At 44.9% G+C, this 72,089-nt stretch overlaps 2 protein-coding genes and 1 pseudogene across 4 annotated transcripts in view; 1 reads left to right on the top strand and 2 right to left on the bottom strand.

Moving 5' to 3' along the window:
• The first annotated feature begins 12,647 nt into the window (after positions 1-12,647).
• LOC148143123 (uncharacterized) lies at positions 12,648-25,205 on the top strand (annotated as a pseudogene). Its single transcript, XR_015751116.1, has 4 exons — positions 12,648-12,855; positions 14,060-15,038; positions 19,022-19,084; positions 22,360-25,205. The product of XR_015751116.1 is annotated as an uncharacterized LOC148143123 (transcript).
• Positions 25,206-28,778: 3,573 nt separating this feature from the next.
• Positions 28,779-42,058, bottom strand: LOC148143122 (uncharacterized). 2 transcript variants are annotated; one of them, XM_087974047.1, is made up of 2 exons: positions 42,027-42,058; positions 28,779-31,401 (listed from the first exon to the last, which is right to left on the bottom strand). In XM_087974047.1, exon 2 carries the CDS (start codon positions 31,076-31,078, stop codon positions 29,969-29,971), a length of 1,110 nt encoding a protein of 369 aa, XP_087830173.1. In that variant the 5' UTR covers positions 31,079-31,401; positions 42,027-42,058; the 3' UTR covers positions 28,779-29,968. The 2 variants fall into 2 exon arrangements, with proteins under 2 accessions (XP_087830173.1, XP_087830174.1); XM_087974048.1 differs by lacking the exon at positions 42,027-42,058 and adding an exon at positions 37,031-37,049.
• A 29,111-nt stretch (positions 42,059-71,169) lies between these two features.
• The window catches only part of LOC148143121 (uncharacterized), a 1,235-nt gene continuing 315 nt past the window's right edge, over positions 71,170-72,089 (bottom strand). Inside the window, exon 1 of the mRNA XM_087974050.1 lies at positions 71,170-72,089. This exon is cut by the window's right edge and continues 315 nt beyond it. Coding sequence (XP_087830176.1) covers positions 71,302-72,089 — 788 coding nt within the window. The 3' untranslated portion in view covers positions 71,170-71,301.

The raw sequence follows: 72,089 nt of genomic DNA, 5'->3' as shown, positions 1-72,089 counted from the left end.
GTTCGTGGTCCAACTTCCGCATTCAGACAATGCGGTGGCTCTGATTGGCAGGAAGACCAATCTCCTACTGGTCCTCCAGGGCTTCCGATTGGTCCATCAAAAACAGGTCGCGCGCCTTTCGTTTGGGCAGCGATGAGCATGCGCACTGCGTTGCTGACACCAGCAAATATTGGCAATATACTCTTGTGGGGATGCTAGTTTTACGGACAGATTTTAAGTCTCCAAATGCAAATAGGAAAACAAAGGTAGAGCAACAATTTTGTTACCCCGTAGCTCGACATTTTATTGCTTTTGCATTTTGTCTGGCTGATCAACTTTTGTATGTCTTTTCCGCATGTTTGGGGGGAGGGGAGCCCAGAACTGGAGGGCATAGGTTGAGGATGAGAGGGGAAAGATTTCTGAGGATCTTAAGGGCCAACCTTTTTGCACAAAGGGTGGTATGTGTATGCAATGAAGTGGTGGAGGCTGGTACAGTTACAATATTTAAAATGCATTCTCATAGGGCTATGAATAGGAAGGATTCAGAGGGAAATGGGCCAAATGCTGGCAAATGGGTCACTAGATTAATTTAGTTTGTTTCTGTGCTATACAAATCTAAAACTCTATTTTGACATAGTCAGAACCAATTTCATGAGACTAAGAATAGGCCATTCACCCCTTACAGCTTGTCCTGAGCTGTGGCCTAACTGTGCCTATTTCAATGCTAGTTTCAGAAGATTTCAGCAGCTCTTAAAAATTGAACATGCTTTCAGACATTAATGATGTTTCTGAATGTATCATTTTAGCTATTCTCAATTTTAAAGATCAGCCATTTGTCACCCGTCCTGACTCCAAGTTGAGTCATCACCATCTATTCTCTCTCTCTTCTGAAAAGGCCTTGATACAGTAATCAAAGAGGGCTCGAGGCATGAGAAAGGATGGGGAGAAAAGAGAGAGAATGGATGAGAGGGCAGAGGGTGGTGTGTAGAGAAACAGAAAATGGACAGGAACAGAGGGTGGGGTTAGAGAAAGATTGGGGGGCAGAGGTTAGTGGGGGGGAGGGAAGAGAAAGACCTGCAGGGCAAAGGGTAGGGGGCAAAGTGAGAGAATGGGGCAGCAAAGAATGGTGGAGGGGGCCAAGGGAGAATGGGGTACAGAGCATTGTGGGGTAGAGAAATAGTGGAGTGCAGAGGGTGAGGGGAGAGAGAATAGATGGGAGTCATTGGATTGCAGGAGAATGGACAGAGGGCAGAACGTGGGTGGAGAAAGAGAATATATGGTGGAACAGAGGGATGGAGAGCAGAGGGTTTGGGGGAGAGAGAAAATGCATAGGGAGTCAGAAGATGGGAAGAGGGACTGGACAGGGATGCAGAGGGTGGGGATGAGAGAAAGAAAGAGAGACAGAATGGACGGTGTGCCGGGGGTGATGAGGGAATGGACAGGGGTGCCGTGGATGGCACGGGGGAATGGAGAGGGGGGAGCCATGAATGGCGGGGGAGAATTGATGGGGGTGCTGTGGGTGCCACAGGGGAGAATGGGCAGGTCGTGCTGTAGTTGGTGGGGGAGAATGGACAGGGTGCTGTGGGTGGCAGGGAGAATGGTCAGGGGATGCTGTGGGTGGCGGGGAGAATGGATGGGGGGGCGCTGTGAGTGGCAGGGAGAATGGACAGTGGCACTGTGGTTGGCAGGGGGTAAGGCCAGAGGCACTGTGGTGTTGGAGGAATGGATAGTTGGTGCTGTGGGGATGTTTGGGTCTTGGAGGGGGATGGTGGTGGTGAAAGCATCCCACTCACTCCCAGCATCCCCTTCTCTGCACACATGCGGTGCACATTTTTGTGAGTCTGGATGGGATGCTGTTTGGAGGGTCAGTGTTGATTCGATGGGCTAAATGGCCTGCTCCCACACTGTAGCGATTCTATGATTAGGAGAGCTGTCAAACCAACAACTTCTAATTGGTGAAGTAAAAGACCAGGAGCCAATCTTTAAGCAGTTTTCCATTTATTCACTCAAACTGCGCTTTCAATTGAATTCCTTGAATTTAATGAGTTCCGTTGTAGTTTAATTATGATCCATGAAAAGCAACATCCAGTCACATCTGTGGGCAGAACCAACTCAACTGACTGAACAAGTGTAACAACTCTTCTGTATGCACTTTAGGTGTGACATCCTCTCCCTCTCTCTCTGTTGACCCAATGGGATTACCAGGGCTAGAATTACCACTCTCAAAATACAATTGCTGATCTACTGTTTGTTTCTGCTGCTTAACATAAGGATTTAAAAGCTGCTAGCCTGATCTCGCAGAAAGCACAAAAACAGACTTGTCACTTGTGCCTGCGCAGAGATAAAATTTCATTTGGAATAGATCACAAAATAACAACAGGTGCCAATCCCACAACTCTGTGTTACACATGGAGGGAGGGGAGGGGAAGGAAAGTGTTTTACTCTCAGACGTTAGAGGGGAGGACAAAGTTTCAGCCAGTGGGAAGTTAAAATTAAACCATGTGCTGTTTTCTGTTATAAAAACTCAAATCGCAAGGATTTGGGGGAAATAAAAAATGAAGGAAAGGGAGTTTGCAAAGTTTCCAAGCCCCCACAACACACACACACAATTCCCACTGCTCAGCCGGAGACAGTGCTGCCCCCCCCTCTGTTTAGGAGTAAACTCAGGAAAGGTGGTGGTATTGATAGTGAGGAGGATGGTCTCCGGCTACACTTTGATACCAATCAGCTGGTAAATGGGGCAGAGAGATGGAATTTAATCTCCAGGCATTCTGGGAAATGTAATAATGGAAGAAAGTAATCAATAAATAGTAGGTCCCTACAGAGTGCTGAGGAACAAAGGAACCTTGCTGTCCAAGTCCAGAGATCCCCGAAGATATCAGTACAGATAAAACGAGGGAGTGGGGAAGGCATAGATTTGTATTTTTTTCATACAGAGGGTGGTATGTGTGTGCAATGGGCTGCCAGAGGAAGTGATTGGAGCTGGTACCATTATAACATTTAAAAGGCATCTGGTTGGGTATATGTATTGGAAGGGTCGAGAGAGATATGGGTCAAATACTGGCAAATGGGTCACAAGATTAATTTAGGATATCCAGTCAGCATGGGTGAGCTGGACTGCAGAGTCTGTTTCTGTGCTGCATGACTCTACCCGCTTAATTCAATGCAAGTTTCAGAAACATGTCTGCAGCTTTATGCTTTTAGATTAAAATGTTTCTGAATATATCAATTCAGCTGTTCTCAATTTTAAAGATTAGCCATTTCTTGTGCTCCCCTGTCTTCCAGGTTGAGTCATCACCATCCATTCTCTGTCTTTCCCGAGAAGGGCTTGATACAGCAATCAAAGAGGGCTCAAGGTACGAGAAAGGATGGGGGGAAGGTAGAAGGGAGAGAGAATGGACAGGGGTGCAGAGGGTGGGGGGGGGGGAAGAGAGAGAAAGAGAATGGATAGGGGAGCAGAGGGTGGAGGGGAGGAGAAAGACTTGGAGACAGAGAATGGGGGGGAGAGAGAGAATGGCTGGGCAGAGAGATTTGGTGAGTGCAGACTGTAAGGAGAGAGAGAGAATGCATGGAGACAGTGGGTTGGGGAAGTGACAGCTCAAATCCCACCTTACCCAGGAATGGTGTCAGTGTTCCATGAACTTGAACCCACTCCATCCACAGCAGACTTGGGGGCAGTCGTTTCTCAATAGACACATGGCTAAGACAGTAGATTCATATAATCCCTATGGGCCATTCGGCCCATAAAATTCAGACTGACCTTCCCAACAGCATCCCACCCACTTTCCCTGCAGTTCCCCATAGTTAACCCACCCTAGGTTGCAGATCCCTGGACACTTCAGCATGGCCAATCCACCCTAAACTTCAGATGGTTAGACTGTCGGAGGAAACTGGAGCACCCAGAGTTCACCCACGCAGACACAAAGGTGAGAACATGCCAAAGTCCACACAGAGAGCTACATGAGAGTGGAATTGAACCCATGTCCGTGGAACTGTGAGGCAGTGGTGCTAACCACTGAGCCACCGCGCCACCCAGAGCTTTGAAGTTCTGCTTTGTCTTTGTAGCTTCTGACTTCTCATGAGCCTTCAGCAGCGGCTCTCTCCTCCTGACATTGTTAGACCACGCCCGCTGCAACTTCCCTTTTCCATTTCTCCAGCCCTGAGCACACCGGTTCCCAAATCCTGGCGCCAGGCAGACACTGATGCAACCTGGTCTTCTGCTGCCAACTGCAGAGAATGGTGACAATCCCTGCCATTATTCTCTCCCTGACCACCACTGCCCCCTCCCCAACATTGTTCTTACTCCCACCACACAGCCAGTTAGCTCCTCGCTCGTGCAGACCTCTCTCAGATCCCCTTTATTAGATTAGATTAGATTAGATTAGATTACTTACAGTGTGGAAACAGGCCCTTCGGCCCAACAAGTCCACACTGCCCCGCCGAAGCGCAACCCACCCATACATCTACCCCTTACCTAACACTACGGGCAATTTACCATGGCTAATACACCTGCCCTGCACATCTTTGTGACTGTGGGAGGAAACCGGAGCACCCGGAGGAAACCCACACAGACACGTGGAGAATGTGCAAACTCCACACAGTCAGTCGCCTGAGGTGGGAATTGAACCCGGATCTCTGGTGCTGTGAGGCAGCAGTGCTAACCACTGTGCCACCGTGCCGCCCGTTCTGTCTGACTTGTGCTGACATCCTCCTGACCCTGTCCACTGACCCAGTCAGAAGGCTTTGTCCGTAGAGGAAAGACCATCTCCCAGAATAAAGTGTCCAGTTAACTTTCCCCTTTTACCCCAACGTGTCTGCAGCCCGGCTTCCAGCAGCATCTTTCTGAGCCGAAGGTCCTGTGTTTGCCCTGGATCACAGCATCCAGAGCGTCTCAACTTCCGCAAATCGAAAGACAAGGCCCATCTTGCCCTCTCCAATGTGTGTTGTGTTACTGCTTAATCATTTCTGTTAGCTGAGCAGAGACTGATAGCCAAATTTGGAACCCCATGAGGGTGGTCTCAACTGGGACATTGGGTTCATGTCACACTACAGGTGACCCCACTACACTATACACTCTCTCTCTCTCACTCTCACACTCTTGCTCGCACTCAGACACACACACACATGCACACACCCTCTCACAGGCTTATACTCCATTACTCACACACTTTACCAAGCACGCACATACATAGACACACACATCAGTCTATGGTGTGAATTTGCAATTGCAGGATTTTAATTGCAAGTACATTCTATTTTGCTCAAAAAACGCACAATCTTCAGACAGTCTATCCATGTAATATGTTATAAATTCTACGATGAAAATAGAACCAGTCTGACTCAAAATTGGGATACAGACAGACTCTGACATGAGTGAATCTCAAGGGATTTTTTTTCCCAGAATATGGTTTCATCATTAGATTCTGAACCCCAGATTTCTGACTGAATTCGAATTCTGCCATCTGCCACAGTGTGATTCGAACCCAGGAGTCCCCAAAGCTGGGTTGATAGTCCAGTCGATAATGGCACTCGGCTGTCATTCCTTCAATCACCCTGCAATGGCCTCCACAGTTGGGAGGAGGGGGTAAAGCCCTTCCCACACTGACAGCAGGTGAGCAGGCTGTCTCCGGTGCGGACCCACTGGTGCGTCTGCAGGCTGGAAGAATCAATGAATTTCTTCCTACATTCGGAGCAGGTGATTGGCCGCTCCCTGTTGTGGACCCGCTGGTGAGCTTCTAAAATCTCAAAACAAATAATCAAGAAAGAACCCACTCTATTCACTACCGCAGACTTACAGCAAGGTTACACATTAAAAACTATGCACTTATCTGTTTCTGTGCTGTGAGCTCTCCCACACAGATTCCACCAAGACCAGTTGTGAATTTTGTGTTTGTTAATTTTTCCTAGACGCACTCCAATGTCCAGAGATACATGATTTCAAACAACAAAGGCAGTAACTACATAGATTCACTGCTGTGTCAGCTAGCAGTGTAGGATTTTCTCTCTATCTCTCTCTTTCAGACCATGTGCTCGCTGCCATTAGCTGATTTATTTACTCCAAAGTTCCGAAACAATGCAACAGCATATAAAACAGTAATTGCTGCTCCTGGAATTCAAGGAAATCGCCTCCAACACTGAAAATATCTTTAAAAAAGAGCAGCTCTTACAGCCACAAATTTTCTCAGCCTCCATCTTGGATTAGTTCTTGGTGAACATTCCCATCTCCCAGGTTACAGTTATTGAAATAATCTGCTTTTCTATTTTTACTACCAAAGTGGATAACCTCACATTTATCCCCACTAAACTGCACCTGCCATACATTTACCCACTCACTCAGCCTGTCCAAATAACATTGCATCCTCCTCACAGCTCACCCTTCCACCCAGCTTTGTGTCATCTGCAATTTGTGATATATTCCAATTAGTTTCTCATCTAAATCACTGACATATACTGTGAATACCTGGGGTCCTAGTCCCAATCCCTGCAGTTCCCCAATCATGAATCATTATACAACATCGATCTGACGGATCCTCCCTGACTGACCGTACAAAATAGCAGATGTTAGCCTTATACATGTAATTAACAGGACTAAGACCATTTATAATGCTGCCTCCCAAGACCTACATCACCTCAAAATTGCTGACTTTTGCCTGAAAAATGGGCGAGTTCTGAGAAATTTTACAAGGTAATAATCATACCCAGCCTGTAGTCCGGCACCCAGCAGAAACTATCAGATTGGATTATTACCTGTCTCCACCAAGCAGTGCATCGTGTAGTTGGTGTGGGTAAAGTCTTAACATGTAAACCTAGCTCAGGCGAAGAGGCTGAGGAGTTCCTTACCCGTTTTAAGGAATGCTATGGTGCTTCCTCTGGTGACGCTAACTACCTACAAGGGTGATCATCCCAATTTAATGTCCTATGTATGACTCTCTTACCTGATCAGGTACAGAAAGCTATTAAAACCCACAATATCCACTGGCAAGATGTTGAGATTGCACAATTCAGCTGATAGGTTTGGTACTTCTGAGAATGAAAGGATCCCAAGAGTAAGACAGAACTTGCCCAAACTACAGTGGCTAAACTTAAACTCAGGATTCAAAGTAGACCTTTTCGTCTGCAAGGTCAGTCAAGCTAGCAAATGAAACCCTCATACTAACATCCAGTATGGCAGGACAGTAGAAATGGTACTGTGTATTCACAACGGTCCTCCTATGTATCCTTCCCCAACAGTCCATGATGCCTGTATACATCCTCTCATTACTCTTCACTGCCTCCCCCACCCCCTAGAGTCCCCCAACAACTACACCTTTGTTTCAATTGCAATGAACCAGGACATTGGTCCAAGAACTGCCCTTTCCATAGGAGTCCCTGGTTCATCACCGCAGTAAAAACAACAGACAATCTCCTGGTCTCCCTCCCCAGTGACCTCAGCAGGTTGCCCCTTTTACTGCACAAAACCCCTTTCAAAATGACTCCCGGATATAGAGCAGCTTCCTGCTTTGAATTTTCCCATACTTACCGCTAGCCCAGAAGATGGACCTATGCTAATTCTTAACTGTAATGGCCATAATATTGAATTTATGTTTGACACAGGAGCCACTGTTTCATCACTTCCCGTCCATCTTGCTAATGCTTTTGATTTTCAAATCTCGGACGATGATGAAATCCTGCAATGTTTTGATGGTTCCTCTAATAAACATGCATACGCTGTCCCTCTGACAGTGGTGTGGAAAAATTGTGTCACGCTCCCTTTTTGCTTTGTTGTAACTAATGGATTACGTATCCCTCTACTCGCTAGAGATCTCCTCTGTCCTCTAAATATTACTATTGAATGTCGTGATGATGGTATCCTGATTCAGGATCCACCTCATTTTGTTCAATGCATCAAAACCAAAGCCTCCTCGATGGTGGTCATTTGATTTGGATCCTTATTCTTTTGATCCTATTTTACATAACGTCCCTCACCCCCACATTACTTTAGCTTATGATCTCAGGCTTGAACACACTATAATCCCTTACTGGTCACTACTCAGCACACTTGGGTGATTGGTGAGATCAGGTCACCAGCTGGTGGCGTTCTTTTCGTGTCAGTTCCTCTTCATAGCTGGAAAACTGGCCCTCTCATTTTCCCCTGTGTCACCACTCACTTGAACCCCAAACACAAAGCCCAAGAAGTAGGTTTTGACGCTAAGACTCTTTTTGACCATGCTCATCAAACTTGCTATGAAATTCAGCTGCTCACTGAGATATCAATCCTATTTTATGCACAGCCTTAGTCAATTCACGGCAGCCTTCATCATCATTATGCCCACCCTCACCTGCAGGACGCAGTATACCCTGGAGTCTGGGTGGACTCTAAAACACAAGTGGGCCTGGCTAAGGTCCCACCCAACTCCATTCTGAACAAACCTAATTCTGTCCTCCTGTCTATACCTCAATACCCCCTGAAACCAGAAGGTGAAGCTGGCATTCAACCTGTCATTGATTCATTTCTACAGCAAGGCCTTCTAGTCCCATGCCATTCTTCTGTCAATACACCTATCTTTCCGATCCCTACACCGGGATGTCCTGAATGTCGTTCACGACCTTCGTGAAGTAAATAAAATCATTGAGGCTCATAATCCTCCAGTTGCCAATCCTGCTACTATCCTCAGCCAAATTCCAGTTGATGCCAAGCTCTTCACTATCGTTGACCTCCAACATGCATTCTTTTGTCTTCCTTTGCATCCAGATAGCCCAATACATTTTTGCCTCCTTTTAAGGGCCACCAATATATGTGGACTTGCCGACCTCAAGGATTTATTCAGTCGCTGACACTCTTTTCAGAGACTCTTCACGCCCAGCTTGAATTATTTGAATTTCCTGGAGACGTTACCCTAGTTCAATACATCGATGACCTCCTCACTAGCCCTGACAAAGTGTCCAATCACACTGACTCCACTACCTTTCTCAACCATCCACACCAATGTGGCTATATTGTACCCCCCAGCAAAGTTAAGACTAATCAGAAAGAAGTTAAGTTCCTAGGTACTCTCATTTCTGAATTCGATCGGTGCTTGACACGTGAACGTATTGATCCTATTCTTTGTATTGTCCCTCCAACCACTCCTAAACAGATTCTTGACCTCATCAATTATTGCCGACAATGGATTCCTAATTGTCCCTTCTGATCAAAAATTATCTCCCCTATCCTCGACTAATGTGCCTTAATGGTATGAACTCACCCCATAACAACTACAAGTCTTTACGGAGCTTAAAACTACCCTCTCTTCAGCACCCATGCTAGGCCGACGTTTGTATGACTGCCACTTTCATCTTTATGTTGCCATCCTTGATACCTGTGCTTCAGCTGTTCTCACCCAGCAACATGGCTCCTCTTGGCGCCCTATTGCCTATTTTTCTACTAAGCTTGACCCCGTTGCTCAAGGTATGCCTTCCTGCACCCAGATTCTCTCTGCCATCCATACTATGGTAGTGGCTACCTCTAATATAACTTTACATCAAAATGTAGAAGTCTGTACCTCGCATTCTGCAGTATCCTTGCTGATTTCTAAACATAGAGGAGAAAATGAGGACTGCAGATGCTGGAGATCAGAGCTGAAAATGTGTTGCTGGAAAAGCGCAGCAGGACAGGCAGCATCCAAGGAGCAGGAGAATCGACGTTTCGGGCATGAGCCCTTCTTCAAGAATGAGGAAAGTGTGCCCAGCAGGCTAAGATAAAAGGTAGGGAGGAGGGACTTGGGGGAGGGGCGTTGGAAATGCGATAGGTGGAAGGAGGTTAAGGTGAGGGTGATAGGCCAGAGTAGGGGTGGGGGCGGAGAGGTCAGGAAGAAGATTGCAGATTAGGAAGGCGGTGCTGAGTTCGAGGGTTGGGACTGAGACAAGGTGGGGGGAGGGGAAATGAGGAAACTGGAGAAATCTGAGTTCATCCCTCGTGGTTGGAGGGTTCCTAGGAGGAAGATGAGGCGCTCTTCCTCCAATCGTCGTGTTGCTATGGTCTGGTGATGGAGGAGTCCAAGGATCTGCATGTCCTTGGTGGAGTGGGAGGGGGAGTTGAAGTGTTGAGCCACGTGGTTGTTGGGTTGGTTGGTCCAGAAGTCCCAGAGGTGTTCACTGAAACACTCCGCAAGTAGGCCGCCTGACCTCTCCGCCCCCATCCCCACTCCGGCCTATCACCCTCACCTTAACCTCCTTCCACCTAACGGGTCAAAGATGCAGGGAAGATACCTGCCCAACTGTCGTCTGATTCATATGGATGGAAGTTCACTTGCTGGCTATGATCGCTGTGTGGATGGATCGTGTGGATTGTACTGATAATCCTTGGTCTCATCCTAGGAATATACACTGTCGTCCGGTTATGCATGAAATGGACTGTACATTGTTTTTCACCTCAGCCGAAAAGGAGTCTGGTTAATTGACCCTTGTCGACCCCTCTCCCTCCATGCCTGAACTTCCATGCTGAAATCCAGTATCTTTCAGACTCTGCTCCTCTGGACGATGACCTGGCAGAGGAGGCAGTTGACTTATTTGAAAATACAAATTGACTGAATGGACTAATTATAGTTACAAGCTAAGTAGTTTTCATGAAATAACAAAAGGAGGAAATAAGAAAGTCTATAGCCATAAAACCTGTCTTTAAACATTTAAACTAAAATATAACGTTGAATTATAGAGCACATTTGCTGCACACTAGAAAATAGACAGGCAAAGAGGCTTGGTAAAAGGGGAGAACTCAAGGTATGCAGAAGATAACCAAGTGATAACAGTACTAAGGCAATTAAGTACATTTGCCTTAACAGTGAATCTGTGTAAATAGCACACAGAGTGATAACATTCATGGCTGTTCTCTTGTGAAATTAATGACAGTGTTTGATTCTGACCCCGAAACAAAACTTGGGATTCCCTGAGCCGTCTCAAATCCCTACTTTAACACTCCAACTCATCCATGTTGACCAGTTAGCCTAAACAGACTAGTCCCATTTGCTAGCACTCGGCCCATATCCCTCTAAACCCTTCCATCCAGATTCCATTCAAATGTTGTAATTATACAAGCTTTCACGACTTCCTCAAGCAGCTAATTCCATACCCACACCACCCTTTGCATTAAACAGTTGTCCATTAAGTCCCTTTTATTTCTTTACCCTCTCACCCTAAATGTATGCCATCAAGTTCTAGACTCCTCCCAACACAGGGAAAAGAACTTGTCTGTTTATCCTATCAATGTCCCTCATGATTTTATAAACCTCTATAAGGTCGCCTCTCAGCCTCCAACGCTCCAGGGAAAACAACACCAACCTATTCAGCTTCTCCCAATAGCTCAAATCCTCCAACCCTGGCAACGTCCTTCTAAATCTTTTCTGAACCCGTTCAAGTTTCACAACAAACTTCTGACAGGAAGGAGACCAGAACTGCACACAATATTCCAAAAGTGGTCTAACCAATGCCCTGTACAGCTGCAACATCACCTCCCAACTTCAATACTTGATACTCTGACCAATAAAGGAAAGCATTCCAAACCCCGCCTTCGTTATCCGATCTACCTGTGACTCCACTTTCAAGGAGCTATGAACCTGCACTTCAAGGTCTCTTTGTTCAGCAACACTCCCTTGGATCTTACCATTAAGTGTATAAGTCCTCCTCTGATATGCTTTTCCAAAATGCAGTGCCGTATATGTATCTATATTAAACTCCATCCTGTTATCCTCTGAGCTAAGCATCTTCACTGTCCACTATACCTCTAATTTTGGTGTCATCTGCAAACTTAGTAACTATACCTCGTATATTGACATCCACAGCATTTATATAAATGATGAAAAGTAGTGGACCCAGCACCCATCCTTGTGGTATACTACTGGTCACAGGCCTCCAGTCTGAAAAGCAACTCTCCACCACCACCCTCTGTCTTCCTACCTGTGAGCTGGTTCCGTATCCAAATGGCTAGTTCTCCCTGTATTCCATGATATCTAACCTTGCGAACCTGTCTCCCTTGGGGAATCTTGCCAAACGCCTTACTAAAGTCTATCTAGTACCCTGGCATTTAAGCCGTCAGGCCCAGGGGACTTGTCTGCCCTCAATCCTAATAGTTTGCTGTGTACCTTTTCCCTCTCAACGTTGATTGTTTAAGTTCTATCCTTTCTATCACCTCTGACTTGCCCGTTCCATTAGGAATGGTACTATTGTCCTCCAGCTTGAAAACTGAGGAAAAGGATTGACTTAGCATCTCTGCCATTTCAGTGTTCCTCCTATTAACTCACTGGTTTCATTTTCCAAGGGACCATAGCGACTCTGTTCCCTTTAGCATGCCAACAGAAGCTTTTGCTATTCCTTTTGATATTTTGTGCTAGGTTTCTTTCGTAATTTATCTTTTTTTAGTATCCCTTCGTTTTATGTTTGCAAGTTTTCCAATGTTTCAGCCTTCGAGGTCTTGAATAACATTACGGAAAAGACTGAAAATTTTTAAAAACAACGTTAAAACTTAAAGACAAACCCACCTTTCAGGTGGCTGGCGAGGGGAGCAGGGAACACATTGGCCCCGCCCCCATTGTCTCCGATTGGTTGGATGCCTCGTCGAACCGCGCCCACTACACGCGGGGTGACGTCACGGTCTGGTCACCCAGCCCCTTGTGAGTTGGCGCATGTGCAGTGTAGGTCATGTAGCGGTACAAAGGCAGTGTTACTGAGTGTGGGAGAGGAATGGCGCCGGTGGCTTAAGGAACAAGAACAGGACCCGCTGGAAAAGCTGAGCAGCCCTGGCTGCATGTGTCAAGAGAATCCGAGGAAACGTCACGGGTCCAGTGATCCTCCTTCAGAACAGAAACAGGTTTCGGAAACATCCCGGAGAGGTCGCCAGGCCTGAGCGCCCGGGGAGAGGGGACAGTGAGTACCTCCCTCGACACTGTCCTATCCCCCCGAGTCCAGGAACTCCCCACATACGTTCGAGACACCACCCACGCCCTCCACCTCCTCCAAGACTTCCGTTTCCCCAGCCCCCAACGCCTCATCTTCACCATGGATACCCAATCCCTCTAACCTCCATCCGCCATGACCAGGGCCTCCAAGCCCTCCGTTTCTGCCTCTCCCGACGTCCCCAACAGTACCCTTCCACCGACACTCTCATTCATCTGGCTGAACTGGTCCTCACCTTTAACAATTTCTCCTTCGAATCCTCCCACTTCCTCCAGACCAAAGGGACAGCCATGGGCACACGTATGAGCCCCAGCTATGCCTGTCTCTTTGTTGGCTACGTAGAACAGTCCATTTTCCGTAATTAAACCGGCACTACTCCCCACCTCTTTCTCCGCTACATTCATGACTGCATTGGCGCCATCTCGTGCACCCGCGAGGAGGTTGAGCAAACTTCACTGACACATTCCACCCTGACCTTAAATTTACCTGCACCATCTGACACCTCACTCCCCTTCCTGGACACCTCCATCTCCATTAATAACAACCGACTCGACACCGGCGTTTTATAAACCCACCGACTCCCACAGCTACCTGGATTACACCTCTTCCCACCCGACCTCCTACAAAAATGCCATCCCGTATTTCCTATTCCTTTGCCTCTGCCGTATCTGCTCCCAGGAGGACCAGTTCCACCACAGAACACACCAGATGGCCTCCTCCTTAAGATACTGCAATTTCCAATCCCACATGGTTAAAGTGCCCTCCAACGCATCTTGTCCACATCCCGCATCTCCGCCCTCAGACCCCACCCCTCCAACCGTAACAAGGATAGAACGCCCCTGGTGCTCACCTTCCACCCTACCAACCTTCGCATAAACCAAATCATCCTCCGACATTTCTGCCACCTCCAAACAAACCCCACCACCAGGGATATATTTCCCTCCCCATCCCTTTCCACCTTCCTCAAAGACCGTTCCCTCTGACTACCTGGTCAGGTCCATGCCCCCCTACGATCCACCCTCCCATCCTGGCACTTTCCCCTGCCACTGCAGGAATTGCAAAACCTGCGCCCATACCTCCTCCCTCACCTCCATCCAAGGCCCAAAAAGAGCCTTCCGCATCCGTCAAAGTTTTACCTGCACATTTACCAATATCATTGTATCCGTTGCTCCAGATGTGGAGACTGGACCCCTCCGAGCAGAGCGCTTTAGGGAACACCTCTGGGACACCCGCACCAATCAACCACACCGCCCCGTGGCCCAACATTTCAACTCCCCCTCCCACTCTGCCGAGGACATGGAGGTCCTGGGCCTCCTTTACCACTGCTCCTTCACCACCAGATGCCTGGAGGAAGAACGCCTCATCTTCCGCCTTGGAACACTTCAACCCCAGGGCATCAATGTGGACTTCAACAATTTCCTCATTTCCCCTTCCTCCACTTCACCCCACTTCCAAACTTCCAGCTCAGCACTGTCCCCATGACTTGTCCTACCTGCCTATCTTCTTTTCCACCTATCCACTCCACCACCCCCTCCCCCCATACCTATCACCTTCTTCCCACCCCCACTCACCTATTGTACTCTGTTACTTTCTCCCCACCCCCACCCTACTCTCATTTATCTCTCCACCCTTCAGGATCTCTGCCTGTAATCCTGATGAAGGGCTTTTGCCCGAAATGTTGATTTTACTGCTCCTCGGATGCAGCCTGAACTGCTGTGCTTTTCCAGCACCATTCTAATCTAGACTCTGGTTTCCAGCATCTGCAGTCATTGTTTATACCGAGAGGAGACAGTGAGACAGGAGAGGATTGGAAACCGCGGGAGGAGGGAGACTGTGGAGTTTATAAAGTCCTAGGGGAGGCCTGAGGCCGTGAACAAAAGCTCTACAGGCCCAGTGTTTACTTTGTTTGGGGAAGGACCTCTGGGGGCAACCGGTCGCCATATTCGTGAGGGTAAGATGCATGTTGTCTTGGGGCGGGGAGCGCGAGCATCCATCTTGGTGAGGGCACCATCAACTGTCATTTCTGGGAGAGAATTCCAACTTTGTGGCAGCCTTTGTGTCAACCAGAATTTTATCATTCTGGATGTAAGTTTGCTCGCTGAGCTGGAAGGTCATTTTCAGATGTTTCATCACCATACTGGGGAACAACATCAGTGAGTCGAGTTAAGCGCTGGTATTATGTCCTGCTTTCTATTTATGTCTTTTGGTTTTAGGATGGGTGATATCATTTCCATTCTTTTTTCTCAGAGCATGGTAGATGGGGTCCAAATCAATAGATTTCCAGTTGGAATGACATGTTCCAAGGAAGTCTTGTGTGTGTTTCTGGTTGGCTTATTGGATGGTAGCTTGTCATAGGATGGATGTATGGTCCCAGTCAACATGGTGTCCTCCTTTGTCTGTATGTAAAGATACTAGTGATAGTGGATCATGTGTTTTTGTGGCTAGTTGATGTTCATATATCCTGGTGGCTAGTTTTATTCCTGTTTGTCAGATGTCGTGTTTGTTACAGTCATAGAATCCCTATGTGTGGGAATATGCCCTTCGGCCCAACAGCTCCATACCGACCCTGTAGAGAGTATGCCAGCCAAGCCCATTCCTGTACAATTACCCCTGACTTATGTACCACTATGGGCAATTTTGGCATGTCCAATTCACTTAGCCTGCATATCTTTGGATTGTGGGAGGAAACCGGAGCATCCGGAGGAAACCACAGACACTGGGAGATTGTGCACACTCCACTCAGACAGTCACCCCAGGATGGGATTGAACCCGGGTCCCTGGTGCTGTGAGGCAGCAGTGCTAACCACTTATATTTCAACAGTCTTTCAACTTTAAACACATTCATCACAGTCTTCCCAGAGGATTAGACTGTTCTCTCTCATTAGAGATGGCTGGTGGTGGTTTATCTTGAGGGTCACCACACCTCAGCCGAGGGGAAAGGCCGAGAAGGAGACCCTCACATTTATCCAGCTTGGGTGATACATAATGTGAAGCACCTTAGTATACTTTTGTTGAAATGTTATCATCAGTATTAGCTGCTGCTGTTGCTGTCATTTATTGGCAAGACTCATGTCAAGTGAAACAATTTCAGGGAGAAATTGGCAGCTGGCAGAGCTCCCCCACCCAATGCCAAAAAAGTTAATGCTTTTGTTGTGAAAGAAAATTGGCAAAGAAAAAAAAAAAAAAGTGTCATGTACCTTTAGAAAGAGTGGAAGGGTTGATTTTTCAAAATAAATGAAAACAACATTTATGAATTGGAGCAACAAACTAAATTAACAACGCAGGTTTCTTTTCACATAACTGCACTACTGAAAATGTCTGTATTATGGGAAAATGTTATGTTCTAAAATCTGTTCTTATTTTGTAAAGAGTCAGGTCAATAGGTTTAATTTTGTCAACAGTGATCAATAAGATCTTGATTTATACAGCATCTCTGTGATATACACTGCTGGTTAATATTTGATCGAGTAAGTCTCCACTGACCACCACAAGAACAAAGTTTTTCCCTGTCTGAACTGTCAGAAAAGATGTGCTTTCTTCACAAATTTTGACTTCTTGGTGTGTTTGTATGTCTTGCAATATTTGATTTTAAAATATGTAATTTACAGTGAAAATGAATTGTTTGTGCTTTTTAATGTTAAGTTTCAGGTACGCTGATAAGAAATGGTGTATGCATTTAGGCCGTCTAAAAATAGAATGCTTTTCATACTCAAAGTTGCTGTGCAAACAAAACACAATTTGGGAGGTGATGGTTGTTCCCTATCTCAAAGCCAATATAAATAATACCTGTGGTGTCAACACATGCAACCACTGCCTTTCACTCTTTTTTTTGAAAATCATTGGGAATTTAACACATCACACTACTGCAGCAGTATCGGAGCACGTTACATCGGGCTTCCCATCAGGATGCTGTAACAAACCTCAACCTAATTTGGGATGTTGGGGAAAGTGAAAAATAAATGAATCACTAGTATATACCCTGTGGTTAAAGAGCGCTACAACAGTGTTGTACGGACATGTCAGCTGTCTTGGTGAGACCTAACTTTACTCTGCGACACCTTGATTGGTTGTCGCTGACTGCATGTAAAACGAAACATTATGGAGTAAAGACATTTTTGCGACTGAAAATGTTTTATTTGGCCTTCAGCAGTCACACCTACAGTTTTACCATATATTTTGCTGCTTATTTTGATTTAACTTGATGATATGTAACCTCAGTTGCTAAACAACCCTCAGTGGAGCCTCCAGCGTTATTTGAGATCCAACACAAAAGCCAACTTCTTCCGAATACAAAATGTTGCAGACTACAAAGAAAAATCATACAAAAGCATTTATCAACACCCAGATCGATTTACCGCAAGAAATAGCAGTATTGGTCATTCTGCTCCACCATTCAGTGAGATCATGTCTGATCTGATAACCCTCAATTCCATTTTCCTGCCTTTTCCCCAAAACCCTTGATTCCCCACTGATCTTCCATTGACACCTTCAATTTTTCAGAAGCTTAACTTATCTAGAACTTTGAATACTGAGACACTTGGACACACAGTACCAACATCAATCCTTGTTAATTGTCCTTGCTTCTGTGCCACAGAAAATTGTTTTCTGGATCCTTGTTTGAGTCTACAAACTGCTCAATAAGCTCAAACAACCCTCCTCTATTCTTCTAATGAGCCAATATCTCTGATAGCTCCACTTCAATGAAACTGAAAAAGCTTGCTATCAGTTTTGGTTGCAGCCAATAGGGCCAGGATTAAAGATGATTCTCATTTTCCTAAATACTTGGAATAGATTCAATTGATTTTAAACAAACAAGATCTGACACATGTTTGGGTTCATTTGAGAAGTTTAGCAGAATTGTTTTTCTCAGATGGGACAATGAAACTTCTTTAGATTGTTTCCACTATTGGAGGTCTACCTCCAGTTCTTAGCACATTATAATGATCTTCTGAACTAGTTTTATTTCATTATATCCATCCCTTTAAACAAACCAATTCTTCCCATAAGTAAATTCATCCATCTCCAGCACATATCTAGGTGATATTTTTCCTTAAATTCCATTAAAATGTCCTATCACTTTCCTTAAATCTATGCCCCCTAATTGCTGAAGCCGTCCACCAAGGGGAAAAGTTTCTTCCTATCTAGACCCTAAGTGTCTTATCTGTACAAACAGGTCCTCACCCAGCCTTCTGTGCTCTAAGGAAAATACCCTCAGCTGATCTAATCACTCTCATAGCTGAAACCCACCAACATGCACCACCCTGGGTTAGTATTCCCTTCTGCACCCTTTCTAGTGCCATCACATCCTTCTAATAATGTGACGACCAGATCCAGTACTCCAGCTGTGGCCCAACGAATGTCTTGTACAGTTCCATCATGATCTCCTGGCTCTCATGTTCAATGCCTTAACTATTAAGGGCAAGTATTTCATATGCCGCCTTAACCATTTCATCCACATGTCCTGTTGCCTTCAAGAATCTATGAACACATATACCTTTCTCTGATCTTCAGTATATTCTAAATTCTTGTGATTCATCATGTACTCCCCTGCCTGTTGATCCTCCTAAAATGTATCATCTCAATCTTTTCAGGATTGAACTCCATCTGTCATTGTTCTGCCCATCTGACCAACCCATCTTTATTGTCCTGTAGTCTAAAACGTTCCTCCTTGCCATATATTAGTGTGGGTTCTGAATTTCTTTTGGGCCTGATTTATTTAGGTTGCATTGTGTTTATTTTGTGGGATATTTTAAGAAGATTGGGAGGACACTTGGATCCAGTATCTGTTTATACCCAAAGAAGAAACTCAAACCAGAATTTTTTTTATCCAGTGTTTTCCCTGGTAACATTTTCGCAATGACTTCAATTCCTGCAACATCCTTAGCTTAACTTAAACTATGTTCAAATCAAGACATTACTGAATGGAGATCATAACTTCTTGTACTATTAAATCTGTCTCAAGCAATGCTGCAAATTAGGTAACCTTGCATTATTATTTTATAACTGTGCTCAAAACCTTTTCTAAAAAGTGACCGGATGAAGATTGAAGTTGACTGAACTGCTTTCTTCATTTTATAATATTGCCAAAAAAAGTACATGTTCGAACATATGCAATCTTTCTCTTTCTCTAAAATAGGTAATGAGGTGAAAGGGAATAATGGACAAAGCAATGAAAACAATGCTGACTCTAATTCAGCAAGTATGTTCTTTTCAATAAGTTTAATTCAATATTTACATTAATTACAGTTATGTGAGTGACACAAATAACAATACTTTAAGGCTGTTAATTAAGTTTAGAAATTCAATCACACTCTGTGTAGATGGCTTAAAATCATTATATCAAAAGCTTAAAGCGCTTGCATAAAACACGAAACCTCAGTTATGTTTATTATTTCCCAAAATGGGTTATCAAGTAAAAGGGAAGTATTATTGGAGATTTGATGACAGCGGGCAAAATGGCAACTCTAATTTCGCAAGTATGCAAGGTTTAAGCTTAAAATGCATGACAGGTTTATTTATCCAAGAAATAAGCACCTTTACTCTCTCTAATATTAGCTCCAATTATCAATATTTGATATGAAATTAGAAGATCTAGCTTGAGAAATCTACAACATATTGCCACACGCTTGCCATAAATACGACAGTAAAAGTAGTGAAAATTAAGTCAGATGTTTGTGGTTACAGATCCATAAGATACAGAAGCAGAATCGGTCCATTCGACTTGTTGAGTCTGCTCCACCATTCGATCATGGCCAATGTTTCTCAACTCCATTCTCCTGCCTCCTCCCTGTAACCCTTGATTTCTTTACTAATCAAGAGCCTATCTTTATCTGTTTTAAAAGCACTCAGTTACTTTCCTCATTTCAGTGGCAATGAGTTCCACAGAGTCACCTCTTTCTGACTGAAAAAAATCTTCCTTATCTCATCCCAGCATTTCTTGCCACGGAGAACTATGGGGCAGAGTCCATGTGTATACTTCCTTGCATGGTAATTTGTAAATAACATTTGTTTTTTCAGCTTCATTAGCTGCTGCTTAAGTGTGTTGGTAGATTTGTGGGCTACCATGATGTGGAGAGGTTTGAGTTGTCTGGACATCATTTCACAGATGTCTTTGATGTAAGGTAATGTGGCTAGGGTTTCTGCGCGTGTGTCTGCTTTGAGTTTGTTGTTGAGAAATCAGCGGACAGGGTTTATTGGGTACCGTTCTTCTTGAATATACTGTATAAGTATTTATCTTCTGCTCTTCGTAGTTTCTGGGTGGTGCAGTGTGTAGTGGCTCGTTGAAATAGTGTCCTGATGCAGATTTGTTTGGGATGATTTGCTTCTGCATTAGGTACTTGGGTCTGTGTATGTTGTTTTCCTGTAGACGTTAGTCTGAAGTTCCCTATTGACTGTTCGCTCTACTGACATCTAGGAATGGCACGTTGTTGTTCTCTTTTGTGAATTTTATGCCAGTAAGGATATTGTTGATGGTGTTGTAGGTTTCCTCTAATTTGTTTCATTTTGTGATGACCGGTGTCATCACTGTGGCGGACCCAAAATTTGGGTTGGAGCGTTGGGAGGGCTGTTTGTTCGAGTCTCTGCATTATTGCTTCTGCTAGGAACCTTGATATTGGTGGTCTCATGGGTGTTCTGTTGATTTATTTGTAGGGCTTGTTATTAAATGTGAAGTGGGTGATAAGATACGGGTCCACAAGCTTGACAATGTTATCTTTGCTGATGAAGTTGGTGCTGTTTGGTGTTTGTGTCTTTGGTGGTTCTTGTCGTGTAGTCAGTGTTTCTTTGGCCACGTTGATGTTAATGGATGTGAACGGGGCTGTTATGTCAAAGGACAGCATTATTTCATCCTCTTCTTTCTTGGTGTCTTTGGTGTTCAGGAATTCTTGGGTGGAGTGGTATGAATCTTCTACTCAGTGTTTTAGTCTTCACTGGAGGTCTTTGACTAGTCTGTATATTGGTGGTGTTCCGGGTAGTGAGACTATGGGCCTGAGGCGGGCGGGGGGCTCCTAGTTTGAAGAGGAGGAGAACAACAACAAAGTGCCATTTCCTAGCTGTCACAGTAGAGCGAACAGTCAATGGGGAACTTCACACTAGCGTCTACAAGAAACAATACACACGGACCAAATACCTAACTACAGAAGCAATCATCCCAACACCCACAAACGAAGCTGCATCAGGAGATTATTTCAACGAGCCACCACACATTGCAGCCCAGAGGAACTGCGAAGAGCAGAAGAGAAATATGTATACGTACTCAAGAACGGATACCCAATAAACCCAGTCCGCCGATTTCTCATTGATGCTTCCAAGCTAACCCTCAAATTTGGTTTGTCCCTGCATTCTTTCCTGGCTGTCTTTTGTGGGTTTTGAAAACTTTCCCAATCCTCTGACTGAGGATAAGAGTTGGGAAGTTGTGTTGTGGCTGTACAGGACATTGGGTAGACCACTTTTGGAATATTGTGTGCAATTCTGGTCTCGCTCCTATCAGAATGATGTTGTGAAACATGAAAGGGTTCAGAATGCATTTAAAAGGATGTTGCCAGGGTTTGAGCTGAATGGGCTGGGCTGTTTTTCCTCGTGCATCAGAGGCTGAGGGGTGACTGAGAGTCATTAATAAAATCATGAGAGGCATGGATAGGGTAAATAGACAAGGACATTTCCCTGGGTGAGAGAGTCCAGAACTAGAGAGTAAAAGGTTTAGGGTGGAGGAGGGCAAGATTTAAAAGGGTCCTAAGGAGTAACCTTTTCATGCAGAGGGTGGTGTGTGTAAGGAATGAGCTGCCAGAGGAAGTGGTGGATGTTGATACAGCTATGACATTTAAAAGGCATCAGGATAGGTATATGAATAGGAAAGGTTTAGAGGGATATGGGCCAAGTGCTGGTAAATGGGACTAGATTAGGCTAGGATATCTGGTTGGCCCGAAGGGGCTGTTTCTGTGCTGTAGATCTGACTCTGGCTTGCCACTAACATTTGCCATGTCTGTATGTTTAGTTTCTCTCGGGTTGTCTGTGTCAATGCCTTGATGTCTCATTCCACCCACCACATACCACCACCACCACCACCACCACCACCACCACAGGGACGATAACCAATTCATGTCTTTTTTTTTATCAAGAAGCTGTATTGCAGGTTCAACCTGAATTTACACTTGTTTTGCTTCCCAAAATCAGACTTGCTCACTCTCAGCAATATCCCAATATCCTGAAAGATATTAACTTTCACGTGGTGTTATCCAAAATTCGAAGGTGTCAGTCCTGACGTTTTTGCTTTTTCTGTCCCTGTAAGATCCTGAATCAGCAACTTCAGGAGAATTAATTTGAGGGAGTGAGAATAGAGAAAGAGAGAGAGAGAGTTGGATGCTTTCAATTTTGTGGAACAGCAAAAGAAAAATATGTTCTGCAGAAAGTGGAATAGCTTGTTCTGAATTTCTACCCTGGACTGACCGTGATGACTTTTGGAATCTCTTTTTCCAGAGTATTTGAAGATCTGAAGACTGAAGTTTAAAAATCAACAGATGAAGGGCCTATGCCTGAATCGTCGATTCTCCTGCTGTTTGGATGCTGCCTGACCTGCTGTGCTGTTCCAGCACCGTACTTCCGAACTCCTCTCCAGCGTCTACAGTCCCCACTTTCACATCAATGTCTGACAGTCACTCAATCCATCGGGACCTCAACGATTTTGAACTATGATTCTGTGAGAAGGAGCAAAACATTTTGGTTTCTGTTTCAGACCATTTTCAGCATTAGTAGGACTGAATGAGTGTCTCTACTGTTACAGCGCACTGTGTGTAAAGCCTGAAACAGTTATACAGCCAGGAAAGAGGAATTTACTGTGGGCAGGGGCTGTAGCTGCGGCCATGGTGAAACCAGAGGAATCCCACACCGTGGAGAAACCATGGAAGTGTTGCGACTGCGGGAGAGGCTTCAATGCCCCATCTGTCCTGGAGATTCATCGGCGAAGTCACACCGGGGAAAGGCCATTCTCCTGCCCCGAGTGTGGGAAAGGCTTTACTTGCTCCTCCCACCTGCTGGACCACCGCCGAGTCCACACTGGGGAGAAGCCATTCTCCTGCCCTGAGTGTGGGAAGGGCTTCACCTACTGCTCCCACCTGCTGGCCCACCAGCGCGTCCACGCTGGGGAGAGGCCTTCCCCTGCTCTGAGTGTGGGAAGGCCTTCAGCAAATCCTCGGACCTGCTGAAGCACCAATGGGTCCACAGAGGGGAGAGGCCATTCAGCTGCCCTGAGTGTGGGAAGGCCTTCAGTGATTCCTCTACCCTGCTGAGGCACCAGTGGGTCCACACCGGGAAAAGACCGTTCTCGTGCCCGCAGTGCAGGAAGGGCTTCACCCGCTCTTCTGCTCTGCTGACCCATCTGCGGGTCCACACGGGTGAGAAGCCCTTCAGCTGCCCCGAGTGTGGGATGGACTTCAGCAGGTCTTCCCACCTGCTGAGGCACCAGCGGGTCCACACTGGGGAGAGGCCCTTCTCCTGCCTCCAGTGCGGAAAGTGCTTTACCCAGCCCTCCAACCTGCTGACCCACCAGCGGATCCATACCTGCAAGAGACCGTTCTCCTGCCCCGAGTGCGGGAAAGGTTTTGCTGTTTCCTCTAACCTCGTGGCCCACCGGCGGGTCCACACAGGGGAGAGGCCATTCAGTTGTCTCGAGTGCGGGAAGGCCTTCAGCAATTCCTCTGCCCTGCTTCGGCACCAGCGCGTCCACACTGGAGAGAAGCCGTTCTCCTGCCCCGAGTGCGGGAAGGGCTTTACCCGCTCCTCCACACTGCTGACCCACCGGCGGGTCCACACGGGGGAGAGGCCATTCAGCTGCCCCGAGTGCAGGAAGGCCTTCAGTGATTCCTCTGCCCTGCTGAAGCACCAGCGAGTCCACACCGGGGAGAGGCCCTTCAGCTGCCCTGAGTGCGAGAAGAGGTTTACATTTTCCCGCAACTTGCGGAAGCACCAGCGGGGGCACCAGCGCTCACAACAATCAGATTCCACCGCTGACATTGCCATGAGTCCCCCCCAGGACTGATTCTCCTGACAGTGGGTGCAGTGGGAGAGTTGGTGCACTGTATTTGTTTTCCATTGGACTGCAACCTCACGGCTCAGGGGTGGCATTGTGACTCAGTGATTAGCACTGCCTCATGGCACCAGGAACCAAGGATCAATTCCACCCTTGGGGCGACTGTCTGTGTGGAGTTTGTGGAGGGTAGGAGAATGGATGAGATAAGAAACCGCTGCCTTTCTTGAGACAAGTCTCCCGGAGAGAAGTTGCTGACTGATTGTCTGATCTGTTGATCCTCACAGTGCCCCATTGCCCTCGGTTAATTGGAGGAGGTCCACACAGATGTACCGAAGCCCCTCTTTAGACAGTGGAAGGAAACCTGTGCAGACAGGGAAAACGTGCAAACTCCACACAGACAGTTACCTGAGGCTGGAATTGAACCTGGGTCCCTTATGCTGTGAGGTAGCAATGCTAAGCAGTGTGCCACCCCAATATGTTATAAAACTGGAATAAACCTACTAAGTTGGAAATGTAGTACCAAGAACTTACTGTAAATGTTTGGAAGCAAAAGTCCATCGGAATTGTCTTTGGGATGGATCCAAAACTAACTTCGTAAATGATTGAAATTACTTTGACCTCTGGAACTGTCTGCCAGAGAGTGTGTTGGAGTCAGATTCAATTATGGATCATTAAACTGAAAAGGAAAGCAATTGCAGTGTTCAGTGAAGAATAGTACAAGGTACTGTAGTGGGCGGCACGGTGGCACAGTGGTTAGCACTGCTGCCTCACAGCGCTAGAGACCCGGGTTCAATTCCCGCCTCAGGCGACTGACTGTGTGGAGTTTGCACGTTCTCCCCATGTCTGCGTGGGTTTCCTCCGGGTGCTCCGGTTTCCTCCCACAGTCCAAAGATGTGCAGGGTCAGGTGAATTGGCCATGCTAAATTGCCCGTAGTGTTAGGTAAGGGGTAAATGTAGGGATATGGGTGGGTTGCGCTTCGGCAGGGCGGTGTGGACTTGTTGGGCCGAAGGGCCTGTTTCCACACTGTAATGTCATCTAATCTAATCTAATATGAGTTTCCTGATTGGGGCTGTTCACTTGCTCCTGTTACCATTTCAGGTTGCTAACTTTTCGTTAGCATCCTGAACATGTTGGGATTTTTTCTCCTTTCTAGTATCTCCTTGAGTGACTCAGTGACAAATCTAGTTTATGAATTGTTCCTATGATATCTCATGAGAGGGTTTATGATATTCACAGTGTGTCCAAGTGAGGACAAACAAACTGTTCATCTTAAATATTTGATTTTTAAACAATGGAAATAAAATTAATGTTTGGTAAACACAACTTGCTGTGTAGTAAGATAATCAGAAATAGGTATGGGAGTAAGTAATTGACCGTTGAGATGCTCTGTCTTTCATTTATCTAAATTCTCTTTCCAGCACTTGTTTTTTCATGACTTCATCTGCTGAAGTGACTACACTCCAAAAGCTTGTGATTTCAACATAAGAGCATAAGAACTAGGAGCAAGAGTCAGCCTTCCGGCCCTTCGAGTCTGCTCCACCACTCAATAAGATCATGACTAATCTTTTCGTGGACTATGCTGCACTTACCTGCGTTTTCACCATATCCTTAATTCTTTTATTTTTCAAAAACGTATCTACTGCTTCTAGTGATTGCTGAAGTAATGTCAAATACTTCCCTGGGCAAGGAATTCCATAGATTAACAACCCTCTGGGTGAAGAAGTTTCTTCTCAGTTCAGTTTTAAACCTGCTTCCTCTAATCTTGAGGCCATGTGCTCTTATTTTAGGATGTTGCATTGGTAGGTGAGACTATTTCTATTTCTTTCATAATTTAATATATTTCTGTAAGATCCCCTCCAAACAAACTTGCTGGACTCTAACCTGGTGTCATGTGACTTATGACTAAAAAATTTGTTATTACGCATCCTCATAGCAGTGGGATTTCAGGGCTCGAAGATAGGGACACTACCACTGCGCCTTAACAAAAACCTCTGCAGCAAATAGGCCCTCTTCTACTGAATGAATGGGGAGAGGTTTCTTCTCAACATGGGATACAACTATTATACCCTCAGAGCCCATTACACTAAAGTGAGCCTCTTCGGTTGAATGAATGGATGTGGAGGTGCCACAGTTGAATTGGTTGATAACGTTAAAAATCACATCTTCCCCCTGAATATGTGACACTACCGCTATCGCCCCAGAGCCCGTTGCAGTAAATTGGGTCATCTGCTGTTGAAAGAATGAACGGGAATGAAAAGGGCGGATACACTGACTTGATTGTGAAATTCCCCACCAATCCCAAAGCTTGTGGTCGGTACCGACTAATCAGAGAGATATTCCAGAGGGTGGGATCAACACGACACGGAATGCCAGCTGCCATTGGTCAGGTGGTGTAAGGTGCGCTCTGATTGGAGGGGACGCGGATGACGCGCGTCACTGAAGGAGGAGACGGATTGAAGAAGAAAAACAAAGATGGCGGCGCGAGGCTGCGGTTTTCTCATCGACTCAGCGGGCGGTTTCTGACGGAGGGAGGGGGGCAGACAGGCATAGTTTACCTCAGAAAATACCTTTAAAATACATTTCAAATTAAAGTCGGAACTTTCCAAACAAAAGTTGTGAAGAAAAGGAGACACTGCCCGGTGGGTTTATTGTTTATTTGTGTATATTGCCCGGGAAGGGGGAGGTAACTGTTACCGGGTGAACGAGAAAACAAATTAAAAATGTCGGCGGTGGAGGAGAGAGAGCCGGCGCCCGCGGCTTCTTCGGCGGCGGCCGGAGCCCAGGAGCTCAACAACCCCCCGGAGCTGGAGGAAGGTCCGAGCTCCAAGAAGCGGGGGGTCCGGCTGGAGGCTGGATTTGCTCAAGGCTTGTATCTATTAACTTATTTAAATGGTACCTACTGTATGGGGCTATGGTTTACATTAAAACTGGAGGGTCATGTCAGAGTGTTTGTTTATATTGAGCAGTTGTAGTTGGTAAAATACACTCCCTGGAGGAGCACCTTCTATGATGCTGCATTTCTTGCCTTCTGCCCTTCCCTCATTTGTTATCTCCCGTTTGATTTTACATTTTATTTGGTCAAATTTAATTTCATATTAATCGGACTTGGTATTCATTGTGTTATTAATTTGTTTGTTGGATTATTGTAAGACAAAATTAATGGTGTTATTTCATTTCTGATGTCAGAGTTTGACATTGAATGTGCAGATGTGAATACCAATAAGTTGTGAAAATACATCAAGAACTCGTGCTTTTTAACAAAAACAGCTGTTCACTGATATTAATGGCATTGTCTCATTTGAGGGTGATGATTCAAGTCTGATCAACAAACTCTTTCATAGTCACCCAATTTAATTTAAATTTTTTTAGAAAATAACTCTGGGAGATTAAGATTTATACAACTTATAAATAAATAAATCTTATAAATATGTCCAGTTCTCTACCTGGTCTCCTCTACATTGGGGAGAATGGAGGCCAACTTGCAGAACAGTTTAGAGACCAGCTCTGGGATACTGAAATTAAATGACTCCACTGCCCTGTGGCCTCCACCGCCAAACTCTAACCACCTGACGCCTGGAGAAAGAACACCTCATCTTCTGTCTCTTAAATACAGCTGCTGTTTTCTCTACTTATGAATGTTTGCAGTTTCCTTAATTAGATACTGATTCAGGGGCTTGGTGGTGATAGGGAAACTATCCTTGACTGATAACCATGTCACAGACACAAAGCATTAGACATTTTAATACTTTTATTGCAACCTTTTTCTGAATGATAAAGCTATAAAAATATGAAAATAACATTCTAACAACAATAACAGTAAACCAACTACTACACAAAACATATCAAAACTATACTCACTACAGATCAATAAAAAATGTGCAATAAGACCGTAGCTCTCAATCTTCAAGAGCATCAATTATTACCCCAACATTTGTTTGAAATTCTTCCTGTCAGGGCATAGGGTTCACTAAACCAAACCAACATGGCTACACAAAGGCCCTAATTAAAATGGCAGACAAATCTGCTTCCAGATAATTCAAAAAGGGCTGCCATGTCTTATAAAAATTCTGTCTTTTGGTGCACCATATTTGTGAGAAAGTCCAAAGCATGAAGGCAAATGTGCTAAGCGCCTTCTTAACCACCCTGTCTACCAGTGGTGTAACTTTCAAAGAATTATGTGCTGAAACCCCCAGCTATCTCTGTTCTACATCAAGACCCAGGGCCCTACCATTAATTGTACAAGTGCTGCTTTGTTTGTTTTACCAAGATGCAACCCCTTGCTTTTATCCATACCCCTCTCAGACACACACATTCACCAACCCCCCCCCCCCCCCGAAACTCTCACCGGCTTATACTCCCATCACACACTCATTTTACCACACATGCACATACACAAACATGCACTCTTATGCACACACTCTCACACAAACTCCAGCTTCAACCATACACACCACCCTGTGTGAAAAAAGTTGCTCCTTTGGGTCCCTTTTATATCTTTCCCCTCTCACCATATTTCCCCTCAAACCTATGCCCTATAGTTCTGGACTCCCCAACCTCAGGGAGAAGACTTTGTCTATTTATCCTATCCATGCCCCTCATGATTTTATAAACCTCAATAAGGTCACCTCTCAGCCTCTGATCCTCCAAGGAAAATAGTCCCAGCCTATTCAGCCTCTCCCAATAGCTTGATCCCTCTGACACTTGCAACATCCTTGAAAGGGTTTAGAAAAGATTTAAAAGTTTCACAACATCCTTCTGATAGGAAGGAAACCAGAATTGCACACAATATTCTAACAGTGGCCTAACCAATGCTCAATGCTCTGACCAAAAAAGGAAAGCATACCAAACATCTTCTTAACTATCCTATCTACCTGCAACTCCACTTTCAAGGAGCTATGAACCTGCACTCCAAGGTCTCTTTGTTCAGCAACACTCCCTGGGACCTTACCATTAAGTGTCTAAGTCCTGCTTTTCCAAAAGGCAGCACCTTGCATTTATCTCCATCTCCAAATTAAACTCCATCTGCCTACCCTCAGCCCACTGGCCCATCTGTTCAAGATCCTGTTATACTGTCTATTATGCCTCCAATTTTGGTGTCATCTGCAAACCTGCTAACTAATACCTCCTATGTTCACATCCAAATCATTTATATAAATGATGAAAAGTAGTGGACCCAGCATTGATCCTTGTGGCACACCACTGGTCACAGGCCTCCAGTCTGAAAAGCAACCCTCCACCACCACCCTCTTTCTTCTACCTTGCAGAATTTGCAGAATTATATATGCAGTTACATTCAGTTTTGCTCAAAAAGCACACAGTCTGCAAGTAGTCAATCCACGCAATATTTTATGAATTCCTACTTTGGAAATAGAACCAGTCTGACTCAAGATTGGGATACAGATGATCTCTGACCTCAACTTTAATGCATTGTCTGAGCCGAAATGTCACCTTAAGTTACGTCGAGAATGTGACTTAAAAGTAGTTCTGTGATTTACGTATTAATGAACCTAAACCTGCAACCCATTCTAAAAGGTGAAAGACATAACAGCAATCTAGATTTGTTCAATCTACCATTTCAGTTGCATGACACTAATCTTTTGCTACAAATTCTGTCCTATGATCCTGCTCCACAACTACCCGATGAAGGAGTACTCCAAAAGCTCGTCCTTCCAAATAAACCTGTTGGACTATAACCAGCTGTTATGTGGTTTTTAAACTTTGTTTCTAGTGAATACAGCCCACACCTTGCACTGCTGCCAGTAAACTTTACAATGCTGATGAAATGATGCAGCAGCTGCAGAGATGAAAAATTTAACAGTTCCTAACAATATTAGCTTCTGATACACAACATTGGAAACTTAGTGCGAGAGGTTGAAAGAAATGAGCAGCATCAAAACAAAAATCTGCTGGAGCTCAGTTTTAATGAGAGTCTGAGTCCGGTGGTATATTTAGGTAACCTTTATTGCCACCCAACTTTGTTACAGCTTCAGATCTTCCCTGCAAACCCGGGAGTCCCCAGAGCTGGGTTGATAGTCCAGTCGATAATGGCACTCACTCCTTCAATCCCCCTGCAATGACAAATGAACTCGCTGGTGCTTCTGCAGGTAGGAGGATTGGGTGAAACCCTTCCCACACTGAGAGCAGGTGAATGGCCTCTCCCCGGTGTGGACCCGCTGGTGAGTCAGCATGCTGGAAGAATTGATGAATCCCTTCCCACACACAGTGCAGGTAAAGGGCCTCTCCTCTGTGTGGACCCACTCATGCTTTCGTAAGTTGCCCATATGACTGAACCCCTTCCCACACACTGAGCAGGCAAATGGCCTCTCCCTGGTGTGGACCCGTTGGTGCTTCTGCAGGTCACCCACATAATAGAAGGCCTTCCCGCACTCAGGGCAGGTGAATGGCCTCTCCTCCGTGTGGACATGCTCGTGATTCCGCAAGTTGCCCACATGATAGAACCCCTTCCCGCACTCTGGGCAGGTGAATGGCTTTTCCCCTGTGTGGATCCGCTGGTGGGTCCGTAGGTTACTAACATAACGGAAGGCCTTCCCGCACTCGGGACAGGTGAACGGCCTCTCCCCAGTGTGGACCCGCTGGTGCCTCCGCAGGTCGCCCACATGACCGAAGGCTTTCCCGCACTCAGAGCAGGTGAGTTGCCTCTCCCCCGAGTGGACCTGCTCGTGATTCTGCAGGTCGCCCACCTGACTGAACCCCTTCCCGCACTTGGGGCACCTGAAGGGTCTCTCCCCCGTGTGGACCCGCTCATGCTTCCGCAAGTTGCTTGTACGATGGAAAGCCTTCCCGCACTCGGAGCAAGTGAACGGCCTCTCCCCAGTGTGGACCCGCTGATGGATTAGCAGTGCAGATGAATGTGCGAACCTCTTCCCGCACATCAAGCACGTGAAGGGCTTCTCTCTCGTGTGGACCCGCTGGTGCGCCCGCAGGTTGGAAGAATTCGCAAACCCCTTCCCGCACACTGAGCAGGTGAACGGCTTCTCCCCGGTGTGAACACGCTGGTGTGTCTGCAGCTGAGACAACTGAATGAATCCTTTCCCGCAATGGTGGCAGATGAACGGCCTCTCCCCAGTGTGAACACGTCTGTGTATTTCCAGCACAGAGGGAGAAGGGAATCCTTTCCCACAGTCCCCGCATTTCCATGGTTTCCCCATGAGGAGAGCTTTCCTTGTGTTGCTCTGGGTTTGAAATTATAAATACAAAGGGTACATAGTCTGTCCCCAACGTGAGGGGTGAGATTTTGATATTCCAAGCTGAGTAAATGGTGTGAAGTACTTTTCAGTCAACACACTGGATCTCCCTCACTCGGGTGTCTCAGTATTCTTCCTGCCACACCAGTGTCCAAAACCTCTCAACCAGACAAAAGCAAACATTTCTTCTCAATTTGAATGACTGCTGATATCCAAGTCCCAATGAATCAAGGAGCTCTGCCAGAAGTCGACGTATCAATTGCTTCAAATTTCTTTCCACGTTTTTTCTGCAAAAATAAATTCAAAGTTTGTGAGAAGATTTATAGCTCGGGTGTTCGTTGTTGTGGTTCTGTTCGCCGAGCTGGGAATTTGTGTTGCAGACGTTTCATCCCCTGTCTAGACGACATCCTGAGTGCTTGGGAGCCTCCTGTGAAGCGCTTCTGTGTTGTTTCCTCCGGCATTTATAGTGGTTTGTCTCTGCCGCTTCCGGTTGTCAGTTCCAGCTGTCCGCTGCAGTGGCCGGTATATTGGGTCCAGGTCGATGTGTTTATTGATTGAATCTGTGGATGAGTGCCATGCCTCTGGGAATTCCCTGGCTGTTCTCTGTTTGGCTTGTCTTATAATAGTAGTGTTATCCCAGTCAAACTCATGTTGCCCCGATTTCATCTGCCTTCCCTGTTGGGCCTCTTGCATTGAAGTAAATGCAGTTTAATTTATCAGTGCTACCTTGTTCTCTGCTTTTTTCCTTCCTGCCCTGACTATTTGACTCACTCCCTTTCCCAACTGTACGAATCTCAGGTTAATCTCTTTCCTCACTATTTCCCTGGGGCCCATCCCCCACTTACTCATTCAACCCAAAGGACTAGCCACGTTACCATACATCAAGAACATTTCTGAACTGACAACCAAACTACTACGACCACTAGGACTCATAACAGCACACAAACCACAGCCACTCTCAGACAACAACTCACCAGGACAAAGGACCCGATACCCAACATGAGCAAAACCAACGTAGTGTACAAAATCTCATGCAAGGACTGCACAAAACACTACATAGGACAAACAGGAAGACAGCTTACGATCCGTATCCATGAACACCAACTAGCCATGAAACGACACGACCAGCTATCCTTAGTAGCCACACACAGATGACAAGCAACATGAGTTTGACTGGGACAACACTACTATTATAGGAAATGCCAAACAGAGAACAGCCAGGGAATGCCTCGAGGCAATGCACTCATCCACAGATTTTATCAATAAACACATCGACCTGGACCCAATATACCGAACACTGCAGCGGACAGCTGGAACTGACAAACCGGAAGCGGCAGGGACAGACCACTATAAATGCCAGAGGAAACAACACAGAAGCGCTTCACAGGAGGCTCCCAAGCACTCAGGATGTCACCTAGACAGGGGACGAAATGTCTGCAGCACAAATTCCCAGCTTGGCAAACAGAACCACAACATAAATTCACAAAATAAGTGATCACTGCCAGTACAGTTAAATGAATGTAACATAGGTGGCAATTCCTGTAGTTTGCCAGATGTCTGCTGATCACATTATCCAGGTCACAGAAACCTGAAAACCCTCAAGCAGCCAGATAGCATTAAGTGTGTATGGAGGAAAACTTCATTTAGGTGACAATGACCTGGAACAAGCTAAATCAAGGACAGGATAATGAAATGTCAAGGATGCTTGCAGAAAGAAAGCCAGTAAAGTTGCTGAATGAGTAAGTGGGGGATGGGCCCCAGAGAAATAGTGAGGAAAGAGATTAACCTGAGATTCGTCCAGTTGGGAAAGGGAGTGAGTCAAATAGTCAGGGCAGGAAGGAAAAAAGCAGAGAACAAGGTAGCACTGATAAATTAAACTGCATTTACTTTAATGCAAGAGGCCCAACAGGGAAGGCAGATGAAATCGGGGCATGGTTAGGAACATGGGTCTGGGATATCATAGCAATTACAGAACGTGGCTCAGGGACGGACAGGGCTGCCAGCTCAATGTTCCAGGATACAAGTGCTATAAGAAGCATGGTGTGGGCGCAAGAGAGGAGGGGGAGTGGAGTTTCTGATAAGGGATAGTATTACTGCTGTATTTAGAGAGGATATTCCTGGGAATACAACCAGGGAAGATATTTGGGTGGAACTGAGCAATAAGAAAGGGATGATCACCTTACTGGGATTGTAAAATAGATCCTCTAATAGTCAGCGGGAAATTGAGAAACAAATTTGTAATGAGGAGATTTCAGTTAGCTGTAAGAGTAAAAGGATGGTCATGGTAGGGGATTTTAACTTTCCAAACATCGATTGGGACTGCCTCTGTTCAGGGTTTAGATCAAGAGGAATTTGTTAAGTGTGTACAAGAAACTTTTCTGAGTCAGTATGTCAATGATCCTACCAGAAAAGGTGCAAAACCTGACCTACTTTTGAGAAATAAGGCAGGGCAGGTGACTGAGGTGTCAGTGCAGGAGCACTTTGGGGCCAGTGACCATAATTGTAGTAGATTTAAAATAACGATGGAAAAAGGACAGACCAGATCTAAAAGTCAAAGTTCTAAATTGGAGGGAGGCTAATTTTGATGGTATTACGCAAGAACTTTGAAAAGCTGATTGGGGGCAAATGTTCGCAGGTAAAGGGACGGCTGGAAAATGGGAAGCTTTCAAAAATGAGATAACGAAAGTCTAGAGACAGTATATTCCTGTTAGGGTGAAAGAAAAGGCTGGTAGGTGTAGGAAATGCAAATGACTAGAGAAATTGGGGTTTGGCTAACAAAAAGACAGAAGCATATGACAAGTATGGATAGGAAAAATCAAATGCATCCTTAGAAGAGTATACTTTAGAAAACAATTAGGAGGGCGAAAAGGGGACATGAAATAGCTTTGGCAAATATGTTAAAGGAGACTTAGAAGGGGTTTTTATAAATACATTTAAGGACAAAAGGGTAACTAGGGAGAGAATAGGGCCTCTTAAAGATCAGCGAGGCAGCCTATGTGTGGAGCGGAGAAGATGGGGAAGATCCTAAATGAGTATTTTGCATCATTGTTTACTGTAGAGAAGGACATGGAAGATATAGAATGTGGGGACATAGATGGTGACATCTTGCAAAATGTCCATATTATCGAAGTGGTGGTACTGGATATCTTGAAACACATAAAAGTGGATAAATTCCCAGGATCTGATCAGGTGTACCCCAGAACTCTCTGGAAGGTAGGGAGGTGATTTTTGGGCCCCTTGCTGAGATATTTGTATCATCAATAGTCACAGGTTCCAAAAGATTGGAGGTTGGCTAATGTGGTGCCACTATTTAAGAAAGGTGGTCAAAAAAAGCCAGGGAACTACAGATCAGTGAGCCTGACATCGGTGATAGGCAAGTTGTTGGAGGGAATCCTGAGGGACAGGATGTATATGTACTTGGAAAGGCAAGGTCCAATTAGCGATAGTCAGCATGGCTTTGTGAATGGGAAATCATGTCTCACAAACTTGACTGAGTTTTTTGAAGAAGTAACAAAGAGGATTGATGAAGGCAGAGTGGTGGGTTTCACCTACATGGACTTCAGTAAGACATTCAACAAAGTTCCTCATGGAAGATTAGTTAGCAAGGTAAGATCTCAAAATACAGGGAGAACTAATCAACCGGATACAGAAGTGGCTTGAAGGTAGAGGAAAGAGGGTGGTAGTGGACGATTGCTTTTCAGACTGGAGGCCTGTGGCCAGTGATGTGCCACAAGAATCAGTGCTGAGTCCACTACTTTTCATCATTTATATAAATGATTTGGATGTGAACATAGTGGGTATAGTTAGTAAGTTTGCAGATGATGCCAAAATTGGAGGTATAGTGGACAGCGAAGGAAGTTACCTCTGATTAAAACAGGATCTTGATCAGATGGAGTTTAATGCAGATAAATGTAAGGTGCTGCATTTTGGAAATGCAAATCAGATCAGGACTTATTCAACCTCAGTGTCATAGAGATGTACAGTACGGAAACAGACCCTTCGGTCCAACTCGTCTAGGCCGACCAGATATCCAAAATTAATCTAGCCACATTTACCAACACTTGGCCCATGTCCCCCAAAACCCTTCCTATTCAAACACCCATCCAGAGGCCTTTTAAATGTTGTCATTGTGCCAGCCTCCACCACTTCCTCTGGCAGCTCATTCAATACATGCACCAACCTCTGCATGAAAAAGTTGCCCCTTAAGTAATTTTAAGTCTTTGCCCTCTCATCCTCAACCTCTGGACTCCCCTACCCCAGGGAAAAGACCTCATGATTTTATGAACTTCTATAAGGTCACCCCTCAGCCTCCAACGATCCAGGGAAAACAGCCCCAATCTATTCAGCCTCTCCCTGAAGCTGAAAACCTCCAACCCTGGAACGTCCTTGTAAATCTTCTGAATCTTTCAATCCTTGCCATTCAAATACTAATTTTTCACAGAGGGTGGTTCATGTGTGGAATGTGGGTACAGTTCAAAGACATTTGTTTAAGTACATGAATAGGCAAAGTTCGGAGGGATACAGGCCAGGAGCAGGCAGGAGAGACGAGTTTAATTTGGAATTATAGTTGGCATGGATTGGTTGGACCGAAGGTCTGCTTCCATGCTGCATGACTCTATGGCAGGTTCATAGTTCTTGAAAGTGGAGTCACAGGTAGACAGGATAGTGAAGGTGGTGTTTGGTACACTTCACAGGATATTGGTTAGGCCACTTTTGTAATATTGCATGCAATTCTGGTACCAGTGATCCCATCCTGACACACCATACACCAGAGATAATGACTAAAATTGACTGGGACACAGAATAAAATCATAGCTTCTTTCTGAACTGCAGAGATTTTATTTGGTCCATAGAATACATTGGGTATCGGAGTTGGGAGGTCATGATGCAGCTATACAGGACATTGGTTAGGCTACTTTTGGAATATTGCATTAGATTCTGGTCTCCCTGCTACAGGGTAGGAAGGATGTTGTGAAACTTGAGAGGGTGCAGAAAAGATTGACAAGGATGTCACCAGGGTTGGACGATTGTGGTATAAGGAGAGGCTGAATAATATGGGGCTGCTTTCCCTGGAGCGTCAAAGGCAAGAGGGGTAATCTTGTCAAGGTTTATAAAATCATGAGGGGCATAAACAGGGTAAATAGGCAAGCATGTCTCCCAGGGTGGGGGTGTCCAAAACTAGAGGGTTTAGGGTGGGAGGGGAAAGATTTAAAAGGGACCTAAGGATCAATGTTTTCACAAAGAGGATGGTGCATTTATGGACTGAGCTGCCAGAGGAAGGGGCCAGTACAATTACATTTAAAAGGCATCTGGATGGGTATGTAAGTAGGAAGGGTTTAGAGGGATATGGACCAAATGTTGGCAAATGGAACTAGATTTACATAGGATACCTTATCAGCATGGATGTGTTGGATCAAAAAGTCTATTTCCGTGCTGTATATTTCTATGTCTATTTGATAACAGATGCTTTATTTCTGTTGATGCAAATATTGTTATAAATCATAGCTGGATACTAATAGTTAGATGTAAGGGAGAGAGAATTCCTCAATTAGGGCACAATAAAAATCCTGGGAGACCTAATTTCTGGTTTACGTCCTAACAAACAAACATTAAACAAGAACCTATTTAATTCCTAATTTTGTTCCATTTTTCTTGTTTTATTCTCTGCGATGATAACACTGTTCAGTTGACAGGCTGGGAGGTTGTGGGTCAGGCCTTGAGTGACTGAATGTTTTATTGTTCCGGAAGGTGTAAAAAGTGGGGTCAAAGTTTCAGCAGAAGTCCAGCAGAGCTGAGAACAGACAACATCTTACTCTGTGGGAACAGGGAGATAAGAGGACAGGGAAATCAGGACCTAAAATCCGAGCTTACACCAGACTACCATGTTATCAGTGCTTTGACTGGCAGTGCCTTTACCTTAAACTCGCTTCCCATTCAACTTGAATTCCATGTACCCCTTCGATATTCAGGATCCACTCCTTGTCATCCTGAAGCCATGACTCTGTAAGGAGTCTCAGACCATAATTATTCACTTCAATGTGCGCAGTCAATTCATTCACTTTTGTTACAATGCAGCACACATTCAGACACGCCGTTTTTAGTTTCAGTTTTTGTGATCTTCTGAATCCAGCTTTGATTGCTGGTACATTTACTCTCCTTGTCCCTTTCTATCATTCTCTGATGCTCATTTTCCACATCACCTGCCTTGATTTGGATTGGCCATGAGAAATTGCCCAGTGTCCAGGGATGTGCAGGTTAGGTGGATTAGCCAATGGGAAATACAGGGTTACAGGTTCATAGCAATAGAAGCAGGAGTAGGCCATTTGGCCCATTCACCCTGCTCTGCCATTCATTAAGATCATGGCTGATCGATCCATTGCATTATCCCAACTACCCTTAATTTCCCTACCATGCAATAACCCATCCAACTGTGTTTTGAATATACTCAATGAAGCTGCCTCTACTGCTTCCTTGAACAGACAGTTCCAGAGAGTCACTACTCTCCCGGAAGAGCAGTTCCTCCTCATCTGTCCTAAAACGACTCCCCCTAATCTTGAGGCCATGTCATCTATTGCTAATCTCACCCACCAGCAGAAACAACTGGATTGGTGATGGGGGAGGGGGGTAGCTGCACGAGTGGTTTACTCTTCAGAGGGACTGCCGTGGACTCGATGAGCTGAATGGCCTGCTTCCACACTGTTGGGCTTCTATGATTTACCGCAGTTGTTTGCCCTGGGTCACAGCACCCAAAACCTCCCACCTTCTGCCAATCCAAAGACAAGTGCCACGAGAGTGTGTGTGTTATCTAAATGCAGAATTGTTTCTCATGAATACAGCCCACGCCTCCCACTGCTGCCAATAAACTTTACAATGCTGATGAAACAATGCTATACCTGCAGTACTGAAAATCGTGAGGCTAACGATACCAGTTACTGATTCACTGCTCCTTCTGATGAACAGCATTGGAAATACAGTGTTGGAGGCTGACACAAATGAGCAGTTTAAAAGGATCGATCAGCCATAATCTTAATGAATGGCAGAGCAGGGTGGATGGGCCAAATGGCCTATTCTTGCTGTTATTAATACGAACCTATAACCCTACATTTCCCATTGGTTCCCTGTTCAGCACACTTTACTTACTGCCAGTAAACCTTAAAGCACTTCAACCCCACATTGCAATGAATTCCCACTTTCCACCAAAATCCAGGATGTACTCACTCACTCAGTTGCTGTCTCACAAATGAAAGATTTCACTATACCTTCTGCTCCCAGTAAGGGCAAAACATCTTTGAAAGCTGCTCTGAAAGCCCAGTCTTCACAACGACACTTCTGCTTTCACCAATGATTATCAGAGTCATACAGCATGGAAACAATCCCTTTGGTCCAACTCGTCTGCGCTGGCCAGGTATTCTAAATTAAACTAGTCCCATTTGCCAGCATTTGGCCCATACCCCTCTAAACCCTTCCTATTGATATACTCATCCAGATGCCTTTTAAATGTTGTAATTGCAGCAGGCTCCACCACTTCCTCTGGCAGCTCATTCAATAAACACACTGAAAAAGTTGCCCCTCAGGTCTGTTTTAAACCTTTCCCCTCTCAAGTGAAAGCTATGGACTGCCCTACCACGAGGAAAAGATTTTTGCTATTCACCTTATCCACACTCCTTATAAACTTCTATAAGGTCACCCCTCAGGCTCCAATGCTCCAGGGAAAATATCCACGGCCTATTCAGTGTCTCCCGACAACTCAAACCCTCCAACTCTGCCAACATCCTTGTAAATCTTTTCTAAACCCCTTCAAGTTTCACAACATTCTTCCATAGGAGGGCCACCAGAATTGCACACACTATTCCAAAAGTGGCCTAACCAATGTCCTGTTGTGGTGAAACGGTTAAAAATTATGTCCCAATACATGTGTGAATCTAACCGGAATGGAGGTGTTGCTTAGTCCCGTGTGAATCTTATTACACACCTCCCCGTGTGAATCTTCTTATCTGTATGTAACCAGAATGGAATGTGTTTTTTAGCCTTGCTCTGCTGTTCACATGAATGTTTATATCTGGAAAAGAGTATATCAGCTGGAAAAGTCTCCAGTTCGGTGAGTCTGCTCCGGGGTTACGTTTAACCGCCGAGCGTGGGTTGTTGGCAACCGCTCTACGAGAACTGACGGCTCCCAGTTCCGGTAACATGTAGAGTGAGTATAAGCCAGACCCGTTGTAAGTATGAGACCTGGTTGTGGCGACGCTGCGGGGAATAAAATGCTCATATTCTAGCAGACTCGCCTCTTGGTCGTTTGTTCTGTGTCAGACTACTCTCCTACGAACCTGACCTTGAGAATTTTTTTTAAAACACCTGTGCAGCCGCAACATGACCTCCCAACTCCCGTACTCAATTGTCTGACCAATAAGGGAAAGCATACCAAATGCCTTCTTCATTATCTTGTCTCCTTACAATTCCACTTTCAAGGAATATGAACCTGCAAGGTCTCTTTGTTCATCAACATTCCCTATTAACTGTGTAAGTCCAGCCCTGATTTGCCTTACCAAAATGCAACACCTCACATTTATCTAAATTAAACTCATTCTGCCACTCCTTGGCCCATCAGCCCATCCTATCAATTCTTTCTTTCCCCTCTCATTCCCTAAATGTTGAGTCTCCATCTCCCACACACACACACCCTCCACTCTCACTTTGCTGAACCTAATCCCTGCTGTACCTCATCCTGAAGGGTCTGGTCTGTGCTGATACACAGGCCCACACACAGGGGAGATCTAATTGAAACAGACAGAATACTGAATGGCCTGGACAGAGTGCTCGTGGAGAAGATGCTTCAATTGGTAGGAGAGACTAGGACCTGAGGGCACAGCATTAGAGTAAAGGGAAAACCTTTTTAGAACAAAGATAAGGAGAAACCTTTTCAGCCAGAAAGTGATGAACATGTGGAATTCACTGCTACAGAAGGCTGTGGAGGCCAGGTCACTGAATATGTTTAAGACAGAGACAAATAAGTTCTTGAGTGTCAAGAGGGAAATCGAGGGTTACGTGAAGAAAGTGGGAGAATGAGATTGAGAAACGTATCAGCCATGATTTAATGACAGAGCAGTCCCGATGGGCTGAAAGGCCTAATTTCTGCTCCTGTGTTTAATGGTCTGTTATTGTCCTGGACTAGGAGTGAGAGAATTGGGAGCAGGCCATTTACCCTGTCAAGCCTGCACCAGCATTGAACAGATCATAAGTGAATATGAATATACCTGCATCTCTGTGAATAGGCTAGAAATGTTTCTACTGGAGAAGAGGACGTTGAGTGGTGACCTAATAGAGGATGACAAAATCATGAGTGATATCGATGAGGTGAACAGCGGAGATCCTTTCCCTTGGTGGGGATTCAAGATTAGGGAGCAACTTTTGAAGAAGAGAGGAGAAAGATTTCTAAAAAAAGACATGAGGGGCACCATTTTGTTTCCCCACAGAGAGTCGTTTGTGAGTGGAGTGAATGTCCAGAGAAAGAGGTGGATGCAGGTACAGTTAAAACATTTAAAAGACATTTGAATAATTACATGAATGATGAAATTTAACTTAGATAAATGTGAGGTGCTGAATTTTGGACAAACAAATCAGAGTAGGACCTATACACTTTACGGTAAGGTCCTGGGGAGTGTTGCTGAACAAAGAGACCTTGAAGTACAGGTTCATAGTTCCTTGAAGGTAGAGTTGCAAGTAGATAGGATAGTGAAGGCATCATTTGGTATGCTTTCCTTTATTGGTTAGAGCATCGAGTAAAGGAGTTGGGAGTTGATGTTGTAGCTGTCCAGGACATTGGTGAGGCCACATTTGGAAAATTGCATGCAACTCTGGATTCCTTCCCATCAGAAGAATGTTTAAAACTTGTAAGCGTTCAGAAAAAGATTTACCAGGATGTTGCCAAGTTTGAAAGATTTACGCTCTTGGGTGAGGCTGCATAGGTTGGGGCTGTTTTCCCTCGAGTATCGGAGGCTGAGGGGTGACTTTACAGAGGGGCATGGCTGAGTAAATAGACAAAGTCTTCTCCCTGTGGTGGGGGAGTTCAGAACGAGGGGGCATAGGTTTAGGGTGAGGGGGGAAAAAGACATAAAAGGGACCTAAGAGGCAGCTTTTTCACCAAGAGAATGGTAATGTGTACAGAATGACCAGTCAGAGGAAGTGGTAGAGGCTGGTATAATTAGAGCATTTAAAAGGCATCTGATTTAGGAAGGATTTAGAGGGACATGGGCCAAGTGCTGGCAAATAGGACTAGATTGGAATAACTGGTCGGCATGGACAAGTTGGACCGAAGGGTCTGTTTCCATGCTGTACATCTCTATGACTCCAACAGGAAAGGTTCAGAGGGATATGGGCTAAACACAGGGTGGGGCTAGTTTAGTTTGAGAACATAGTCAGCATGGACTACTTGAACTGAAGAGTCTGTTTCTGTGCTGTATTACTCTGTAACTGTTCTGTGCTGGTCTTAAAATCATTTTCTTGCCTTCCTCCATAATCATCCACTTGTTTGTTGTTCAAAAATCAGATGAACTCAGCCTTGAATATATTCAATGACGCTCTAACTGCAGGAAGACATCACCAGTTCTCAACTCAATTCCTCTTGCTAAATACCACTTGCCTTGCTCACTGCTTGCTGCACCTGTCTGACAACTGGCATTGACTGGTGTAGAAGGACGTTGAGGCCCTCTGTGCATCCACACATCATTCCTAATGAAAGGCTCATGCCCGAAATGTCAATTCTCCTGTATTTGCCATGTGTTTTTCAACTGACCTGGACTAACTTTCCCGAGTCTGTCCCCTCCCTGGGTTCACTCCGTTTCCCTTCAGTTCCTGCAAGTCAACAGCTGAACCCCGGAATTGAAAAGGGGGTGAGAAAAGAGATTGCTGTACTCACAGATGTTGGAGTGAGGAAGAAAGTTGTGGTCTGGCTGAAGCTCAATCTTCATTCAGAGAGAGAGAGAGGAACAGCAACATCTTGGTCCAACTTCCGCATCCAGACAATGGGTTTGCTGTGATTGGCAGGAGGACCAGTCGCCATCCGGTCCTCCTGAGCGTCCCATTGGTCCATCAAAACAAGGTCGTGGGACATTTCCGCTTGTTGCACGAGCATGCGTAGTGTTTTGCTGACACCGGTGAACATGCGCACTGCGTTGCTGACACAGAGTAGCATGCGCAGTATGGAGATGCTGGTATTACTGACAGATTTTCAAAGTTAAAAATCACACAACGCCAGGTTATTCCAAAAGGTTTATTTGGAAGTACTAGTTTTCAAAGCGCTGTTTCTTCATCGGGTGGTTGTGCAGCAAAATAATTAGACACAGACTTTATCGCAAGACGATTATAGTGTCATGAGAGTAATATTAAACAAATTTAGCTTACGTCTTTTAGAATGACCATGATAGTTTCTGTTCCTTCATATGTAAATATCAGAACTTTTTAAAAGTTACATTCTCAAGATTGCTTTTAACAACAGGTGTCTTCTCAGCTAAAGTAATGCATTGAAGGTGTGAAGTTAAAGTCTGTGTCCCACTGTTAGGTCAGATTGATTCTATTCCTAAAGTGGGAGTTACAGAATCTTACGTGGATTAATGCAGGTTTTGAACAAAATATAATGTAATTCTTCACGTACATATTCACTCCACAAACTTGTGCATGTGCGCGCAAGGGAAACCGAGTGTGTATGGGGGGGCGGGGTGAGGTGTGAGTGTGTGTCTGTGTGAGAGTGTAATGGGTTATAAGTCTGTGAGAGGCTGTGTGTGTGTGGGAGCATATAAGAGAGCGCTTGTGTATGAGAGAGGGTCTGCGTGAGTGTGTTGGTCTGGAGGAGAGTGTGTGTGTGTATGAGAGAGTATAATGTAATGGGGTCAGCTGCAGTGTGACATGAATCCAAGGTCCCAGTTGAGGCCATCCCCATGGGTACCGAACTTGGCTATCAGCCTCTGCTTGGCCAATTTGCATTTTTGAGGAGAAAGTGAGGTCTGCAGATGCTGGAGATCAGAGCTGAAAATGTGTTGCTGGAAAAGCGCAGCAGGTCAGGCAGCATCCAGGGAACAGGAGAATCGACATTTCGGGCATAAGTTTCTGAAGAAGGGCTTATGCCCGAAACGTCGATTCTCCTGTTCCCTGGATGCTGCCTGACCTGCTGCGCTTTTCCAGCAACACATTTTCAGCAATTTGCATTTTTGCCTGTCCTGAAGTCCGCCTTGGAGGATGGTCACCCGAAGGTCCGAGGCTGAATGTCTCGGACCGCTGAAGTGTTCCTTGACTGGGAGGGAACAATCCTGCCTGGTGATTGTTGTGCAGTGTCCATTTATCCATTGCCGTAGCCTCTGCTCAGTCTCGCCAATATACCATGCCTCAGCGCGTCAGTGCCTGCAGTGTATGATATAAACAATGTTGTCGGGGTCACATGAGTACCTGCTGCACTCATGGTGGGTGGTGAACCCATGTGTAGTTGTGTTGACACTCTGACATGTTTTGCAGCCTCTGCCATGACAAGGTTGTATCATGTTGCCTTAAGGCCAGGCAGTTTGCTGCAAACAATGTTCTGTTTAAAGTTTGGTGGTTTGAAGGTGAGAAGTGGAGGCGTGGGGAAGGTCTTGGTGAAGTGCTCATCCTGATCGATAATGTGTTGCAGGCTGTGAAGAACGTGTCATAGTTTTTCAGCTCCCGTGAAGTACTGGACAACAAAGGGTACCATTTTTGGTTGCAGCTCGTGTTTGTATCCTAAGGAAGTCATTACGGTTTCTCGCTGCGACACATTGGAACTGGCAATTGATGAGTTGAGCATTGTATCCCGTTCCTTTGAAGGTATGCTTGTGTACTTCCAAGTGTCTGTCACGTTCCTCATCTGAACCGATCCTATGTATGCGAAGGCCTTGTCCATAGGGGATGGCTGTTTTAATATGTTTTGTGTGGAAACTAGAGCAGTGTAGCATTGTCAAGTTATCCATGGGTTTACAGTACAGAGAAGTGCTGAGATGCCTATTCTTAATGGAGATGCATGTGTCCAAGAATGAGACAGATACTAAAGAGTAGTCCATGGTGAGTGTGATGGTGGGACAAAACTTGTTGATATCACTGTGTGGTTGTTTCAGTGACTCCTCGCCTTGGGTCCAGAGGAAGAAATGTTGTCAATATATCTGGTGTATTGTGTTGGCTGGAGGTCCTGTGCAGAAAAGAAGTCTTGTTCGAACCTATGCATGAAAATATTGGCATACTGGGTTGAAAATTTGGTCCTCATGGCAGTTCTATGTGTCTGGATGAAGAACTGGTTGTCAAAGGTGAATATGGTGTGGTCGAGGATGAAGCAGATGAGTTGTAGGACAGAGCTCAGAAATTGGCAGTTGCTGGTATTCATTACTGAGACTGTTATTGTGATGCCATCATGGTGGGGAATGCTGGTGTAGAGTGCTGAAACGTTAATTGTGACAAACAATGTTCCTGATTCGACTGGTCTGTTGGTGCTGAGTTTCTGGAAGAAATCTGTAGTGTCGCGACAGAAGCGTGGGGTCCCTTGTACAATGGGTTTCGAGATGCCTTCAACATAGCCAGAGAGATTCTCTCACACAGTCCCGTGGCCTGATACAATGGGACGAAGGCAGTAGAAGTTGCCTTCATGAGAATACATGGGAAGAGGGTGCTTGAGAACTCTGAAGGATTGAATTGAAAGTCTTGATCAATGTTGTTAATTCATGGGTGTGCTTTTTGGTCGGATTGGCTGGCTGTTGCCTGTCGTGTTCCTGGTCAGTTGTCTGTACACTTCCTTGCAGTAGTCCAATCTATTCTGAATTGCTCAAAAACTGCATAAATCCATGTAAGATTCTGTAGTTCCCACTTTAGAAATACAATCAGTCTGACCTAACTTTGGAACACAGACAGACTTTGACTTCACGCCGTCGATGCATTATCTGAGCTGAGATGACCCCTATTGTTATAACCTGGTGCTGTGTAATTTTTAACTTTGTTTCCAATGAACACAGCCCACACCTCCAGCTGCTGTCAGTAAACTTTACAATGCCGATGAAACAATGAACTTGCAGTCCTGAAAAATTCAAAATTTCTAATAATATGAGCTACACATTGACTGCTCCTTCTAATATATGACATTGGAAACCTCACGCTGGAGGCTGAAAGAAATGAGCAGCTTTAAAATAAAAACCTGTTGGGTCTCATAGCCTTCAATTTCTGAGTCCAAAAGGTAGGTTCAGGTAACTTTTATTGCGATTCAACTTTGTTACAACTTGAGATCTCCCCAGCACAAAGGTGGACAAAAAGTAGTTCTTTTTTAAACAGCTCAGACTCCCCTGTACCCCACTTCCTTTACTATTGGTCAACTGAGTTTCCCTTTGTAATTGGATCCTTGGTACAGCCTTAACCCGTAGGAAGTATTATCTCACTCAGCAATTTCAACCTATACCCTGTCTCCAAGTAAGATTCTCCCGCTTATTTGCCAGGCTGGGGTCAGTCAAGAGTCAACCACACTGCTGTGGGTCAGGAGTCACTTGTAGGGTAAACGATGCAACTGGAACGACTGAGTGAATCCTTTCCCAAAACGGCAGTTTCCTTCCCCGAAAATGGTTTGATCATGAGATTCTGAACTCCAGATTTCAGACTGAATTCCAATCCTGCCATCTGCTGCAGTGAAATTTGAACCCAGGGGTCCGCAGAACTGGGTTGATATCCAGTCGATAATAGCACTCAGCCATCACTCCTTTAATCCCCTGTGATGGCATGTGAACTTGCTGGTGCATTCACAGGTGGGAGTAGTGGATGAAGCCCTTACTGCACGGAGAGCAAGTGAATAGCCTCTCTCCGGTGTGGACCCACTGGTGGATCAACAGTGTAGATGACTGAGTGAATCCATTCCTGCACATGGAGCACTTGACCGGTTTCTCTTCCACATGACCCGCTGGTGTGTCTGCAGATGGCCCATCTTACTGAATCCCTGTCCGCACACGGAGCGGGTGAACGGTCTCTTCCCTCTTCCCCCGTGTGAACGTGTCTGTGGGTTTCCAGCATCGATAGGGAAGGGAACCTTTTCCCACAGTCCCCACATTTCACCATGGAGGTGGGGGTGGGGGCGGAAGCTTTCCTTGTGTCACTTTGGGGTTGAAATTACAAACAGAACGGCGACACAGTCTCTCCCCACTGTGAGAGGTGAGATTTTGATCCCCCAAGCCGAGTAAATGGTGTGAAGCACTTTTCACAGTCAGCGCACTGAATCTCCCTCACTCGGTGTCTCAGTATTCTTCCTGCCGCAGCAGTGTCCAAAATCGCTCATGCAGACAAAAGCAAACATTTCTTCTCAATGTGAATGGCTGCTGATATTCAAGACCCATTGAATCAAGTGGCTCTGTCAGAAGTTGATGTATCTTTTGCTTTCAGATTTCTTTCTGCATGTCTTCCTGCAAAAGAAATCACAAAATAAGTGATCACTCTCAGTACAGTTAAATGGACATAACATTGGTGGCAATTCTTGTAGATTGCCAGATGCCTGCTGATCACACATTATCCAGCACACAGAAACCTGAGAACCCTCACATAGCCAGATAACCTGAAGTGTGTACGCAGGAAAACTTCATTTAGGTGACAATGACCTGGAACAAGCTGCCTTCAAAAGTGTTGGAAATAATAGGAGAGCAAGAAGTCATTCAGCAACTTTACTGGCTTTCTTTTCTCAAGCAGCCTTGATATTTCATTATCATGTCCTTGATTCAAAGGCATTTTACTGGGTGGAGTGTCTAGATCATTTTTATACCCTAGGTGAAGTGTTTACTAGATGGGTAAGGGTCCTTTACAGTGATCCTCCAGCAGCAGTTCTCACCAATAGTGTAAGGCCTAGTAATGTTAACATGGCAGGGGCAGTCGGCAAGGCTGTGGCCTTTTACCTTTATTTTTCACATTGGTGATTGAGCCACTGACAGAGACTATTTGTAGGGACTCCAATATAGTTGGTCCAGAGGTGGGATCAAAGGCGCATAAGAGCACAGTATATGTGGATGAAGGTCTTATTTTTCTCTTGAACCCGGTAGTTTCAATGCCCCAATTGATACAGTGGATCAATTCATTTGGCTCTTTCTCAGGTTACAAGATTAATTTTTCAAAGTCGGAGGCTTTGCCTGTGGGGTGTCTTAGGGGAATATCTGACGTTGAGGGTGGGTTTGCCTTTCAGTGGGCACAGAGAGGTTTTCTTTACTTAGTCCTTTCTGTTACCCCCATCTTTGATCAGTTATTTAAGGCTCATTTTGTCGACCTTTTTGACAAGATTAAACAAGATCTTTGAAGATGGGGGGCCCTTCCGATATCATGGTGAGGTCGAGTGGCTCTTATTAAAATGAATGTTCTTCCTGGCTTCTTATATCCTGGGCTGTTGCTCCTTTTGCTTTTTCCTAGGCAGACATTTCAGAAGTTGAATGGTTGGTTTGGTTCTTTTATTTGGGGCCAAGCAGCATTATTTATTAATTTATTGATCTGTAATGAGTAAAGTTTTGATTTGTTTTGTAGAGTAGTTTAGTAGTTGGTTTACTGTTGTTAGTTGTTATAATGTTATTTTAATATTTTTGTAGTTTTATAAGTTTTATAAAGAAAAGTTTTCAATAAAAATATTTTTAAAAGTCTAATGCTTTGTGCCTGTGATACTGTCCTCAGTCAAGGATAGATTCCCCATCACCACCAAGCCCCTGAATCAATATCTAATTGAGGAAATTGCCAACATCCAGATAAGTAGACAAACAGTAGCTGTATTTAAGTGGGGACTCCGGAAACGTGCTGTTTATTACAATAACTACTGTACACCCAACACGCATTAGGAAATAGACAGCTGCCTGTGAGAAACGAAGTTCACGTATCAATAAATTTCAATCCGAGTCAAACTCTGAAGCAGCGAATTTTATTGAAACGTACTTGCAAGATGGGTGGCTAACAAGTAGGCACCCCGATCCAAAAATGACTTCACAATTTCTCCAGTTTAATTGAGTCTCTCTCGGTACTTCCCCATTTACTTCATTGGCCTAGCATATTAAGCTATCACTATTCCTTATTGTATTCTGCCCCTGCCTAGCTGCGGTCCGCCTTTGTTTACTTCTCCCACTACTCTAAGCCTGGCGCCCCTTTCTCTTGTTTGTTTTATCCCTTATTTGCAACTAAGTTGGCTCATTCTGGTGCCTATGTGAAGGCAATCTGCTGAGCTGGCATGGCTCAGTGTTCTTTTCCTCCTTATATACTTGTCCGTAACATATTCCATTGTTGCTCGTCCTAATCTTAACTGATGCCCTTCATTGTTGTGGTTCTGTTCGCCGAGCTGGGAATTTGTGTTGCAGACATTTCGTCCCCTGTCCAGGTGACATCCTCAGTACTTGGGAGCCTCCTGTGAAGCGCTTCTGTGATGTTTCCTCCGGCATTTATAGTGGTTTGTCTCTGCCGCTTCCGGTTGTCAGTTCCAGCTGCCCGCTGCAGTGACCGATATATCGGGTCCAGTTCGATGTGTTTGTTGATAGAATCTGTGGATGAGTGCCATGCCTCTGGGAATTCCCTGGCTACTAAGGATAGCTGGTCATGTCGTTTCGTGGCTAGTTGGTGTTCATGTTACTAACCAATGTAGTATACAAAATCCCATGCAAGGACTGCACAAAACACTACATAGGACAAACAGGAAGACAGCTAACGATCCGTATCCATGAACACCAACTAGCCACGAAACGACACGACCAGCTATCCTTAGTAGCCACACAGCGGATGACAAGCAACATGAGTTCGACTGGGTCAACACTACTACTATAGGACAAGCCAAGCAGAGAACAGCCAGGGAATTCACAGGGAGTGCCAGGGCATGGCACTCATCCACAGATTCTATCAACAAACACATCGACCTGGACCCAATATACCGGCCATTACAGCGGACAGCTGGAATGACAACCGGAAGCGGCAGAGACAAGCCACTATAAATGCCGGAGGAAACAACACAGAAGCGCTTCACGGGAGGCTCCCAAGCACTCAGGATGTCATCTAGACAGGGGATGAAACGTCTGCAACACAAATTCCCAGCTCGGCGAACAGAACCACAACAACAAGCACCCGAGCTACAAATCTGCTCACAAACTTTGACTCCCTTCATATAGTTTCATCTTTGCATGCAAGTTTAGCTAACTCAGTTCTTTGCTGAAACAATTATACAATTGTGTAAGTTAGTTCATCACCTTGCAGAAGCAATTACAGCTGCAGAAGCAACCTGCTCGACCTATATCCCACAATTTCCCCCTTTTTCCGTTAGGATCATATCTAGGGACATTCTATTCTCACAGGCCAGTCTGCTGGTTGCATCAAGTTGTTCGGCTATGCCTTTAATTGCGTCTCTTGTGTAATTATTGAACCTTTGCTGATTATAAAAAATATAATTTATCCAGTCTACATTTTTGTTGACTACTACCCACCAGAAGAGAGCCGATTCAAAGCCTGCTGTGATCTGGTTACGAGCCTTGAACTCATCGGTACCCCTCTTGGAACTCCTATAGAGTCTAGATATATCCGCTCATCAAACGAATTATCCGATAGTGATCTCTTACTCCATTCCCCTTTCTTTACTATCTCTTTCGTTTCAAATGCCAGGGTGAACGGGATTGCCAATTGCACAATTGCACACATGCCCCTCCAATTTGGAGGTAGGGTGGGTCTCAATATTTTCCCTCCACAGTACCACCACAGATCCACTCGGGGAATCCTTAATGCTGAGTAGTTCCCTCCCATGTCCTTTTCCGTCACGTGCTCAATTTCGGTACATGATTTCAGCTCCCCCAAGTACCTGGACCGATTTGTTCCTTGTCTGTTTACAAAAAATGTGTGATTTCCGACCACGGCAGAAAACATGGGGGGGGGGGGGAGCGTTTTTAAATCTTCCTTCTTTAAGGGAGGGAACATTAATAGAAGGGGCATACAATTTTTATTACTCCGTGTGGTCTCATCCTGATACAGGGCTATCATGCATGTCATGCCCCTCCTGTCTCGCTTTCACCCAAGCGGAAAGGGGACTACTTGGGCCATTGGTCTCCCAGAGGCACATGCATAACAATTGCTTTTATTCAGACTTTTCACAGTGTACTTTACACAATCAACCCAGGCATTTGTATCCCCATATCCTGTTTCTACTTCAATGGTCTGTTTTAAGTGTTTACCTTTACAATTTTTATCACCTTAGGGTCAGAGTAAAGGGCTTTACTGTTCCTTTCCCCTATTCGGGTTCCGTCTTGCACGTGTATATTGAAACATTCCAAGAAATCCTTCCTGTCTGCTTTCATTTCTATCAAAAATGTTTTGTTTAATTGGACCTGACAGGTTCCTCCCCCCAAAACTGCTTCACGCCATGACATTTTCTTTATTGTTAAATATATAGGGTTACACTTTTTATCGGGACAGTCAAGAGCTAGCCGGAAGGGACCCCGGTGTACTGTGACGAGTGGATTAATCAAGAGATCACCTTCACGGTCTTCCTGCCTCCGCCATTCTTTACATCCTCCATCCCAAAGATATCCCTTACACGTCTCTCTCCAAAACACTTCCTTCCCGTCAACTCTACCCCATGCCCCCGCTTTGGGGCCTTTTTCTTAGAACTTAAGATGTATCTCTGAGTTATTATATTGCCTCTGACTTCTTACATCTCCGCAATCCAGTAGGCTGCAGGCATCTGTTTCTATAACTTGTGGATTTGTACTTTCTGGAACCGTTATCACTAAGTAAGATGACCACACCACAGCCTGACAGAATCCTAAGACTAGAAAAGCTAATATAGGATACCTAAACATTCTTCCCATTCTACAGTGGTATTGAAGCACCGAGAGACTTAGCATACAACACTACAGAAACTCTCCCGTGCTCGCGCCACTATATAATCAGTTATTTAAAGTCTTTTTTAGCTTAGGTTTAAGTGGTTCTTTTGTCGGTTTGGTTGTCCAGACTTCTCTCTCAACTGGAGATTCAGCTGGCCCTTTGATCTGAGTGTAGTGAGTCCAGCCTTTCTCTGTTGTTCTTATCGCCGTTCTTATCATCAGAGTGCCTGGTACGGCCCCTCCTAGACTGGTTGCAATTTGGTCTCAGTCCATGATCCCCCGGTTGGATCGAATGCACGGTGAATTCAAGAGGTGGAGTCTGTGCCAATAAACCCTGTTTCCTGAGGAAAGACAAAGAGGAGGACAAGCCCAGTGATTCCTGAAGAAGGGCTTATGCCCAAAACATCGATTCTCCTGCTCCTTGGATGCTGCCTGACCTGCTGCGCTTTTCCAGCAACACATTTTTAAGCCCAGTATATACTTCTTTAAGAACAGATCTTTAGTCTCCAGGGTTGGCAGTTCCCCTTTCATTCCCAGTTAGGGCAGGCCAAACAATATCTCATAAGGGGACAGCCCCATATCTTTCCTTGGGGCCGCTCGCACTCGCAAAAGGGCTATAGGTGAACACTTAGTCCAAGGGAGTCTGGTTTCTGCTCCTAATTTAGATAACTGCTTCTTGAGTGTCTGGTTCATTCTCTCAACCTTTCCTGATGAAGGTGGGTGCCAAGGGGACTGGAACTCCCAGGAGATTCCTAACCCCTTCATCACTCCCTGCAGTACTCTGGAAGTAAAGTGAGTTCCCTGATCTGAATCTATGCATTCCGCTATCCCATATCTGGGGATTATGTGTTCGAGTATTATCTTGGACACCCCACTTGCGGTGGCAGTGGCTAAAGGGTAGGCTTCCACCCATCCAGATAGGTGATCAACCATTACCAGCAAACACCTCAGTCTTCCCACTCGGGGTAATTCGGTATACTCTACCTGAATGCTCTGAAATGGTCTTAGCCCAGGTTCTCTCCCTCCTGGGACTTGTTTCCTTAACACCTTCTTGTCTACTTTTTTACATGTTATGCATCCCTCACATATCTGTTTGGCTATTGTATATATCCCTTTGCATCCATGTTTCCTTAAAACTAAATCACACATTCCCCTGATGTAAGACAGCCATAAATTTCTGGCATTGTCATTTTATTCAACATTTCCCTCCCACCAGGTAACAGCCAGCGCCCATCCGCTGTCTTTGCAGTTACTAAATGTTTTAGTTCCTTTTTCTCCTTTGCAGTAAACAACGGGGCACCTGAAGATCTGGAATTGAAGGTGTTAGGGAGTATAGCACTGCTCCCTATGGATTCAGGGCTGCTTCTATAGCTACCTCATCGGCCAGTCTATTTCCTCTCACTTCCGGTTCATTCCCCTTCTGATGTCCGTTTATATGAACTACCGCTATTTCTCTCAGGAGTTACAGGGATTCCAGCAATTGTTTTATCAATTTCTCACGTGCTAGTTATTTTCCTCTGCTATTTATCAATCCTCTTTCTTGCCAAATTTTTCCGAAGGTGTGTACTACTCCAAACGCATATTTGGAGTCTGTGTACCCCGTTCCTTCCTTGCCTTCTAAGGTTCTGAGAGCTCTTTCTAGGGCATAGAGTTCACAAGTTTGGGCTGACCAGCCATTAGGCAGTCTTTCAGACTTGATAATGCTTCCCTCTATCCCGTATACTACAGCATATCCATTGTGCCTTTACCCTCAATCACCCTGGAGGACCCGTCGATAAACAACCGAGCTCCCGGATGCAACGGTACGTCTCTTAAGTCCACCTGCACTTTAGTCTGATATTCAATAATATCAAGGCAGTCATGTTCTGGATTGCCAAGGGCCACCTCCACTCCCCGCCACAGAAATGCAACTGGATTCAAGCAACTGTCTGTGACTAACACAAGGTCATTCCGCTGTATTAAGATTGTCTCATATTTCATCTCCTAGAGTCTGTGAGCCACCGCCCTGCTTTCTGATTTTAATATGGTCCGTACCTGATGTGGGGTGCTGACTATTTAGGCTCCCCCAAAAGTAAGTTTCCAACTCTGCTCTACCAATAAGGCTGTTGCTGCCACTGCCTGCATACACTCCGGCCACCCCCTTGAGACTGGGTCTAATAATTTCGACAAGTAGGCAACCGGCTGCTTTATTCCCCCCCATCGCTGGGTTAGGACCCCTAGAACAAATGGAAGGACTTGTCTAGGGAAGGTAATGCAAGAACAGGGACATGGATTAGGTTCCTCTTTAGTTCTTCAACTAATTCCCTCTCTTCATCTGACCAATTCAATAATTTAGGTTCTTCCTCTAATAGTTTCAAACATAATTTCTTTGTTTTCTGTGCATATGAGTCTATCCATAATCTACACAACCCTGTTAATCCCAGGAATTTTAGTAATTCCTTTTTGGTTTTAGGCAGCGGCATTTCCACAATTCTCTCAATTCTTTCTGGGCTTATTTTTTGTTTTCCTTCACTGATTAGGTGTCCCAAATATCTGACTTCCATCTCTACATACTGCAATTTATTTTTGGAGACCCTCAATTCTTGTTGTCCTAGAAAGTTTAGTAATTTGTTTGTGGCTTTTATTGTTTTGTCCCTTTCTCACCTGTTACCAAAAGATCATCGACATATTGGATCAGAGTAGCTCCTTGGGAGCTATTAAACTTCTCCAAGACTTGTTCCAAATCCTGACCAAAGAGATTCAGGGATTCAGTAAATCCCTGTGGGAGTACCGTCCATCTGTACTGCTGTTTTCGCCCTCTTTTTGGATCTTCCCACTCGAAGGCAAACATATTCCTATTTCCCTCCGCCAGTGGACATGCCCAGAAGGCATCCTTCAGATCCACTACACTGAACCATTTATGGTCACGGGGAATCTTACTCAGTAGTGTATAGGGATTAGGAACCACAGGGTGGCGGGCTTGTACTATTTGGTTCAATGCCCTTGGGGTCTTATAGCAGGCGATAACTATCGTCCGATTTCTTTATTGGCAGGATAGGGATATTGTAAGGGGACAAGCAGGGCTTTATTAATCCATCCTTAATCAATCCCTCAATTACTGGCTGCAGTCCCCTGCGTCCCTTTATTGAAATCAGATATTGTCTTTTGCAAACCACATCTCCCTCTCTTTTTGAACTGATCTTCAAAGGAGGTATTCGTAATTCCCGCGATTCCCTTCCCGTTCCCACGCTATGGGTTCTATTTCCTTCTCCTCTTCCTCAGTCAGGATGGCCATTTGTATTACTAATCTCTGGTCCCATACTCCAATCTCCAGTCCCAGGAGTATGATTAAATCCCTCCCCAATAAGTTACTTCCACTATCAGGAGTATATAACAGTTCACTTTTGACTATCTCTTCCCCATTTTCGATTATCATAGGTTCAAAAACTGGAACTGTAAATCCCTCCCCTTTTACTCCAGAAACAGCTAACATTTGTTTTGAGATTTCCGCTCTCTTGCGCTTAAAATTTAAGGATGACCTTGTGCCCCCATATCAACTAGAAAAACTACGTTCTCTTTGTAAGGTCCCTCCTTTAAATTTATCAAGGGTTCCTGGTGGGTCCCCGGGGGCAGGAACCCATGATACCCCTATTCTTCTTTCAGATCTGGACACTCTCTCTCAAAGTGACCTGTCTTTCCACAGTAATAACACCCCGCCTGTGGGGATTTCCACTTTGATCCTTGTTTCTGTCCACAAGACCCCTTAACATCTTTCCCCGATCCCTTCTCCTCCCTTTATTTTCAACATGCTGCCCACCACCATTCCGGTTTCCTTCTCCTTTTAGTTTTATCCTTTTCTTTATTACCTCATCAACCGTGGCTTATCATTATTTTTGCCTTCTGTTTCTGCTTTTTATGTCACGTTGCCAGATCAATTGCTGAGCCGATTTAACCAACTGAACAGCTTTAGGGCCACCTAATGGCCATTCTTCATCACCCAATGTTTTGTTTAGACCTTGATTTTTAAAAAATAAATATTGCAATGTTTCTTGCTCCCTGTAACCTCAAATATCAATTCATCAATTTATGCTTGTCTAACTTTAAAGCCTGTTCCTAACTATACATTTTGGAACCTTACTTGTAAATATATATTTATATATTATAAATTCATTTATTCAGTATTTAATATTTAAAATGTAAAATGCATACAGTTCCCAACTTTGAAATCCACTATAATTACCCAGTTTTAGTTCCTTAATTTAAATCCAAAATTAGTTTTCTTAAGTAGTCCTGATCAGTCATTGCTCAATTACAATGCTATAGGTTGTGAAATAACCGGAGCTGCCTTAGAAGGATTTGTCTATTCAAGTTTTTAAAAAAAAACATCTAATGCATGAATAATGGCCGAATCCAAAGTCACAGATATTAACCATAGAATTTTTTTGATTTTTTACAATCTAATGTTGAACGGAATCTTCAACTGTCCTCCATAAATCGCTTTTATGTAAGGATAAAAGAGATTACTAAGTAACTGATAGTAAGGCAGTCATGACCTGTAAAAAGAACAGGAGTTAACATTTTATTTCATAATCACTGTAAAATCCTTAACCTTAAAAGAAATCATGTTAAATTTCCATACTAGAAATCAGATTCAAAACAGTCCTGGCTCTCAAGCTCCAGGGAACAAAGCACAAACATTCAATCACCAACAAACAAATGTGCATTCAAACCAAATCACAAAGGGTTAAACTTTCTATTAGCTGTACAGCTTTTCTCTCTCTCTCTCACACACACACACATACCGTATGTCACAGACACTTTGAGCTTCCCACAACGACTCCTCTAGAGGCTTGTCGCTCCACCCCTCTATCTTTTGAATCTTTTTCTGGATGTCTGACCATGATTTAGTTACGAAGTGTACCCTCAGTAGCTCTTCAGCTACTAGCCCTTCCGACATGAAGCATAATCTGATTCCTCCTCACTGTATGGCTGTTTTCCGTTGACATATAAATTCAAATATTTACAAACACAGTCTTCGTCCGACCCGTACTTTGGCCAGAAGACGGCGGGACAAAGAATGAATTCCTTAGTCCATACAAAGCAATAATATTTATTCATCTTTTTCCTATCTTTTCCCCTTCTACACGTATTATTTTTCCAATTCCACAACATCCTGCCCAACGGACTTTCTGGCGGTATGTTGTCTGGGACCCGCCTCCATTTCCATTTCCTTTTTTTTCCGGAGGCTTTTGTTTTTACCCTTGGCACAGCCCATATTGAGTTCCTTCGTTAGTCCCTTATTAACTACTAAAACTCAATCACAGCCACCAAGGCAGTACTTAAAATTCAATTTTCCTACGTTGGTCCGTGCACGGAGTTGCCTGGCTCAACGTCTCCCTGTGCCTACTTAAATTTCCTATTTCACAACCTTTTTGCCTGGTTCAGATAGACTCTCAGTGGATCTCAATCAGTCAACCAGATGGGGGAAGCCACCGCCGAGGTACACGGGCATCTTCCCAGCCGTCGATAGTGCCTACCCTGCTGGTGTTGATGGACACCCTAGACGAGTTCCCAAATTGTGAGAAACAGAGCTCACAATATAATAAATTTCAGTCCGAGTCAAATTCTGAAGCAGCGAATTTTATTGAAACGTTCTTGTAAGACGTGTGTCTAACAAGGAGGCTCACCGATCCAAAAATTACTCCACAATTTATACAGTTCAATTGAGTCTCTCTCAGTACTTCCCTGTTTACCTCATTGGCCTTCAAACCTATCAATAATTCTTATTATGTTCTGCCCCTGCCTAGCTGCGCTCTGCCCTTGTTTACTTCTCCCTCTCTCGAAGCCGGGCGACCCTCACTCTTATTTACCCTGTAACTAACTTGGCTCGTTTCAGTGCCTACATGAGGGCAACGTGCCAAGTTTGGCATAACTCAATGTTCTTTGCATCTAATCTGTTTGTAACATCTTCCATTGTTTGCAGGCACATTTCATTCTTGTATGCAATTTCAGGCAATGAAAAGCAATTATGTATTTCCTTCACAGTTTCCATTCTTGGCTGAAACAATTATACACTGGTGTTAGTTCATTTACCTGGCATAAGCAATTATGGTTGCAGAAGTAACACTGCTTTACCTATATCCCACAACATTTCTCAACAGCCTGAAAAGTTTTTTAAAAAGTTGGAACTTTTTTAAAAATAACTTTCAGGAGGCTGGGGGCCGGCAAAACGATCGCCCCGCCCCCATTGTCCCCAACCACGCCCGTCACCTGCGATGACGCCATACAGCAGGACCCCGCCTCTTGTGTTGGCGCATGTGCAGTGTAGGTCCCGCTGCGGGACTGAGGCAGTGTTGCTGAGTGCGGCTTCGGCGGCTGAAGGAACAAGAACAGGAGCCGCTGGAAAAGCTGAGCAGGTCCGGCAGCTGGTGTCGGGAGGAATGTGAGGAGGTGTTTCGGGTCCGGGGATCCTCCTTCAGAACAGGACCAGGTTTCAGGAACATCCCGGGGAGGTCGCCAGGCCCCGAGCGCCAAGACCTGGCTCCTGCCCCCGGGGAGAGGAGACAGTGAGACAGGGTAGGATTGGGGACCGCGGGAGGAGGGAGACTGGGGAGTTTATAAACTCCGAGGGGGAGGCCTCAGGCCTCGGGGAAAAAAACCCACCTCGCGGGTTGCCTAGGCAACCCGCCGCCATCTTTGTGAGGGTCAGGCGCCTGTTGTTTTGGGGCGGGGAGCGCGGGCGGCCATCTTGGTGAGGGCACCATCAACTGTCATTGAGAGAGTCACAGCGATGTACAGCAAGGAAACAGACCCTTCGGTCCAATTCATCCATGCCGACCAGATATCCCAACCCAATCTAGTCCCACCTGCCAGCACCCGGCCCATATCCCTCCAAACCCTTCCAATTCATATACCCATCCAGATGCCTTTTGAATGTTGCAATTGTACCAGCCTCCACCACATCCTCTGGCATCTCATTCCATACACACACCACCCTTTGTGTGAAAAAGGTGCCCCTTAGTCCCTTTTATATCTTTCCCCTCTCACCCTAAACCTATGCCCTCTAGTTCTGGACTTACTGACCCCAGAGAAAAGACTTTGTCTATTTATATTATCCATGCCCCTCATAATTTTGTAAACCTCTATAAGGTCACCCCTCAGCCTCCGATGCTCCAGGGAAAACAGCCCCAGCCTGTTCAGCCTCTTCCTGTAGCTCAAATCCTCCAACCCAGGCAACATCCATGTAAATCTTTTCTGAACTCTTTCAAGTTTCACATCTTTCCAATAGGAGCAAGACCAGAATTGCACGCAATATTCCAACAGTGGCCTAACCAATGTGGGATATAGGTAAAGAAGTGTTACTTCTGCAATCATAAATTGCTTATGCAAGGTAAATGAACTCACACCAGTGTATAATTGTTTCAGCCAAGAGCTGAGTTAACAAGAATGAAAACTATGTGAAGCAAATATATAATTGTTTTTGTATTAGCTAAAATGTGCATACAAGAATGAAATGTGCCTGCAAACAATGGTAGATGTTACAGACAAATATAGATAAGGTGCTGTGAGGGGAGGGGGTTAAGCTAGATATGCCTGTACAAACAGTAGTTATAAGCATCTGTTTCCTGCTTCTGCAAAAACAAGAACAAACCACAATCAAGAGGTCATAAGGTCCTAGCAAGCAAGGAAGCAGCTGGCAGTAAAGGAGGCTATACCTAAAAATGGACCATAGCAGGATGTGGTCAAACGGCCTTGTGAGGCCAGAAATAAGCATTTTGTCACAGATAAGGCAAAAGATAAACAAGAGTAATGGGTGCCGGTCTTAGAGAAGTGGGAGATGTAAACAGGGGAGGAGCAATGGGAGGAGGGAAGACGAATGAATTACATATATATTGTGTACTCGTTAAACACTGTGTTTGACTATTTTGTAAATAGACACCACATTCCTCTTGCAAGAGCGTATAAACGATACGACTGCTTCAGATCTTGTCTCGGACTGAAATTATTGAAGTGAGTGAGCTTTGTTTCTCACACTAATGTCCTGCACAGCCGCAACATGACCTCCCAACTCCTGTACTCAATACTCTGACCAATAAAGGAAAGCATACCAACCACCACCTTCACTATCCTATCTACCTGCGACTCCACTTTCAAGGAGCTATGAACCGGCACTCCAAGGTCTCTTTGTTCAGCAACACTCCCTAGGACTTTACAATTAAGTGTATAAATCCTGCTAAGATTTGCTTTCCCAAAATGCATCACCTCACATTTATCTGAAGTAAACTCCATCTGCCATTTCTCGGCCCATTGGCCCATCAAGATCCTTTTGTAATCTGAGGTAACCTTCTTCGCTGTCCACTACATCTCCAATTTTGGAGTCATCTGCAAACTTCCTTGCAATCAAATAATTTATGTAAATGACAAATAGTAGAGGACCCAGCACCGATCCTTGTGGCACTCCACTAGTCACAGGCCTCCAGTCTGAAAAACAACCCTCCACCACCACCCTCTGTCTTCTGCCTTTGAGCCAGTTCTGTATCCAAATGGCTCGTTCTCCCTTTATTCTAACCAGTCCAACCAGTCTCTGCCCTCATAAATCCTCTTTGTTACTTCTTCAAAAAACTCAATCAAGTTTGTGAGGCATGATTTCCCATGCACAAAGGCGTGTTGACTATCCCGAATCAGTCCTTGCCTTTCCAATTACATGTATATCCTGTCCCTCAGGATTCCCTCAAACAACTTGCCCACTATCGACATCAGGCTCACTGGTCTATAGTTCCCTGGTTTGTCCTTACCACCCTTCTTATACAGTGGCACCAAGTTAGCCAACCTCCAGTTTTCCGGCACCTTACCTGTGACTATCGATGATACAAATATCTCAGCAAGAGACGCAGCAATCCCTTCTCTCGCTTCCCACAGAGTTCTAGGGTACAGCGGATCAGGTCCTGGGGATTTATCCACTTTTGTGTTTCAAGACATCCAGTACTTCCTCCTCTGTAATTTGGACATTTTTCAAGGTGTCACCATCTATTTCCCTCCATTTGATATCTTGCATATCATTTTTCACAGTAAATACTGATGTAAAATGCTCGTTTAGTGTCTCCCCCACTTTCTGCGGCTCCACACAAAGGCTGCCTTGCTGATCTTTGAGGGGCCCTATTCTCTCTGTAGTTATCCTTTTGTCCTTAATCTATTTGTAAAATAAACCCTTTGGATTCTCCTTCACTCTGTTTGCCAAAGCTATTTCATGTCCCCTTTTTGCCCTCCTGATTTCCCTCTTAAGTATACTCCTACTGCCTTTATACTCTTCTAAGGATTTACTCTATCTATCCTGTCTATACCTTACGTATGCTTCCTTCTTTTTCTTAACCAAACCCTCAATTTCTTTCTTTAGTCATCCAGCATTCCCTATACCTACCAACCTCTCTTTTCACCCTAACAGGAATATATTTTCTCTGGATTCTTGTTATCTCATTTCTGATGGCTTCCCATTTTCCAGCCGTCCCTTTACCTGCAAACATCTGCTGCCAGTCAGCTTTCAAAAGTTCTTGCCTAATATCATCAAAATTGGCCTTTCTCCAATTTAGAACTTTAGCTTTTAGATCTGGTCTATCCTTTTCGATCACTATTTTAAATCTAATAGAATTATGGTCGCTGGCCCCAAAGTGCTCCCCCACTGACAGCTCAGTCACCTGCCCTGCCTTATTTCCCAAGAGTAGATTTAGTTTTGCACCTTCTCTAGTAGATACATCCATATCCTGGATCAGAAAATTTTCTAGTACACAGTTAACAAATTCCTCTCCATCTAAACCTTTAACACTATGGCAGTCCCAGTCTATGTTTGGAAAGTTAAAATCCCCTACCATAACCACCCTATTATTCTTACAGATAGCTGAGATCTCCTCCCAAGTTTGTTTCTCAATTTCCCTCTGACTATTAGGGGATCTATAATACAATCCCAGTAAAGTGATCATCCCTTTCTTATTTCTCAGTTCCACCCAAATAACTTCCCTGGATGTATTTCCAGGAATATCCTCCCTCAGTACAGCTGTAATGTTATCCCTTATCAAAAACGCCACTCTCCCTCCTCTCGCCTCCCTTTCTATCCTTCCTGTAGCATTTGTATGCTGGAACATGAAGCTGCCAGTCCTGCCCATCCTTGAGCCATGTTTCTGTAATTGCTATGATATCCCAGTCCCATATTCTTAACCGTGCCCTGAGTTCGTCTGCCTTCCCTGTTAGGCTCCTTGCATTGAAATAAATGCAGCTTAATTTATTAGTCCTACCTTGTCCCTGCCTGCCCTGAATGTTTGATTTGCTTCTGTTCTCAACTGTACCAGTCTCGGATTGATCTCTTTCCTCACTATCTCCATGGTCCCCCCCACCCCACCACCACCACCACCACCACCACCACCTTACTAGTTTAAATCCTCCCGTGCAGCTCTAGCAAATTTCCCTGCCAGTTTATTAGTCCCTTTCCAATTTAGGTGCATACCGTCCTTCTTGTACAGGTCACTTCTACCCCAAAAGAGATTCTAATGCTCCAAAAATGTGAATCCTTCTCCCATACACCAGCTCCTCAGCCATGCATTCCTCTGCTCTAACCTCCTATTCCTGCCCTCACTAGCTCGTAGCACTGGGAGTAATCCAGATATTACTACTGTCAAGAACCTCCTTTTTAAATTCCTGCCAACTCTCTGTCATCTCCCTTCCGAATCTCAACCTTTTCCCTTCCTATATCATTGGTTCCAATGTGGACAATGACCTCTTGCTGGCCCCTCTCCCCCTTGAGAACATTCTGCATTCTCTCTGAGACATCCTTGATCCTGGCACCAAGGAAACAACACACCATTCTGATTTTTCGCTGCTGTCCACAGAATGTCTGTCTGTACAACGGACTAGAGAGTCCCTGAACACAATTTATCTTTTGGAACCCAACATGCCCCTCATTGTATTAGAGCCAGTCTCAATACCAGAAACTTGGCTGTTCGTGCTACATTCCCCTGAGAATCCATCCACCCCCCTATATTTTCCAAAATGGCATACTTGTTTGAAATGGGTATAGCCACAGAAGGCTCTTACACTCACTGCCTGCCTGTCTTACTTTTCCTGGAGTTAACCCATCTATGTGACTGTATCTGAGACTTCCCCTCTTCCTATAACTACCATCCATCACATACTGTTGCTGTTGCAAATTCCTCATCAATTCTAACTGTCTCTCCATCTGATCTCAAGATTCGCAACCAACAGCATTTATTGCAGATATAATCTACAGTAACCCTTAAACTCTCTTTAAACTCCCACATCTGACAAGAAGCGCATATAACTCTACTAAAGGCCATTTTTGCTCCTTCACAATCTACAGATCCAGAAACTAACACCATCTTATTCCTCTACAAAACACTGCCCCAAGTTAAATTAATAGCTATGGCTTATATTTTAAGTTTAATCATGAGACATATCTCAAAAAACATATAATCAAGAAAGAACCATTCTACTCGCTACTGCAGACCTTCTGTAGGTCCCACTTAAAAACAATACACTTTTCTGCTGCTTACTGTGACCCTTGCCCAAACAGTTCCTCCAAAATCAGCTGTGAATTTCACTGTTTATTAATTTTCCCAGACGCACTCCGAATTCCAGCGATACATGAATTCAAACAGCAAAGGCAGTAACTGTGCAGGTTCACTGCGGTATCTTCTGGGAGAGAATTCCAACCTCGTGGTAACCTCGGCCTTGGTTGAGCTTAATTACCCATACTGTCCAGTGATGTGCAGGTTAGGGTGGTTCCCCCATGCTAAATTATTGATAATGCCCAAGGATATTCTGGATGGTGTATGTTAACCACGCTAACTTACCTACACTGTCCAGGGACGCGCAGGTTAGGGTGGATTGGCCGAGGTAAAATTATCCTTGGTGTTCGGGATTCTACAGGTTAGGGTGAAGATCTAGACCCCCTCAATCGGGCTCTTGGTCCAAGATCGGTTAAAAGAATCACTAGGAGTACGATCTATTTAAAACAAGGTTACCAGTTTAATGAAATAAGGCATAGATTTATCCAGCAATACAGAGGTTAAAAGCTTCTATGTTCCGTGACAAAATTACACAATTACATTCGAAAATTACACGTTTATGTTTTTTAAGAGACAGCACAGCCTTAATTTCAAGAAAAGACCAATCAAATGTAATAAGGTGACATGATTGACAGCAGGTTAATCCAATGATATTTCCTGGGAAACAGATTATTTTACTTACAAAATCATCCCATGCTTACTAGTTCAAGGTTAGTTCGAATACCAAGTTACTTATGATTTATATTATGAAAACTCCATTGTTCTCTTTTATTTCTAAATCCAACCAACTCAGCAAAGCAACAATTCCATTTCAGTGTCAAATCATAACCTGAAGCCATTTTGTTATGTTATTTTGGATTGAAATGCCATTTTGTGGTTCATAAAAACCTACATACACCTGTTGCTCCTAACAACAGCCTAAATTCAAATTTTAAATCCTCATCTCAATAAAGCAGCAGTTGTCTCATTACCCAAAAGGGTGAGACCACAAACGATATAATTACAGTTTTGATGACTAATAATTCCTGAAAATCCTCCTACAGAAAAAAAACTAAGAGCTACATATCCCAAAGAGTGATATTACTGTTTTGTAGAGATTTTGGATTTTTCCATTCTCTGCAAAACTCAAGGAAGACTGTGTCCCTACAGCTACAGCACGAGGAGTACTTACTTTATTCAAAATATTAACCAGGGTTCGTGTAGACCTTCCCAATAAGAGGCCTATCTTTGTGACTTCCTTGAAGCTGTTCAATAGATGGGTCTTTCGGTAAGAGATGCGATTATTGTCCAACAATGGTTCGACTCATCCCATAATTGGGAAGACATGGGTGCCATTAGGGGTCAAAGAGTCTTTTGCTGAAGTCAGGACGTAACAGACCACTTCATTCCTGCCAAATATTATATTGTGACTTTGAAGAAACATATTGTGACTGAAAGATAACATTTCCCTATCTTCTCTTTTGCGGCATGACCTAATTGGATGGGGCAAGGCTTACCAGGGCTGCCCATAGCACAATTGGTATCAAACTGGCACACAACACCTTTGGTAAAGACCATTTAGACCTGTTCTGTAAATGAACTGTTCAATCTCTGACCACTGCAATAGTCATTCTTGGTAATGTTCAGTCTCTCAGCAGACAAGGACATCTTCCTGGCATAGTTGGTACATAGTCTCTGGTTGCTCAGGATCACACAAGTAAACTGTCCCTTCTTGTGCACCAATGCTGGCAATGGCAAGTTCACACAGCAGGGCAAGTTCGATCTTTATCATCTCCCCCCTTGCAAGGGGCTCGTCTGATGAGCTTGCAATGATGGAGATGAACCCAGGGGGAGATGAGGATTTAAATTTTGAATTTAGGCTGTTGTTAGGAGCAACAGGTGTATGTAGGTTTTTATTAACCACAAAATGGCTTTTCAGTTTAAAATAACATATCAAAATGGCTTCAGGTTATGATTTGACACTGTGAACTTGAATTGCTGCTTTGCTGAGTTGGTTGGAATTAGAGATAAGAGAACATGGAGTTTTCATAATATGCATCATAAGACAGTAATTTGCTATTCGAACTAACATTGAACTGGCAAGCATGGGATGATTTTGTTTTACGCACAATCAGTTTCCCAGGAAATATCATTGGACTAACCTGCTGTCAATCATGTCACCTTATTACATTTGATTGATCTTTTATAATTAAGGCTGTGTTGTCTCTTAAAAAAAACACAATCACGCAATTGCACCACGGAGCACAGAAGCTTTAACCTCCGTGTTGCTGGACAGAATTGCATCAGGCTGCCTTACTTTATTAAACTGATAACCTTGCTTTGTACAGTCCGCATTCTGTTGATTCTTTGACTGATCTCGAGACCGAGGGGTCCCGCTTGGGATCCAAATCTTCAAGGGTGGATTGGCCAGGCTAAATTCCCTCATAGTGTCCAGGAATGTGTAAGTTCGGTGTATTACTCTGGGATAAGTGTAGGGCAATAAGGGGAGGGATATGGGTGAATTACCATTCAGAACGTTGGTTTGGACTTGTTGGGCTGAGTGGCCTGCTTCCATGCTGTGAGGATTCTTTGAAGGGAAGGGATTTTTGCAAACTGCTCTCCTTCCGTCTGCTGCAGAGCTCCACTGTCGGCCTGCCCCGTTTTCGACATCACAACGCGAAAGTGGCCATATCGGTTTCAATGTAAACCACCCTCCTCTGGGCAACTCCTCATCCTGGGAGGGAGAGGGGGGTGGGGGGAAATCTGTTCACTTGTAGCAACTGGGGTGAATCTAGCGAGGGAGTCTACTCTGACAACTCAGGTATGTGTCTTAATTACCCGGGTGAGGAGGGACGGATGATAGTAATTGGGGAGGGGAGATACCTTTTTCTATTTTTAAAATGCATCTGATTCCCACAAATAAATGCATCGGGTTCAAGTACAGCACGTGCAATGATCCACATTGCAGCTTCAAGCTGGCAGCAACAGTTTTACATCCTCTGTTCTTCCTCCGTCTTGGTTCCAGCACATTTGGCTTCCTTCCCTCATTCCTCTCCCCCCCCCGGAGGCGTTGATGCTTCCAAGCTGACCCTCACAAGTTCGGGTTGTCCCTCCATTCTTTCCCAGTTTTCAAAACCCACAAAAGACAACTTTCCCAATCCTCTGCGTATCGGAATTGGGAGGTTATGTTGTGGCTGTACGGTACATTGGTTAAGCCACTTTTGGAATATTGTGTGCAATTCTGGTCTCCCTCCTATCGAAAGGACGTTGTGAAACTTGAAAGGGTTCAGAAAAGATTTACAAGGATGCTGCCAGCGTTGGAGGGTTTGAGCTGAATTGTTTAGGGCTGTTTTCCTGAGTGTGGCAGAGGCGTTTGTATACACCTATACAATCATGAAAGGCATGGATTGGGTAAATAGACAAGGTATTGTCCCCTGGGTTTGGGGGTGTCCAGAACAAAAGGGTAATAGCTTTAGGCTGAGGTGGATGATCAAAGATTAAAAAAAAACCTAAGGGCAACTTTTTAATTCAGAGGGTAGTGAGCGTAAAGAATGAGCTGCCAGAGGAAATGGTGGAGGCTGGTACAATTACAATATGTGAATGGCATCTGGATGGTTATATGAATAGAAAGGGTTCAGAGGGGTATGCGCCAAGTGCTGGCATATGGGACTAGATTAATTTAGAATATCTGGTCAACATGGATGAGTTAAGACCATAAGACATAGGAGTGAAAGTAAGGCCATTCAGCCCATTGAGTCCATTCTGCCATTTAATCATGGCTGATGGGCATTTCAGCTCCACTTACCCGCAATCTCCCTGTAGCCCTTAAATTCTTGATCTCTCAGGGAATTATCCATCTCTGCCTTGAAGACATTTACGTCCTGGCCTCCACTGTGCTCCATGGCAATGAATTCCACAGGCCCACACTCTTTGGCTGAGGAAATGTCTCCTCATTTCTGTTCTAAATTGACCCCCTCTAATTATCAGGCTGTGCCCATGCGTCCTAGTCTCCCCTGCCTAATGGAAATACCTTCCCAGCATCCACCCTTTCTAAGCACTGCATAATCTTGTAAATTTCTATTAGATCTCCTCTCAGCCTTCTGAAAGCAAATGAATATAATCCCAGGATCCTCAGCCATTCATCGTATGTTAGGTGTATCGTTCCAGCGATCATCCATGTGAATCTCTGCTGGACACACTCCAGTGCCAGTATATTCTGCTGTTACTGCCGCTGAGTCACACCTTGAACCCTGTTTAGTGGGTGAAGTGGGAGGGGCAAGAGGATCCTTTCTGCCGGACTGATGCACATCCACTTTACTTCCGATGGGGGCTGATGCTCTCTGACAGCACCTTCCCTACGGAATTGATCTGCAGGAGCAGATGGAGGACATTTTTATCCTGGATGGAGCGTAATGTTTGTCCAAGCACTGCAGATAGATCTGAAAAAGATACATCTTGTCTCTGTCCCATTGAGTCTCCAGCACAGGGCCAGGTCGGTTGGCTCAGTTGGCCTCTGTCAGTGTTTTCGCTCTGCCTGAACCTCTACCTACCCCTCTTCATCGTCCCTTCCCACCCCTCATCAGCAAACTGATATCCCCCACTTATCGGACGTTTGCTTTCTGCCTCTGTCTAACTGCCCCCTTCTTTTATACCCTTGATGACATATATCTAATTGTTTTTAATGATAGGATTGTTCCTCTGTTTTCAAAACCATCAGATTGAAATTTAATAGGTTTTTGTAGCCAAAGGGCCTGGTTTAAATTGATTGGCTCAATTGAAAAACTGTTTTCTTGGCCTGCTAACAATACGACCTTTTGATACAAATGTTTCAGCTCTCTGTTGTGACAGTGATTCTCCTTTAAGAAGATTATGTTGTTCTTGGTATTTTTTTGAAGAGGGGTTGTAAAAGGCAGAGGTTCCAAATCATCTGGGGTTAGGGATTTTGCTAATGGCCAACAGATACTGGCTAAGGCATCAATCAGGGAAAAGGGTTTGAGATTTTTTCTAAAATGCTTGTACAATGAAAGGACAGTTCTGCATTTTGTTTACCCTGGTTTGGTTTGAGTTTTAGCAAGCAGTCTGTCCAAAGCTACAGGGGGAAGAAAGGTACCCTGATTCAACAGATATTTCTGGCTAACTCTCTCTCCAACATCTCTCCTGTAAGAATCTGTGCATGAACTGACCTTTTTTTGCCAGAGGGGTGTGTTTATTGGAATGTTGCAGGAAATCGGAACTGCAGCTTTTTGAAGTTGCGGGGAGATTGTGTCGGTTGGGTTTTCAAACGGCTGTTATTCTACATTGTTTTCTTTGTTTGTGTTTCATTCCATGGTGTGTAAATAAATTCTGTTTTCCTGGAAACCAGCTGCATCACTCCTGGGATACCTCTGCCTAAAACAACCAGTAAAGTTAGGGTCTGGCCTTGTCCATAACACTATACCTACAAATTGTGTTTCCAGCAAGGATGTTGTGAAACTTGAAAGGATTCTGAGCTTGGAGGGTTTGAGTTATAGGGAGAGGCTGAATAAGTTGCAGATATTTTCCCTGGAACATCTGAGGCTGAAGAGTGTAGAGATTTATAAAAACATTAAAGGCATGGATAGGGTAAGTAGTCAAAATCTTTTTTCCAGGGTGGGGAAATCCTAAACTAGAGGTTTAGAATGAGGGGGAAAGATGTAAAAGGGACCTGAGGGGAAACCTTTTCAAGGAGAGGGTGGTACGTGTAGGGAATGAGCTGCCAGAGAAAGTGATGGAGGCTGGTACAATTACAACATTCAAAAGGTATTTGGATTGGAACATGAATAGGAAGAGTTTAGAGGGATATGGGCAAGTGCTGGCTAATGGAACTGGATTAATTTAGGATATCCGGTCAGCATGGACGAGTTGGACTGAAGGGTCTATTTACCTACTGTGCATCTTTTTTGGCTCTAAGTCCCTTAAAAAAAAAATACCACATTGGGTTTCAGAGTTCGGTTGAGGCAATGTTACTGACAGGCCCCTCTGGTTCACACATAAACTATCTGTCCTGTTACAGAGTCAGAGAGATGTACAGCACTGAAACAGACCCTTCAGTCCAACTGGTCTATGCCAACCAGATATCCAAAATTAATCTAGTCCCATTTGTCAGCATTTAGCTCATGTACCCATCCAGATGCCTTTTAAATGTTGTAATTGTACCAGCTTCCACCACTCCCTCTGGCAGCTCATTCTGTACATACACCCCCCTCTGTGTGAAAACTTGCCCCTTTGAGGTCCCTTCTAAACTTTTCCCATCTCACCCCAAACCTCTGCCCTCTAGTTCTGGACTCCCCCACCCTGGGGGAAAGACCTAGTGGTTTGGCCAGCTGTATCACTCCTGGGATGTCTCTGCTAAAAGCTCCTCATGCATTTTTATAAATCTCTATAAGGCCACCCCTCAGCCTCCGATGCTGCAGGGAAAATAGCCCCAACCTATTCAGTCTTTTACTGTAGGTCAAGCCCTCCAACCCTGCAAACATAGTTGTCAATCTTTTCAGAACCCTTTCAAGTTTCACAACTTGCTGCAAACATGTCGGCTTTGTTCATCTGACGTGGGAGAATTTTCTGTATGATGTCTTCTATCTGAAAGAGCCCTCCCCTATGCTGCGACAGAGGCACAATGACTTTCAAAATCCTGACAAACTGTTATCAGTCCAAGATTCATTTGTAGAAGCTTCTCAATCACATCTGTAAATGCACCAAATATATTTAAAAATGAGTCATGAATAAAGGCTGCATTAATTTTTATTGTGAAGTTCTACTCATACATCTCAAATCAGAGCATACAAACCTGGTCAGAAGCAGCCTACGGAGTCTAAGATGCCACTGGCTATTTCCCAAACAGGACTGACTTTGCAAGAAACCATAGACATTTGAAATGAATGGGGTGCCATACATTTTAAGATCAGGTGAACCTAAGAGGCACTGCATTACCTTAGAAATGAGAGATCCTTGACACACACAGCTGAAATCATTGCTGCGCTATTATTAGCAAATTGGAATTAAGGCTGGTGTTTTTTTGCTGGAGCAGAGGAGGTTGAGAGGCGAAGTTTATAAAATCATGAGAGGTATAGATAAAGGTAGTTGTCTCTTCCCTAGGGTGGGGAAGTTCAAGACCAGGGGGCACATATTTACAGTGAGGGGAGGAAGATTGACAAAAAGACAGGTGGGGACAAATGGTTTTGCAGAGTGTGGTTCACATGTGGAATGAACGTCCAGAGGAAGTTGTGGGCACGGGTACAATTACAACATATAAAAGACATTTGGATAAGTACGTGATTAGGGGGAAAGGTTTGGAGGGAAAGGGAGAGGTTGAATAGGTTGGGGCTGTTTTCCCTGGAGCATCGGAGGCTGAGGTGCTGCCTTTTATGGGTTTATATAACCATGAGGGGCATGGATAGGGTAAATAGTCAAGGTCTTTTCCCTGGGTTGAGGTCGTCCAGAACTAGAGGGAATAGGTTTAAAAGTGAGAGGAGAAAAATTTTAATGGGACCTGAGGGGCAACTTTTTCACGCAGAGGGTGGTGCGTGGATGGAGTGAGCTGCCACAGGAAACAGTGGATGCTGGCACAATGTCAACATGAAAAAGGCACCTGGATGGGTGTATGAACAGGAAGGGTTAGAGGAATACAGGGCAAGTGCTGGAAACAGACCCTTTGGTCCAACTTCTCCATGCTGACCAGGTATCCTAAATTAATCAGACCAAAGGGTCTGTTTCCAGCACTTGGCCCACATCCCTCCAAACCGTTCCTATTCATGTCCCCATCCAGATGCCATTTAAATAATGTCATTGTAACAGCCTTCACTTCTTCTGGCAGCTCATTCCATACATGTACAACCCTTTGTGTGAAAAAGTTACCCCATAGGTCCCATTTAAATCTTTTCCCTTTTGCCATAAACCTATTCCCCCTGTTTCTGGAATGTCTAACCTCCAGGGAAATGACCTTGTCTATTTGCCCTATCCATACCCCTCATGATTTTATAAACTCATATAAGGTCACTCCTCAACCTCCCATAATCCAGAGAAAACAGCCCCAGTCTACTGTAGCCCAAACCTTCCAACCCTCAGCAACATCCTGGTAAATCATTTCTGGTGGAGAAGTCAATGATTTGGGTTAATACCTGAAACACTGACATCACTGCTGGTGCTGCCTGGCTTGCTGTGTTCTCCCACCCTCCTGCTTGCCTACTTTGGATTCCAGCATCTGCAGTTTTTTTTGTCTCTAACCAATGGCAGAGCAGACTCGATGGGCTGAATGGCCTAACTTCTACTCCAATGGTCTCACAGGCTTAGGTTTGTGCGGATTGTTTCAGTGGGAATGTGCAATCCCAGGCTCAACGAGCAGCAGCGCCCAATGGATCAAAGTTCATAGAATCACAGAATCCATACAGTGTGGACACTGGCCCTTCAGCCCAACAGGTTCATACTGACCCTCCAAAGAGTAACCCACCCAGACCCATTTCCCAACCCTATTACTCTACATTTACCCTGACTAATGGACCACACCTACACATCCCTGAACACTGGGACAATTTAGCTTGGCCAATCCACCCCAACTTTCACATCTTTGGTTTGTGGGAGGAAACCGGAGCACCCAGAGAAAACCCACGCAGGCACAGGGGGAGAATGTGCAAACTCCACACAGACAGTCACCCCAATGGTGGAATCGAAGCCAGGTCGCTGGCACTGAGGCAGTGCTGCTAACCGCTGAGCCACTGTGGGTGTGGGGTGCAGTCCAGCAGAAAACAAAAAAAAAAGCCCATCGACTCTTCCACCACACCCACTGCCAGAAAGGGCAGGAAGTTCAGTCCTGGGGGTGATCCACAGCAACCTCACCGGCAGAATCAGATTGTTGGGAGCGCTGGTGTCCCCGCTGGTGCCTTTGCAAGTTGCAGAACTGAGTGAAGGCCTTCCCGCACTCAAGGCAGCTGAAGGGCCTCTCCCCAGTGTGGACCCGCTGGTGCTTCAGCAAAGTGGAGGCCTGGGTGAAGGCCTTCCCGCACTCAGGGCAGCTGAAGGGCCTCTCCCCAGTGTGGACTCGCTGGTGCTTCAGTAGGTCAGAGGAATTGCTGAAGGCCTTTCCGCACTCAGGACAAGCGAATGGCCTCTCCCCAGTGTGGACCCGCCGGTGGATCAGCACGTGGGAGAAATTGCTGAAGGCCTTCCCACACTCGGGGCAACTGAAGGGCCTGTCCCTAGTATGGACCCACCGGTGGGTAAGCAGGTTGGAGGCATGTGTGAAGGCCTTCCCACACTCACGGCAGCTGAAGGGCCTCTCCCCTGTGTGGACCCGCTGGTGGGTCAGCAGGGCAGAGGAATCGCTGAACCCCTTCCCGCACTCTGGGCAGGAGAATGGCCTCTCTCCGGTGTGGACACTCTGGTGCCTCAGCAGGGTGGAGGCCTGGGTGAAGGTCTTTCTGCACTCAGGGCAGCTGAAGGGCCTCTCCCCCGTGTGGACCCTCTGGTGGGTCAGCAGGGCAGAAGAACTGCTGAACCCCTTCCCACACTCTGGGCAGGAGAATGGCCTCTCCCCGGTGTGAACCCGCTGGTGCTTCAGTAGGTCAGAGGAATTGCTGAAGGCCTTCCCACACT

Source organism: Chiloscyllium plagiosum, unplaced genomic scaffold (assembly GCF_037043375.1).
Source record: "Chiloscyllium plagiosum isolate Xiang-an unplaced genomic scaffold, Cpla_swu_hap1 HiC_scaffold_27, whole genome shotgun sequence".
Lineage (NCBI taxonomy): Eukaryota > Metazoa > Chordata > Chondrichthyes > Orectolobiformes > Hemiscylliidae > Chiloscyllium > Chiloscyllium plagiosum.
Note: the sequence above shows the minus strand (reverse complement) of the source record. Positions and strands in the feature narration are given on the sequence as shown.

What these genes read in the sequence shown, in the direction of transcription:
- LOC148143122 (XM_087974047.1), bottom strand. Translation starts at nt 31,078, where the DNA reads ATGGGGAAACCATGGAAATGCGGGGACTGTGGGAAAGGATTCCCTTCT.